The sequence below is a fragment of the Arctopsyche grandis genome, chromosome 11 (genome assembly GCF_051622035.1).
Source record: "Arctopsyche grandis isolate Sample6627 chromosome 11, ASM5162203v2, whole genome shotgun sequence".
NCBI classification, from domain to species: Eukaryota; Metazoa; Arthropoda; class Insecta; order Trichoptera; family Hydropsychidae; genus Arctopsyche; species Arctopsyche grandis.
Genome location: NC_135365.1, coordinates 15,172,121 through 15,244,209, shown reverse-complemented (window position 1 = coordinate 15,244,209; position 72,089 = coordinate 15,172,121). Strand labels below are relative to the sequence as shown.

The 72,089-nt window shown below is 32.1% G+C and overlaps 1 protein-coding gene across 1 annotated transcript; it reads right to left on the bottom strand.

Annotated features, from left to right (window-relative positions):
• Positions 1–20,431: 20,431 nt before the first annotated feature.
• Positions 20,432–54,024, bottom strand: Dr (muscle segmentation homeobox protein Drop). Its single transcript, XM_077441063.1, has 3 exons — positions 52,959–54,024; positions 22,760–22,944; positions 20,432–20,797 (listed from the first exon to the last, which is right to left on the bottom strand). The coding sequence occupies exons 1-3, from the start codon at positions 53,794–53,796 to the stop codon at positions 20,507–20,509; spliced, it is 1,314 nt and encodes a 437-aa protein (XP_077297189.1). The 5' UTR covers positions 53,797–54,024; the 3' UTR covers positions 20,432–20,506.
• Between the last annotated feature and the right edge of the window lie 18,065 nt (positions 54,025–72,089).

Sequence of the window (72,089 nt, the reverse complement as noted above, 5' to 3'; positions counted from 1 at the left end):
ATTTTCAAGGTACACGTACCTACCTGTATCAGGGATGTCCATTATGAATGTATGACTATATTTATCATCATCGTGGTATGGTTTGTCCTTTGATCACTTTAATAATCTGCATCTTAGCCATAATCTTCCTGGTTAAGTACCTCATATTCTACATAGCTATTTCACTGGCTTGGCATTTTGTACTATATTATGACGCATAGGATTTATGCAAATTATATATTCATACGACACCAAAAATGATTCAGCTTTTGAATATTAAAATCAATTACCTGTCCTGAGTATTCCGATTTCGTTCAACTCAATTGCAAAAATTGTTACTTCGAAAGATTTATTTTTTCGAAAAATGTGATTTATTTTTTTAAAACATTCACTGGATTAATTTATTTTGTTCATTTTCTCTGATAATTCATCATCATCATCATCATCGTCATTTACAGTCATTCACCCTCCACTTCTGGATGAAGATCTCTCCAAAACGATTCAATTATTCTCAACCCACACATTTTTCTAATTTCGTTTACCCATCTTCCTTGCGGTCTTCTTTTCACCCTTTTGCATTCTCTCGGGTACCGTTTTAGCACTTATTTTGTCCAACTTCCTTCCATTCTTCTAGCTACGTGACCCGTCTATTGCCATTTCAATCTTTCCACTCTCTCCACTATACCCACTACAATTGTCATACTTCTTACCCACATATTTCGTTTCATATCTCTTCTCATTATGCCGAGCATATAGCATTCTATACTTTTTTGAGTGCATCGGACTTTGTGTAACATTTTGGCGTTCAATGAGTTCCACAACAAAATGTCTAAGCACAAAACTTCTAACAACACAATTACTACTACAAAACCACATCGTGGCTAAATGGCTACGGAAAAATAATTTCCGCGACATAATATATCTTTATTTCATCCTCTTTACTACCGGATATGAATTTTATTTGCCCTAAATATAAATAAATTTCAGTAATTATTGGAATAATCAATGTGTAATTTCGTCATTTACAACATTGCTATTTAAATGTATCTAAGTCACTATACCAACTAATTATTTTTAATCATTAAAACCAGTCCAAGCAAATTACTTCTGTCTCGTTATATATTTTGGTACTTAGTATTATAGATATGCGCGTTTATATTTTAAAGTGGCGGAAGTCCAATTTTCGGTTCAAAAAACACTATTTCTGTTTGACTTAATTCACAAATTGTTATCACTTCTTTTAATTCAATATGTTCAATATGTTTGTTTAAAATATAACGGCTCGTATATTAATTTTTCTATAAACTCAAGCATACCCTCCTCAAAATGCATCGTCATCTTTGAAAACAATCTAGATAGATTGCAATTCATTTTATAAAAACATCTGGTATGTTTAAGTGTACAATATTAGAAATAAGATTTTCAAACGTATTTAATTGTGTAATTATTTAGAAACATTTGTTGTGTTGTTGGATGATGGAGAACGGCTGTAGCAAGCGATCGTATTTACAGATTATTTATTTTCAGGGCAAAGTGAGTGCCTTGTGAGCGTATATGAAATATCAATTATCATTCAGTAAACGATCGTTAATGAATCGCGCCAGTTTTAACCCCACTCGTTCTCCCTCTTCTTACCCACTTTGATTGTGAAACGGTGGCTCGCGTGGGCACCCCCTGCAGCCTCACAGCGTGGCTTATTGACTTGAGCCTTACAACAGCATATTGGTTTTTCGCGTAAACGTTTTGAGCCCCTGAATCTTGGACGGTAGCCAATAAATGCAGGGCCGAATCTAACACTTGATGAAAAAAATGATTTCAATAAAATTAATAATAAACGTGTGCATTTATGGGTCTCAAGGTACAAATAATCAATTCACGATCAAGTGTTATATATCTTGATATAATTCAGTTGACCATTTACTAGTGCAATCTCACAGATATCAATTGAGGCCTACCAAATTTGGTATACAATCTCATGATATATGATACATACAGGTTTTCCACTTCAAATTCAATATTTTTTATTTCAAATTAAATATTTTCCATTTCAAATTCAAAATTTTTTTCTTAATTTTAAAAGCTATAGTTTTTAATAACATTTTATTATTTTCATATTTACATGTGATCATTATTATTAAAGTTAAGATACGGAAAACAGATAAAACAGGAATTAAATGATTACATAACGTTTTTAAAATATAATTATGAGCTTATTAACTCATTGTCAGTATCCATAGGTCTACAATTTTCAGATTGATTTAATTAAGCAGTACATATGTAATTGTGAATAATTAATTCCAGGTTTACGAAATCGCTTACCAGTATTGCAAATGCGAATGATATGTAGAGAAAAAATATTTTCTTCAAATAAATCTGGCACGGCAGGGAGTGCCAACCTGACTAATAAAACTATTGGTCGTAACAACGTAAAATGATCACCAGGTCTTAACATCGATGAAAGCTCTATTGCCAATGTTTAATTCTTAATTGGAAACGTTGCACCCAACATACAAAGATTTTAAATAAAAAATATTGAATTTGAAATGGAAAATATTTTGTTTGAAATGGAAAATATTGAATTTTAAATAAAAAATATTGAATTTGAAATGGAAAATATTGAATTTGAGGTGGAAAACCTGTAGTTACTTGGATGGTTGAGAAGTGGAAGCTCAGAGGCAAAAGCAATTTTGTTCCATTTTTATTCCGTCCGAGCAACGCCAGGCAATTAAGTTACTCCAATATAGAAGTATTTTACTAATTCTTGAATAATAAATAGTTAATACAATGTTATATTTTTCGAGACAAATAAATTTAGAAAAAATAAGTGCGGCTCTGAAAAGTTCTCAGCATCCCTCCAATAAATATGGTTGGCTAAACTTTTTCGCGCCTATCATAAAAACTCGATTATTGGCCAAGCCCCTTTCTCGGCTTTATTTCCCCTACGTCTCTGCACATCATATATTCCCGTGTTCTGAATTGCTTTTCCAAAACAAATGAATGCCTACAAACACAATGACAAGTATTTCCAACGAAAAATGTCCTACTCTCCCGTTATAAATCATTAATTTAATCAAAAGAAATGCATCACAAATAAAAGGGCACGTCCGATCAAACGTCGGATACAATAGAATAGAAGCACAGCATAGCTGTCATCAAATACCCACCTACCTGAAAAACACGGTCAAATCAAATCAAGCGAACGACGTGTTGATCGCGAGGGTCAACGATCCGATTGTCGAAACGTCGAAAAATAAAAGTGTCGGGTGCTACGAATCACTTCAAACAAATTTTATCTAAATCGTCGGGGCAGACTGGGATTCGAGGGAGAAGGGAGGAGGGGTTCGAGATTAGGGACAATGGATGACCATTATGTAAGAATGGAAGCTCACCCCCGGGACTCGAACTATTGTATATCAATCAACGACAATGGGTAAACAATCGACCGACGCTTTACAATAACCCCATACAGAAAGGTGAACCCACCCATCCACCCACCCTTACGTGCAGGGGTGAGGATAGTAAGCGAACGGCGATATTGAGAGGATAGATGTTTGGAATGATAAGACTTTGTTAATGATATCGCTTCGATAAGTTCAATTATTATTTATAATAGTTAGGTATACAAAATCGATTCAAAGCTATTAAGCTAATACACGAAAAAATTGACAATTTATAATACATGAAATTTCAATTAAAAAATACACGAAACAATCTGGCTAGTTACAGTATACACAAAATAACAAATTGACAAATGATTTTCAAATTTATATACGCATGTATGTTACAATCCAAGTGTAAGTACATTTTTTTGTTCTTGAACATACTAGTTTGTTCATACACGAACCAATCTGGTCAGATAATTATATCCAATTTATGTCTCGTGATAGATTTTTTTTTGATTTAGAGGGCTTTGCAATTTTAATAATAATGAAGAAGATGATACTAGCGAAAATAATGAATAAATATAGGTACTGTATAGCGTGCTTTATGCAAGATTCGGTATATGCGCCTTCCATGAAATGTCTAGACCTCCACACTGTCAAAACATTTGTGAGACAGAGCTATTTTATAAAATATCAGCATAGCACGGATTCTAGCTCAGCATTGAAAGTGTTAAATACTTGGCGTTTTAACATATCAAAGGTTTTAACAGCTCAAGAGTTTTGACAGCTGGTGAGCCTATTTGAAGATACATAGCTTGAATGTTATGGCACATAATCTAAAACCAATAGTAAGTGTATGAACAAACCAGTATGTTCATGAACAAAGCGGAATGAACATTTAGTCTGTAGCATATATGTATGTTTGTATATTGGATTTTGAAGTCATGCCTCGTGCTTCGGTATAATAAAATTAGATTTTCTGTTTAAAATAAATTCAGTATAATAAAATCAGATTCAATTTAAATTAATACTGCGTGCAAAGTGTCATGACACAGTGTGATATGACGTGATCAATTAAACTTGTCGCGTCGCATCGCTTCACTTCACGTGGCTTTTACCAAAGCTATTCGATTCTATTTTATCAATCATATAATAAATCGGACGTAGTACTATTTAAATTGCCGATAACATGGCAATTAAAGCATCTGTATTAAATTCAATCTGATAGTGAACATTCAGAACTAACTAATCGCAGTTACAATTAATTTGATAAAATTATACACACGAATGACTCACGTGTTTATCCATCAAATTTAGCACTGTGTAGGTATATTTTTAACTAAGTACATATACCTACATATATACATCTATGTACAAGGCAAAGCTCTCGTTATAATACAAACTGTCGTTATTGAACGACTAGGGGGGTGTAGGACTACGATGATAACGATATCGTTATCAAACGATCCAATCACCCCCCCGCTAAATTTTCAAAGGCTCTTTGTATTTCCTCCTCTCTAATAGCATTACTGTCGTATCAGATGCATTTTTAATCCTCGGGATTATTTCAATTAATGCACTTAACCGTTTATTTTACGTAAGCGAAGATTACACGCCGATACCTAGTGCATACACATTATACACGAGTACGTACCCCCGTCCATGCTTTGTCAATCTCTGTCGGATTTAAAAATAAATAAATAAATAATAACAAAATTGTCACGAGGTTTTGCAAGACGGAGTCTTTTATAATTTGAAATTTTTAATTATGAAATTTAGCGTACAAAATGGCTTCGTACTAACGACTTTACGACGACAAAAGAGGGTGCAAAAGTACTTTGCCGAAGCTTAATTGCCACCGGCCATTATAGTTTTAATTACATCATCACGGTACGCTCGTGCTCAAAATATAAACGGTGATTTAAAAATTGAGCATGTATAATATTATATTTTTTAATTTGTTATAGTTAGAAGTAGTCTAAAAACTTTGTTTTTATTCAACATGTTTTATTCAATACGTATGTACTTTGTTTTATTCAATACATATGTAGGCATTTGTTTTTAAAATTACATTTTAGAATTATCTAAAATGTATTGCTATCAACAAAATAAACATCAATTGGTAAAAAGCATAAATGATAATAAATAAGTCAGCCGTTAAAATATTTAAAGGGAAAATCTAGCTTTGATTTTCATATGCACATAATTTTATATAAAACATCATCAGAAATAACTTATTGTTATTTGCATTTATGTAATGTCAGGGACAGTTAAATTTTTCTTGAATGGTTAAAATGTATACAGTGTGATATATAAAATATAATAATGAATGAGGCTGTGTCGATGCGGTGCAATGGTGTGGATGTTGTTGAGCTTCTGGTTACCCGGGGTGTCTCTGCTCCCGTGTTTCCGTATCGATCGTCTGTTTTCTCCGCTTAAATGCATAATTACGTCAGGTTAATCACAAGTTTTGTGGTCGGCGGCGATAAAATGGCCTTCGAAGGTAAATTGGCCCTGCTAGAGGGGCCCCTAACGTCTTAATTGGACCCCAGCGTCGATACAAGGCAAACCTGTTTGACTTAACTGAGCTACTGGAGCTTTTAAAGCGAAAACGACCGCGCCGCAGATAAAATATAGTATATGTACATATATATTTTCTGCAAGTATGTATATATGTATTAACATAATTGGATATATGTACCTTTGTTGGATATAAAGTCACTCAGATTATATATTACACAGGCCCTTACTAGTCGTGCAATGTACGTAGTTGGAAATCATATTGAGCTTTAAAGGAAAACTTTGATTGGAAAAAAAGCAAAGTTGATTATGAGTGGTGCTATTGGTATTTAGAAAAACCAGCATTGGATACCTCATTGGGATCTAACTTGCTTACCATCAAGCTTCCATCTAAAAAAAATAATTTAAAGCTGTATATATAAATCTGAACATTTACTATTGAATGATCTATGATAATTATATTTTCCACTTGGATGTAGTTTAATTCTAAATATTAAAAAAAAAATCAGATATATATTATACATAGCTCTTTCATACTTTCTAGTACCTGTTGAAATCAATGTAAAACGACTAGAATCTATCGATGGTTTCGTTAATGCTAACCACCAAGAAGCTCCCGATTTCAAGCCCTGGCCTGACCTCGATTATAAATAATTTATTTGAAAGTATTTCTGTAGTACTGCTGGTCAGACTTTATTTATGAATCCAAGTCGATCGTTTCCTATCAAAGTTTGCCAATGTTTCTGATTTTATTGTTGAAACGGCAACCCGTAATAACATCATGGGGAAAATATAAATAAAAAAAAAATACATATTGAAATTTTACAATCGTTGTTTGCTTAATTTTCCTATTTAATTTAATGTTTATTTAATTTCCTACCTGTTTATGAGAAAGAGAATATTATTCTTTAAATTTAATTTGAATTTATTTATTTGTATTAAATGAGAAAACAGTAATTTTGATATTTTACTTAAAAAAAGATAAATTAAGAATAGAGGGGGGCTAGTAGCATCTTTGCCTCCGGGCGCAAACTATCCTAGCTACGGCAATGTAAACTATTAAAATAACTTTGTAATGGTAAATTGTTAGAATAATTTATCTAATTTGTCAATAAATAATAAATACATTTAATAATAATTTGGCTACGATAAGAAATCTATGTTTTTATTTACATATGAATGTACATATATACATATGTACATATGTGCGTAATTTGAAATTTGTTCTATTAAATAGTTTATGTTTGTTCTTGTCACCGTAATATGTACTATTATAAACGTCACAACTAATTTATAGCATATAATTAAATAATCATAACGTTACATGTGTCCAATTACATGAGCCACTTTTTATGTTTCGTATCATACATGTAATCAACGTGTGTTTGACATCAAAGCAACTTAACCCTGAGATGCATTGGCAATATTTAAATTTTATTATTTCAACATATATGTATGTACATATTTAAATTTTGAAACCGACTTATTGATTGTTTGTTAATATTTAATGGTAATTTTTTTGTCAAATTATATATTATTTATTTTTGGTCGCGCCATATGGGTTAAAAATCACCAACGATCTGTGCTACCTAGAATCAGTTCGATTTGACATTATTAAGCCGTTGTCGCCGACGGTCAGCGCTTGTCAAATGTCTCTAATTTATGTCGACTTTTCGTGTCACATAAATTATTGTTTAAACCAACTAATGAACTGGATGAAGCACGCACTCGCGGTTCCGCATTCGGTAGCGATCTATGATTGATTTACGACACACTCATACTGTATCTACTTATCTATGGCATGTGTGTACTATCCATTATATTTTGTGGTATTTATATATTATTAAATAAAATAAATAATAATATTTAAAATAATAGGAGCGAGAGTGTGGGGTAGAGCGTGTAGATATCTGCAGCACATATTATTTTAGGGCAACAAAAGCTACGAATTAATTACACAGGGTGGTGGTGTATCAGTGCGCCGTTTAGATAGCAGACAGCCATTGCCGTAGAAAGCTCCCCCATCGTTAATAAAAGCCAAAGGCTCTCCCGGTGAGCGCCGGCGGGGGTGGGAGCTTTTGGGGAAGCTCTGCCAATTGTAGCGGGGAACGGATGAAAATCTCAAACCGTGAAGCTCGAGTGCTTCCGTGAATTACTTTCATCGAATTAATTATGATTTAATTGATACTTTACTTTGAATCAGAATGCTGTTCAGACTGTTTTGTTGTATATACATATACATATGTACATACATAGTACATGCATAATTGTTGCTTATATTTATGAAAAAATTCAGTCAAAATCTTCAGTTTGAACATTTACATGATCTTCTTATTTTAATGTCGAATTCGTATTCTGAAATAGGCGACTACTATTATCAGACATTTTTAAAAGTCCATGTGAACCCTTTCATGGGCAAGCCGAGACAATTTCTCGAGTCCGAGTCCCATCCATGCCTTCTTACTTTACCCTCTATTATTGTTTGTAGAAAACTATACTTGGGGCCACTAATAACGTAGCCAAAATATTCCATTTTATGGCGCTTTACCTTATCAAGAAACTCTCTCTTTTTTATTATGAAGAAGCTAGAAGACCGTTTCATTCCTTAAATGCTCCTTCCATGAGATCTTTAACATCCTCCGGTAGCACCACATTTCAAAAGACTCTGTCTTGTTCAAGCTTGCCACTAATCATAATCACAAAAATCTATTGTTTTTACGTACAGATAAAATAAAAAAATATGTTAAAGAAATTTTATTTAAAATAATAGCTGATTTTATTTTTTTGCTAAAATTGCATACATATGTATATATCATGGAACTATGTAAGTTTATTTATTTATTTAAGTTGCAGTTGTGACATAAAATATAAATTGTGGATGATCCTCGAATGATAATATTACTTATGTATATACCAAATCATTACATACAGTGAGAACAGGCACTGCATAGATAAATAGGTCAAAAGTGGTGAATAGATTATTTCCTCCTTGCAGTCTTACATATGTATGTATGTACATAGAACATCTCTCAGCAGCAGACTCAAAATGATTTATTATTCTAATTGTAAAGAGAGGTCATTTTTCTGCATCCCCTTCGGTGTAAGTAGTGTATGAAGAAATAATTTAGGACTTATCTTATTAGGCGTAATTATTAAGTATATATTAATACTAACATGAGGCGTAATTATTAATTATATATTAATACTAACATTAGGCGTAATTATCCTCATTCAGAAATATGGCAGCTAGCTGGACATATCGAGATACGATAAAAATGAATGTTTTATTTTTAAATTGTTCTGAATTGTCATGTTCTATTTTTGATTGTTCTACTATAATGTTATGCTTAAGCCAATCACTTTTTTCCACAGAGGTTACTGTGAATAACAGTCTTGTTACTGTCCAGTATTTAATGTTCTGGAACCAGGATAGGCATTAAAAATCCACTCTGCAACGTCCTTAAAACTTTATTTCTATAATGACTGCATATGTGAAACTTCTCAAGAAATACCCGAAATACACAGCAGAATTTTCCATGTTTAATTACTTTTAATAATATTCTTTCTGTACTCATCCCTCGTAAGACTTGGATATATGTGACTCCAAGTCGATCGCTTCCTATCAAAGTTTGCCAATTTATCTGATCTCATTGTTGAAACGTCTCCTCCACCAAATTGGCAAAAGCCATCCGACCCGCTATGTCACAAATACATGAATTGATTTATGTACAATATATAAAAGTATAAATCCATATATGTCTCTATGGATTAGTACATTAATTAATTAATTGTTAATTTCGTGTTTTTCAGCCTCTGGAAATACAACGATTTATGTAATAAAAAAATGCTGCAATGTTTGTAATTATGTAATTGTCTAGGAAGGAGCATTGGGGTTTACCTGTTAGGCGTTTCTGGTATGGGTCTACGTGACGAGACAGAATGTTAAATGACAGAACACGCAAATATCGGAAGGCAAAGATCGAAAATCGAAAAATCAAAAAAAAAATGGTGCATGGTAAACGGTACATACTCACTTCATTTGCGCGAGGAGGATACAACAAGAACAAGAGGAACATGCTTTTCCTCCCGTATTCTGCGCGCGCACTTTAATACCGGAGGAAAAGCCTGTTCCTCTTGTTCCTGTTGTATCCTGCTCGCGCAAATTAAGTGAGCATGTACCGTTTACCATGCACCATTCTTTTTTATCTTTCGACTTAAGATCTTTCGATTTTTGATCTTTGCCTTCCGATATTTGCGTTTTCTGTCATTTAACATTCTGTCTCGTCACGGAGACTGTCCTGGTATATATGTATGTACATATCTATGTAAAAATAAAATAACACCAAAGCTCGATTATTCTTGAATCTTCTATTATTATCACGTCTAACACTTTTAACGTTCGCAATTCGCTTCCGTATAAAAGAACCAATCAAACATAATATTTTAAGAACTAAACACGTGCTCCTATGCTAAGGTACATATGTACGTAACACAAAGCACTCCTGAACTTTACAAATTAATCATCGCGCTATTGCAATTCCCGTTTTAATATCATCATCAGAACAAAAAAAAATTGTACAAGATTTACAGAATGTATAACTGCGTAGGAAATTGCATCGAAAATTATAATTAGACTTTATTAGCATTTGGGACGGTTGTACGTACGTGCGGTATCATCCCACAGTTTGAGATGGCGTGTCGTAGAGGTTGCTACGGCGTAGATAATCAGCCGACGCGGGCTTAATTGCCGCTACAATTACTGCGTTATTAAATCGTTAATAGCTACGAAACAGCCAGCCTTTATGTTCGGGCCTTATCGCTCGCACTACTTACGTATATAAACGTTTACCCCCAATCTGCAACCAACCACATTTATTATATTAAATTTCAGCGTGTTGACTTTAATAACGCTCACACACACACACGCGCATAAACATACAAGTTGCTATTATCCGACATTTTATTGAATCGTGTCGAATATGTAAGAATACAATTATTTTTAAGTTGTGATTTGTTCCAATACTCGCACAATGTATGTATAGGTATGTATATAAAGGATTGTGTAATGATTATTTGCAGCTGAAGTATATTAGCAAATTATATAATTTAATTGTCAAATACAAAACCACTGGATCCGTGTGTAATTTGTGAGCGGCACTAGTTCAAATGTAATGCGACAAAGGAACAGTTAATTGCCATTTATGATCCGGGATTGTAGAATTAAACGGAATCACAAATGCATTTAGTAGTTTCATGTATTGTAGATAAATAAAAAAAACGTGTAAAATAGACGATTCATCAATTTAACACTGAATGCGTGAAAATGCGATGAAAAATCCAAATTAATTCCTGGCTGAGATCATTTATCATCGGCCTAATAGCGAAGCATATATGTATGTAGCGTATAATAATAATATTCTCACAATAAAATGATTATATTATACATACAATAGGGGGAAAATTTTGTATGGCTATTTAATTAGAATTCCTATATAATAATATGGAGAGAGCCTTTTTCAAGTGTGTAAAGCTAAATTACAATTCTTTGAAAAGTTAATTTCCTCCAGAAACTGTTTGCATAAGCCCATTGGGTATGCTTAATTTTATTTAATTACAAATTTCTGACGCCGCTGCGTGAGGTTTTCCGGGAAAAGTCGACCTTAATGCCCCGTGCGGAGCGTCGAGTTTTCCGTGTTAGAGTGTTGCTACATAGCACGCTTCTCACGTGAGTCGACGTTAATTACCAAAATTATATAATGGCTAATGACAAAAAGCTAATTTAGACGAGCCTTTTGTTCCCCTTGATAAATGGACCCCTACCAGGGAGCGGATTCTATAACGCTGTCCTTTTCCAACTCGTTATGAATTGGCTGTAATGGAAAGAAACGACAATATTTTCCCGGATTTCGTTTACACTGTGTTGCCTTTTCGCTCTGACGCGTTCTTGAGTACGTTTTTTCCGCTCGAACGAAAAGGACGCACATATCCAATAAAATGTAAAAGTTTTACCTATATTTGCATAACGCCATCCATTCTCAGCGCTTCTCAAAATTTCCACCTTTACGCTATTGTTTTCTTATTTTCAAAATATGTGTACAATATAAAATAAGTTGTATATTGTTCAATGTAAAATATACATATGTATATGTATGTGTATATTTGTCGCCAATTTTTGTTTGAAGAAAATTTTTAATCAAAAATTTTTTTAATACGAAACAAGCAATACGTATGAAAAATGTGAAGTGAAATTCGATATGTGTAAATATAAGTTGCTTGCTATAATAAAAATGCTAATATGGAACCATCTCTTCAGATGATTAGTTTGGATTTAGTTTCTTACGAATCTTTCAATAGCTTTGTGGTATATACATATTTCCAAAAATCAATAGGGAAATTAAATTCATTGTATCCATATAGAAATTGCTAGCTATTATCTGCATTTAATATCCTACAAATAAAAATGTATATATTATGTGTTGTGTAATTTTCGTTAATATTTTAAATCTCGATCTTCTAGTCTACATATGTACATATGTATATGTAAATTATGTTCACAATAAGTACAACTTAAGTCAATTGACTATTCTAATAGCTACTGATTCAGTGATCCTTGTCTATGTTACATGTTGTTCTTAGTATGTATAGTATTATCTTATTTTAATGTGTGTGTACATATATGCTACAGTTGAAGTGCATCTTCCAGTTGTAATATACATATTTTGACTAGTTGGAATTTATTCCATAGACATATATTTAATAGATAGACAGTTGCTGACTGATATCAAGGTCCGAAAGGTATCATATAGGGGGCATTTACTTAGAGGTAATAAGTACGGTCTACGCACCTAATCATAAAAGGAAAAATAGAGGGTCGAAGAGGTGTGGGTAGAAGACAGATCTCCTGGCTCCGGAACATAGGAGACTGGACAGGGATTAGAACAGTCACTATTTAGATATATAGGCACTATTTAGAGCTGCTCAGGACAGGGACACATATGTATGTACTAGTCAACGTCAAAGGGTGGTAGTCAACGTCGGGGGGACCTGACATGACACCAAAAGAAGAAGGAATATATTCCGTTGATTGTTGATTCATATGATGAATTATAGCCCAACTGGTCAAAATATATTACAACTGAAAATACTGTTCAACTATAAGTTGGTACCAGGTTAGAAGGAGAGGTTAGATTTTCGTGGAAACGTCACTCTACTAGTAAATTGAGTTGGAAGGTTACATTTGTTTAGAACACATTCTTACACAATACTCATTATTATACTTCGTAATACCTAAGCAAGTATTGACGCATTATTGAATTCTAAAGCATTCGTAAAATCATCAGAACTGTCAAAGATATTATATAATATTACAACTGGCGCACATTGTTGAAAGTGTATTTGCGCTTGTAGAGATATAATTTACTAGTTGAATTTTATTCGGATATTAATGACATAAAACCCCAGTTGGAAGATATTACAACTGAAAATACAATTCGACTGTAACATACATATACATATGTATGTACATCATAATAAGAAAAAATGCTTAAAAATGACAAAGTGATTTGTTTGATTTGTTGATTTGTCAAAGTGATTGTGACAAAAAAAAAAACGCTTGTAAACTAAAACATATTTTAAACTAAACTTCTTTTTGAAACCCACAGTTATTCAGCTTCACACAAAAAAAAGCAATTCTCTGTTATGAATTGGCTTATTTTGTTTCTCAAATAAATAAATTGAATCCTTTGGCTATTCAAACATACCACTTTTGCATTGAATAGTATTTATATACCTGGATATCCACTTGAACTTTTAAAAAATTAACAATGTGTGACAATTCAATTCAAAGAATTCAAATTTTTTACTAGAGTTTAATGCGATTTCACAGGGAAAAATCTCCACGTATCTTTTCGCCAAACATTTTGCCAAAATAAAGGATTTGTTCGGGCATGTGATGGAATTAAGCCGTGTCAAATGCAAGCGTACCTTTCATACAAAAACACTATTATTATGTTCGCCCACAAACGTCTACAATAGTTCGGATAATTGAGCGTAAAGTGATAGAGGTATTTGTAAGCTGAGCTTTGTGTCATCGAGATTTCATTGTATGGGTAATAATATGCCGGCATCCTCGCATCAGATGTAATGAATTACGTAGACGCTAAAAATGTGTAATATAAATACATATAAAATTAAAATTGACATTAACATGTTTTGTACGTTTATTTAATATTTAAATCACAAGTTTTGAATCACACGTTAGTAAAAAAAAATTAAACCATTCAATACATTTTGCAGATGTTTTTCTTCGCAAAAGAAAAACGACAATGATCCATCAAAAATCACAATGCGACCTTTTGCGAAAATACGAAACTAATCTATTGTGAATTGACCTACGTCATAATTTGAAATTGATTGACTCCCTTTGTTATTTTTTCTTTTGTGCAAAAACTTTGTGTCCTTTTGACAAAGGATGTCGCGCGTGTGGTACAACTCTATCTCGTGCGAATTTCGTCCCTTTCATTAAATACCACATTATATAAGATATTTGAATACGCATAAGTGATAATGATAATTCACAGTATCTATTTAATGGATTACACTTTTGCTTAATAGGCTAAATTGAATAGCCGAAGAGTGATGAAGGGATAGTTAAATGATAATTAGGGTGAACAGGTGTGATTAAACGAGTCTTATGTAAATTTTACATTTTTATAGGGGTCGCATCGTTAGTCGTAAACAGTCTCGTTATAAACTTGTGAGCGATAAAGTGTTCATATTTATAGATAAGTAACGACAATAATTGTTTATTATAAATATAATTAAATTATATAGAGGAAAAAAACAGTATTTATATGAAATTGTATACAAATGCATTCTATCCATTGAAATATACTATACGTATAATTTATGTTTATTTATCCAATTAGCAGTATGGCAACTTAAACGTTAATTAATTTATTGCATTTATTAATTCTTTTGCTCGATTTCATGCTACAAATATGGCGACGTAGGTGGTTTTTCATTAAAAAAATTATGTGAACGTCTAGCGGGTATCATTTTTCCCGTAGTAAGTCTGTTTCTACACATAATTCCATGATTGTAGTCATAATTTCACATCATATTATATAAACTAAGTATTTTCTCTTTAGATCAATCCGTTTTTCTTCATAGAATAAATAAACAAATATTATTATTGCATCAATTAAACAATACATTGTTTTCAAACGCTCGCTCCAAATCACACACATATTTAGATATCAAATATGAATTAATGAATAATCTTTCAATCAAAATGTATGTAAACAAACGTTAATGACTTTATGTATTGAAATTCAATTACAATAGTTTCTAAATATTTCTCACGATTAATTAAATGGACAATAAGCTAAGCGATCTCTTTCACCGCACACAGAATACATAAATACAAAAGGTGTTTTAATTGCATTCTTTGCACTTAATAAAGCATTATTTTTTGCATCAATAATACATATGTTAAAAAAATTAATTCGTAATAATCTTAAGTATACTTACTTTGCACCTCTATTTTCTTTTCCGACATACATATTTACATACAATGTTGCTATAATTAAAGTTTTGATTATAACAATTTAAGACAATAACGCACAGACAATTACGCGCAAGACTAAAGCGCGCAGACAATAATGCACAGAACAAATTTACAAACTAAAAAATAATGAAACTAGGGCTGTCGGTTTTGGTTATTTAAACATTCAAAATTCAAAAACGGGTTTTTAAATTTCTTAAGTTGTTTTTGAACACTAAAATTAATATGCAAACATTGTTTAATAATTATTATATATTAACAACGTTATAATTAGGTTGTTCGGAAAGAAACTCATTATTTTTTTAATCGAAGTTCAAATTGATAGTTTCAGTTTCATTATGAATATTATTATGTTTTAAAAATAAAATATAAATGAATAAATTTCCTCATTTATTTTTGTGTTGCACGTTATTGTCAACACGTAGTTGTCTCGCTCACCATTCTTAGTTTACTACAGTTTAAATATCTAAGTATGTATATATGTACATATATATGTAAAGGGGTGGATCACGTAGCTAGGAAAACTGACGATAAAATGCGTCGATTTAGGCCTTAGATTTATGAATGGATGAAATCAGAAATAAAAACGTATACGAGAAAGTATAAGAGCTTGTAATGCAAAATTTATATGAAATGAGACTGAAAAAAGTAACTTTTACCGCTGATCAAGCTTTTCACCTGTAAGTTGCAAAGGACCGGTAGAAAGCCACGTTTAGATAGCTAGCTGTCATCGATTCAATCTGATTTCGATGTAATTTTTAATGAGTTCGTTAGTGATTAAACTTCTCTAGCTTCATGTCAGAGACATTAGTTTACTTCATTGTTAGGTCCCGTATTTTGGTAAAATATCAAAGCGATCTAAAGAGTCGAATTGAATCAAAATCGGATCACAAATTTTTGCTGGGCAGGAATTTCATAGAACAACAGAACGAAGATAATAAAGAACTTGTAAAAAGTGTGGGATGATTTGGATGAGATATGCCTAGAACAGAGACGAATGGAAGCCTTCATACAGCAATGGATAACTATAAATGTTAATTATGATATGTATGTACATATGTACGTACTTTTGCATACAATGTTTTATTAGAGAATTAAACCACACAAACATTACTCGCTCACATCGAAAGCGGACAAATTAACCGTCTAAGCATTTATTATTAATTGTTTAATTGACCATTTATTGCTTATATAATTGGCACTGAAATAACGCACACATCACACGCTCTGCCTATCTGTCGTTCGCATTGAGATAAACCGTTAATTGTATTGTGTATTTATTAAAGTGGCGATTGCGCTAATTTATTGCTCAACTAAATTCGTAATTGATTGCTTTGTTTATTCGATATAATTATTTTATTTTACAATAATTATGAAATCATAAAAAAACACACACACTAAACGAGATAGATAGCAGCGCGTTCGCAAGTACTATGTAGTTTAACCATTTTGACACATTGTCGATAACGAGCGATGAACTCTCCTCCGCTCAATATGTTTTCGCCCCAAATAAAAACACCTAATCATCACAAACACCATTTATTTTTATTATATATATACAGTATTGAAAGAAAAATTTTGTCAACAAACCATCTTGTCGCCAAATGCCATGAAAGTTCACACATATAAGCTTGCCATATTTTCATTCCAATTTTAAAATTATATTATTTAAAATGTGGGGATTTATATAATTTTTTTATTAATGGAGTAAATTTAAATGTTCAATTACTTATTCCTATTTTCGGTTAGTTAAATATCAAAACAGCCAGTTAGTATTATAAATTATCTGTATCCATTGGTCAGTCTGTTTGAGTACAGTTGATATATTAAACTAGTGTTGTGCGGAAAAAGAATTGATACATGCACTAAAATAAAGTTATACGTATAATTATAATAGCATTGTCGGAATCGGAATTAAAATAGGAATTATAAAATAAAATTATGGTCTGTAATTTATTTATATAATTAGTAAACTTTATAAAATGGTTAGTATTTAAATTGAATTGTCAGTAATTCAAAGTAGGAGACCCACATGAACAGTTGATAATGTGTTTTTAAAATATTAGGAAAACAAGAAAACATAATAAAAATCACTATATAATTTGAACATTTCTATATAAAAAAAATACATGAAATATTCTTAGAAATAAAAAGAAAGGAAAAGTGTTTGAACCATACCTACATAGATGCAGAGATGCAGGATCAGAAAATTCCGCATATCTGTGGTGTCTAATAAGGTAAAATGTTGTCTTTTACTGACCGTTTATTGTTTTTTATTAACCTTTTATTGTTTTTTATTGACCTTTTATGGTTTTTTAATTACCTTTTGTTGTTTTCAATGTTTTTTTACTAACCACTTCTATGAATACTGACCGTTTTTGTATAGAGCAACTGACCAAACAAATGATATTATGTATGATACATATTATATACGTATGTCTGTACATATGTATATACATATGTAAGATAAATCAATGAGAAAAGTTTGCGTCGATTCTAATGCAGAAAAAATGTATGCTTTTAAAAATGTACATATGTATCTATGGTTTGCAATAATTGTTTTCATGAAATTATTGCCTGTGTATGTGCAGTAGTTATTTCTCCATTTAGAAACTAATCACTGACAGTAAATAGGTAATAAAAATAAACGAGATTTTCTATCAAGATAATTATTGCAAGCCGTACCATAAATTTCAGTATTTGTTTGTGTAGTACAGAAAAGCTTACATTTCAGTAATTATTTCGATCCAAGTGCGGACTGCACCTGGAATTTTCCAGTGGGTTGTAATTTTAAAAGGTCGATATTTCCATTTTAATTATATTTTTCCCCATAGCATACAATTACTATATCCTTGACAAAGGGATGCCGATTTTATTCAGCAAATTTTCTTTGTTCGTGACCGTAATAGCCAAAAAAAAAATCAAAAATAATATGAAAAACAGAACTTATTAACACGTCAGTACTGTGCTATATTCAGTCGCTTATTTGAATGTGTTTCCTACGTCTCCCGAAGAGGAAATTTGCTCCGTTAATTTTAATGACAATCATAAACTAAGAATACGTCTTCTTAATACACATTATCTCAACACATTGTATTGCGTTTTCAAATTCAGACATTCAGTTTCTTATCTTATTACTTGATGAAAAATTTTAATTAACGTTTCGACCAGATCAATTCATATTAGTTTTGACGTCAAGTGATTTTTTTGACCGCGTTATCGCTTGTTGAATGAGTCAATTATACATTTTGTATTCATAAGCACTGAATGGACTAAATATACAGACTCATTTCTGGTACTGTGACATATGACACACATTATCCGATAAATGTAATATATTGTAATACATATACACACATAATCAATTCATAAAACTCATTTGTCAATTGACCTCTGCCACTAAACACTTCGTTGGTTACGACCCCGTTCTTAACACATTTCTTCCGGAATATTAAAAAAAAAAACAATGACTCTAGATGCCATTGTGAATATTTTTAACAAATGTAATTCGATGCTATCATTTAACACAATATAGAAAATATGATGTAAGATTGAAAGCTTATTTCATTGTTTGAAACAAATTTGACCCGTAATTAACCCACAATTAGTTTATTAAAATTTCATTAATGATACGCGGTATTAGATGATAATAATTACCTCAAACTACATATGTATATGATTTTTTAATCATTATTATTATTAATACTTTTTATCAAAATATACTTACATTAAATGTAGCAAATCTTTTCTCTTAGTTACTAATGCACGATATATGTAATTTCAAGGAAATATTATTTTCTATATGTTTTTTAAGAAATATAAGTAATTGCATTCATTGACATAGTAATTTTAATTTGTCAGAGGTCGAGTTCAATTCGATAGTGTGAAATTTTTTGACGTATTTCGTTTTTTCTTCAATTTAGAGTTGCACCGAATGTGATACATTTTAACGATAAGAAATCACTAAAATGAAATATAATACATGAATGTACATATATATGTAATCGTCAAGTGGAATGTAATAAAAACACAAAATTAATTTTTCTAGCACGATTCACCTCCGAAATGTGCACATATTTATTTATTTATTTATTTATTGATAATTATCATTGTACCATTTTAATATGTCACTAGTAATATTTACAACAAAATTTAATTATACAATTAATTTATAATTATGCTTTATCACATTTAATATCGAATTAAGACAAAGACTCATACACACATATTACAATAACAAATATGCTAGGTACATATTTAAAGAAAAATCTGTTATATAAATAAAAATATAATATCATTTCATATGAAAGAAAACCATAATAAGAATTCTGCATTGTTTGAAAATGTTGCAAAATTATACAGAACTTACTTTTATATTACATAAAATATTTACATAAAATCAAAACTGATTAAAATATTGTATATACAATGGTTATTTACAGAAATTTTCACATATTTGGCAATTTTCAAAATTAAATTTGTTTCAAATGATATTTTTAATATCAACATTACTTTTTAAGGCAGTTGTTACCAACATGTATCCGTTTACTATATAATACAAAATATATTTATATATATATAGATTGCTTTAGTTGCAAGGAAATTCTACCAAAATGTTTGTGATACAAAAAAATCTATAGTCAACAAAAAAAGCATATACATTATAATATTATGAAAAATATCATCTGAACAACTTTTTCTGTTACGCTTAAGATTTTATTGAATACTTTGATATGTGTTGAATTTAATAATATTATTATATTTACATCGTACCTATAGTTATGTTAAAATGAAAATTTAAAAAAATTTACGTCTTTGGTTTATATATACAATATAAAGGCAAGTAAATCGAAAGCTGAAATATTCCTCATCAAATTTTAAATATGTATATATAAAATATTTACAATTACATCGAGTTGAAGCACTGACGTGCAAAATTATCGCGTTGTTTTATATACATACAATATAAATAAATAAATTTACGATTTCTCCCACTATTTACACTGACACGCTAGTGTTCGATTTTTGTCTGTCATTTTAGAGATTGTGAGATCTTCGACTAAGGGGTGTGTTGAACTCCAGGCGTGGAGTTTACGTTCTGCGTCGGGCTTGGAGGCCCTTGATGGGCTCCCAATAGGGCCAAATGGGGTGGTAGCAACCCTGGTGGGCCTATGGGGCGTCCCCCCAGCAACGCCCCCATAGGATGGGCTGGATGGAAGTACTGTTGCAGCGCATGCGGATAAAGGGCGTGGTGAGGGTGACGTGAAAATGATGCCATCTTCAATTTCTCGATTTCAGCCTCCTGTAAGCGTTTTGCTTTCGCCCTTCTGTTTTGGAACCAGATTTTCACCTGCGAACAATGCAAAAACAATTCGTTACGTTAATATGAAATTTTCCATTCACAAATTTGAGTCGAATTAGTTGGGTGCTGCCGAACGACGGGTACGGAAAATGAATGAAAATGTTTAGCATAAATCAGTTGTATTTTTGAAACGGTTCGCTCGCTTCGTTAACACTTCTGAAAATATCTAGAAATCGTATCTATCCATCTGGGACGCTAAACGATTCTAGTAAATCCAATTTAGTCTTGAGCTAATGCGTCCAAATAGGGAATGAAATGTTGCTAATGTATACTAAACAATAAACAAATTTTTATTGTTATTGAAGGTTCACGTTTGTGAGGTAAAACTTTTCACAGTTCATTTCAATATCATTCTTTTCATTTCATCTACATACATACTTTCAATAATATTAGAAAATTAGATTATTATTTCGCTTTGATTGTTTAAAACAAGACGTTATGAAAAAGGATATTAAAAAATGTATTTTAATTATTAAGTACCTACACAAATTCAATTCCCACAAACAATTAAAGTGTCATTATTATAATTAAATTTCCCTTGTGAGGATTATTTAATATCTTACTAAATATTTTGTTGTCAAATAAATATTGGCTATTTAATTTTTTTAAAGTAATAGATACATTTTGTATTTTTAAATGAAAATTTATTTACAAAATTGCGTTGTCACTATAAAATACATTTTTTATTGTATTATATATATGTAAGTATGTACATATATAAGTTAGTAAAGTAAAAAGCACTATGATCTGAAGATTCAAGTTTCGCTTCTTTATATTTTTATATTATGTACAATGTACAATTGAAAAATATATTCAATTATTTCAAAAATTTTAGTGCTTAAGCTGATTAATACAAGTCAATTTCTTAAATACAATTTTTGTTCCATTCAGAAAGCAACAATGAACTTTAATTTTATATCATTACTAGCTGAACCCGGCATGCGTTGCAATGCCACAATAACGCATTCAATTCCCGTTCCCGTTCTCGTTTCCGTTCCCGCTCTTGTTCCCGTTCCCATTCCCATTTGCCGGTAAAACGCAGGCAGCGAACACGTTGGTCCCGACGCGAAAACATTTGAAATTCTAGCGTTGCAATGATACTCATTCCCCTTTTTCCCGTTTCCGTTCCCGTTTTTGGGCGATTTTTTTTCACAGTGATCTTCCCGGAAATGCATACAACAAATCCTAAAAGTTCTATCGTAATCGGTTCAGTGGTTTTGGAGCCTATCCGAGACACACACACAGACATTCATTTTTATATACATACATATATACATAGATATAGATTATTTTCATTCAATCATTCGCCATCCCTGCAGTATGAAGGCTTCCAATACGCTTCCAATCGTCTCTGTTTAGACATCTCTCATCCATTTCTTCCCACACATTTTTGTAATTTCATCCACTCATATCCCCTGCGGCCTCCGTTACACCCTTTTACATACTCTCAAATACCATTTAAGCACTTCTTTCGTCAATCTATCATTCGTTATTCTAGCATCATCACCCGCACGTTGCCATTTCATTATCCTTACTCTCTCCATTATATCATCCACCCTTGTCTTATATACACAACCACGTATACCGTTTCTTATCTCTCCTCATTATGCCGAGAATACAGCGTTCCACAATGCTTTAACTTTATGCAGCATTCTGGCATTTGATGTCTAAGTTTCGCATACGTCATCACTGGCAAGACACATTGGTCAAAGAACTCTTTCTTCAGACAAAGTGTATAAAACCATATTCATTCGCCAAAGTGCCAAACGTTTTTGTTTTCTTTACACTATATTAACAAACGTATCAATGATTTGACCTAGATATATAATAAACTATTTCTAACTACTTTTACTGTCTTATTGTAAAATGTAATACTAATTATTTTATACGACGTAACAATATGTTTCAATTGAAACAGTTCGATGATGAATATTTTCTATTATCAATTACCTGAGTTTCTGTGAGTCTCAACGAACTGGAAAATTCAGCTCTTTCGGCAATGCTCAGGTACTGCTTATCTCTGAACTTCTTCTCGAGCGCGAGAAGCTGCTGCGTTGTGAACGGCGTTCTCGGCTTTCTGTTCGGCTTGTGTTTCCTCAAATTGCACTTCAGCTTGGGTGGTTCACCGTTGCCGTCTGTAACAACCAAACGACACACACTTTAAAATCAATTTTACAGCATCTCAACTGGAAGGGTTGAAAACGATCACGCACACAAAAGATTAACCGGTCGGACGCGATGCAAACGGCCGAAGATTAAATTTAACCCGAACGGCAATATACACACACAAGGCGGGGTCGTTAAATAATTTGAGCTTTAAAACTCGACCGTTTTACGAGGGGTGCTTAGTAATTAAATTTCTTATCATTATTCACGCGCTTATACCATATATTACAATATACTATGTCCATACGAATATACCTATGTACATATGTATAATACAATGTATTTAATATTATAAAATGTATTACGTTAAGAATATACGTGTTGCTCAGACACGTACTTATTGTTAATGGCGAATGTAAAACATCGTCAAAGTGACGATTGTAAAAGGATTCCCGAGTGAAATGTTTGGTAAACTCGCCTAATTGAACATGTGTTGAACATAAATACGTTCATCTCTCGTCATATATTTTAAATCTGTCTTTAACGAGGAGACGCTCCTTCTTCTTGGTGTTCTCTCGTTGAAGACGTTCTTTGGTCCCGCGCTTAAATAATATATTATTTATAAAATGTGAGCGCGTATTTCATACGCGAGCGTAATATATCTATTTTACGTCAAGTTATAATATAAATATGTTATTTAACGTGTGTATAGAAAGTGGTCCGATGTATGGTCGTCGTATATCAAATCAAACGACCAATTAATAAAATGCCTATTTGCATAATAGACGAATAATATTAATTCCGTCGGTTAATTAATTTGCATATGTTCGCGAACAAATTTTCAAAACAATAATTAATAATTAAAACGCGACGTTTTCGCACCGCCAAAGAATTTATCCTTATATTATTATATAATATGTATATATGTATATAAAGCCATCGACAACCTTTCCTGGTATATCAAATATTTATTTATGTATATTAAACTAGGTAGCTATTGGAAACTTATATTAAGCACGAATATTAATCAATATTGAATTTTTATTATTATTTATAATCATCTTAATAATAATAATAATATCAATATGAACATAAAGCTTTTAAATATTATTTTATTTAAAAAAAATGTAAAAATTGCACGGTTCTATCATACGATATGCCTTCTCTGTGAGTTTGAACAATCAATGTTGAATTGTTCTCCATCTAATAGGGGCAGGGGGGGGGGGGTTGAGGGAGGCGCCAAAACGCAGTTGAAAATATCGGAAATTTTTATGTATGGTTTTAATTTTCTTTATTATTTTCTGAAATTTTACAATTAATGTTTATTTAAAATTCAGACAAACGCTATTAGGAGGGGTGCCATATGCCCTGCCTATTTATAAAAATATAAAATTCTACTTTTAATTGAATCTAATATTTTGAATTTGAATTTATTTGTTGCTCGTTTTAGATGAGAAAACAGTACTTTTGATATTTTACTTATTGAACGTATTCGAAAATTATGAATAAAAAATATGGGTGGGGGGTGCTAAAACGCAGGGTGGCGTAGTGACACTTTGAAGCGACTCGATAAATCAGTATGGTCTAATTTCAATTTTTGAAATAAATAAATAAATATTTTTGACATTTACTAGACTGAAAGTAAAGTGTTGACGATTGCGTGATTTAAAATTCATATCCACCTTAAATTAATACCTTAACATGAAGTACACAAAACAGTATGATAAAGACAACCTTAGTTAATGTTTTGATAAAAATAAATCGAGCGTGTATAAAAAATGTAAATTTAAAAAAAAATTATAATTTGCAATGGTCAATGTGAAAAAAGCATATATTTATATTTGATCATATTATATTTGAAAAAATGATAATATTTCGTATGCCTATTGTATTTAGTTTGACTCGGACGACTTTTTCGCTTTTTTATAATTGAAACTTGAATTAAATTCAAAGTCCATAAAACGACTTGGCGTTGGACGAACTTTCTAAGCAAGTTTGTGGCGATGAATACAAATAGCTCATTTGAATGGGACATTAGTATCTGGGCGTGTGCCAAAGTCACTTCTCTCCTAGTTGTGCACCCAACATTACATACATACATATATCGTAATATGTATCTCTATATATCCATTTACACTTACAGTATTTATTTCCCGAACGGCGAACTCGCGAGATATATGTCCATTCTGAATGATTGTCTCTGTGTATTTTTTCGGGCTATTTTCGACGTTTCCCCACCATAATAATGGACTCTTATAGAAAACGCATTCACAGTTAGATTCTCGAACAATTTATCTACATACGAGATTGAGCTCTCCCATACAGAGACCTGTCTATCTATACACACACACGTACGCGTGGAATTGAAACGTTCACACAAGGATGAAAGGCATTTTTCTGAGCCCACTTGTGTACACAATAAATATATTGAAGTGTACGCTTTATGTGCGGAAAGCACGCGACATTTACATTTTATTTTTATTTTTATACGTTTTTTTACGTGTGCTTTTATTCGAGCTACCGAGGTGGACGCGATTCACTCCCGTATGGTAATGACTCTTTTACTCTGTTGGTTTTTCTCGAGACAAATAAAAAAAAAGCCGAAAATTTAATTTCACGTTCAAAAGTACACAGTACCGTACATTTGTATTTTAATCGTTTAAATAAATCTTGGAAATACGTCACAATGAAATTGTAGGCGATTACATTTTCTTTTAACGCTCGCTATAAATCGACAAAGTCAAACAAATGCATTTTTCAATTACTCTTTGGATGCATTCAAAGAAAGTATTATATGTATACGAACTAATGAATAATTTAATTTTGTTTTTAAACCTTTATTAAATTTATTATACAGAGTGTTTAATATAAAATCAAAATTTTATCATGAGAGTTACATATGTATATGTAGTTGAAAAGAAGTTGTTCAAAGATATCATTTTTATTAACCGGAAGTAGAACTTTAATCTTGTGTAAGATTCCTTACATTTGCGCTTAATTTGTATCGAAAATGTTCTCATAGCCGGTATGTGTGAACGTTTATGTCTGTTTCATTTTCGAATTTTGTTTTTTATCCTTCTTATTCCTCAAATACAGAGATAAAGTCGGGAGTTATTCACAACAATTTTTTTTTTTGTAGACTATTGAGATTCTGCTAATGTTCTTGTAAGATATCGTTGAAAAGATCGAAATTACCTTTATAATTTTATTTTATAAATTTTGATTTTACCATACGTGTTTGTATGTCATGACAAGTTGTTCCAAAGCATCACCTATGGTCAAATTTTAAAATAAATGAGCCGTTATATTTGATAATGGCCGAAGTCCAATTTTAAGATCACTATATATGTTTGACTTAATTCACAAATTGTAATTTTAATTCGATATGTCCAGAATCTTGGAAAAGCAGATTAAACGTATTACAGTACATTATATTTAATGTTTTGCGAGATATTTCTCGAAATACAGAAAAGTGTACTCATGCCACTTCCAATTATAACGGATCAAATACTTAACACATTCTACAATGATTGGAAATGTCTTGTTGTATTTATTAAATCAATAAATTGTAACCAAAATATATATTGACTTAAAAAAAATAATAGTGAACAGCTGATATTTGCACACATAGCCGCAGATAGATGCTGCACTGCGTTCTCTACTCCTGTGGCACGTACCAGCTTGATGGTATCGTCACCTGTTGCAATTAGATTTCTGTTAACTTGGATTTGTTAAATCTTAAATATGCTGATCTGGTTAAGAGATTGTTTAATTTGAGATAGTATATGTATTTTTATTTATTGATTATTTGTTTCATTTTTCATCCCTGTTTGTTATCTTGTATCTAGTATCAATAGCAATAGTGCGGACAATAGGTTTCTAGTATCAATAGCAATAAGGCAAACTTTTAAATAAAATAAACACAATATAACGTTCTTTTGAATTTTGGTAAAAAAGCAAAGCACCCTATATAAAGCTCGTCGGGTTTCAATACTGCATATGTATATTTATTTTTTATTATTTACAACACAACACGTATAGTTTGTGTAACGTATGCGCGAGCCGGTGGAGTATTTCACGTGATAACAGCATTTTTTTATAATCATTTGTCAGTCGTAAAGCCCGGTCGCATGCCGGCCGCATTATCGAAAAAATGTAGACGTATAAAATTAATACTAAATTAGTTGTTTTGCGGCATGAAAGCTCGCATGCCAGTCGGTGGTAGAGCCCTGCATCGTACACGCCACGTTTTCGATTGTTAAATAAGAGCACTTGAGTCGCACGCAACTTTCGGCCGGGCCGTATACGGTAGGGTAAGTACGAAACACGACGCCTAGTATACAATAATATTATTCATTTCGATTTGCAATTATACAATCGATAAGCAATTCAAAGTCATTGACGTTTGATCCTTTGACAGCACGTTTCAAATTTAAATTACTATTGGTGATAAAAAAAAAATCGATTTAGGAAGTTTGAATTGCTTTATCGTTTTTAATTTGAAATTGTAAGCCTTCCGGTTGAATTCGAACGGCTAGCAGTGACCTTTCAGACCTTAGGGATCCAAATTATACTCGCTGCATGCTAATTTCTGAAATTTGGTTTCACATATTTAAATACAATATATTTGGTGTGCATATTTAATACGTCGTTTTGAATTAATCAATCGTTTGATAATAATAATAATATAGCGATTAATTTACTTACATATTTTTAATGGTCTGGCTGCGTAAAAAAAACAATACGGCAATGATTAATTAAATCTTTATAAAAATTTGTAATTTATATACATCTAGTTCATACCAACCTACGTATGTACATATGTACATAGTTAGATATTCCGTCTACATTTCTCCGCAAAACAAATGTCGAAACAAGATCGTTATTCTGTAAATGCAAAGTTGATTTTGCGCGTGTAAAAAAAGCTCTCAGTCACGCACAGCTTTCGCTCTGTCGAGCATTCGTTACGTGCTGAAAGGGTTAAGTATCGTTTACCCGGTTACCCATACCAGCTTTTATACTCCGTTATTAGCGGTGCCGTAACCGAGAAGTCGCAGAAAAAATGTAATAAACCTTTACCAAAATAAATGTAATTTTCGTTACACGAAATTATTAATAACAACAATCAATTTGGACTAAAATCTGTATTCTGTACAGTAAAGTTTCATATTTTACGTATATTCAAAATTTTCTAAGGCGTTCATTGCATCGCCACGACCTAACCTAATCCTTCCTATAGTGAGTATTTCAAGTCGCGTTTAAAAAGTGAAAATCTAAGCACCAGTCAATTTAACCAGAGTTTAAGATAAATATAGCGTGTTTAAAAATATGACATTTTTTGCATGATTCGATAATGGCTTTTTAGTGTGATTTTGAGCTAAGTAAACGTTTCAATCTAAAATTAAACAAGCTCTTTATGCTTGGAGATCATGAATGTGCCCAAGAATTAGTTAACATTGATTAAATTAAATTTATTAGGTAACTATGTATGTACATATGTACTTTGAATGTGTATATATTTTTAATTAAAAATCAGTGAATCGCATAATTATAATCGTTTCCTAGTTTTCATATTAAATTTTAAACATAATATACATATATATGTACGACTATATCAGTAGCTAAATTAAAAGCAATGTTTATCTATGTATATCTATATTATGTTTGTATAAAAAAAGTTTATTTCGTCATACACACACTGATTAGACAATGCGCATACGCTGACATATTATTTGATTATATTTAATTTGTTCTGTTGTTTTTGTAATTATTTTCAACACCGCCATATTTGACAGTTCGTTGCTCGATTTCGCGTTTTTGCTTACATTTCTTCAGAGATGAAATAAGAAGAAGCAGAGGCAACAGTCGAGTTCGATAATCAGCTCGGGGTGAGTGATCTTTTCACTACATGTATTTCAAAAATTCATTCATTATCAAGTGCACAAATATATATGAACACCAAGGCTATTGGTATATAATAACACAACATGTGTAACTAGGTAAATATTTTTATATTAAGTATTAAGATGTGTATAATTTAAAAATATCTACATCCATACATATCTAACGAGCGAAAAATGCGAATTTTGTATTTCTTTATTAATTTTGTATTTATTATGATGTACCTAGTAAAAAATTTCGTTGTAACAAAGGAACGTTTAATAAAAAAAACATCGACTATAATTTAGCAATTTTCCGCGCTTCCAAAAATTTGATCTGTCCCAATGAAAATTTCGAAAAAATTCATTTTACGTGTAAATTTTGTTTTTTTTACTATTAAAAAAATCATGTATTTCAGTTTAATTGGATCGATTATGATTGGTTTTTACTGATAGACGAGAGTTAAAATTTGCCCTTTTACCACGCTCACAGTTAAAAGTTAAAAGGGAAATAAAAAAGAATGAAATTGTAAGAAAATATGATACAAGACATAAATAATAATACCCTTCGTAATCCAATATTTCACATTAATCCTTGTTCTATCAATTACTCTTGATGTAGATCTTGCTCTTTTTTTAGCAATATTCCCCTCATATTGATCCATTTTGTTTGTTACTTTGCTCGCTATAAATGTCTATTATTTGATCTTTATTCTTATCATATGTTCTTATTATTCGTATCATATGTATACCCATTATTTACCACTGTTCAAATATTTTCTTCTTTATTCTGTTTGATTGCATTGCTGTAATGTATTTTTACATACCTCCTTTTAGCTTCACTTATTTAGAAACTATTTGGTATCAATGTTATGTCATATAGTCATATACATACATTGTTATGCTATTTGTTTCACTATTTTTTTTTCTTTTCTAACAATTATTACGACTATTAGCTGAAACAATCCAATGCGTTGTATATACATTTGTACGTATGTATGTAGGAAGGTTGACTATATGTATGTACATTAAGCCTGAGCGAAAAACGCGAACATACATTTTCTAAAACATATGTACATACAGATGTATGTTTTAGGAAAATTATTATTCTTTAGTTTCCCGGTGTTTTCCAATGAGAGCCGAAAAAAATAATTAATAAAGTTACGGCAATAAAGATCCACATAATAAAATAGTGGTATCAGAACAGGTCACCGATATAGCAGTCGGCAAGTTTGAGAAGCTGCCCGCAGCCCCCGTGACCGGATCCGTTCCGCTCAATTCGCAGACGCGGAGCAGCGCTAATCTCGCGTTAAAGTCACATTCCAAAGCGCAACGATTGCGAAGATCGCGCTTCGAATGTGACCGAAATAGCGTCGGCTCGCTTTTGACGCGCCGAATTATTTGAATTGGGCATTTAAATTGCTCGTTAACGACCGCGCGCTGCCCGCTGAATAATTGACTTTAGCACATCTTGAACGTACCGGCCTTTGTTTATATACTAAGCCGTGTCGTTAAATTTGCCAGTTGAATATCGCAAAAACCATTTAATTTGGACCGAGGTAAAAATTCGATTGAAAGTAGATAATTCGCGCGATGCATCGCCCGTTACTGTTTACTTCAAAGCCGTCTATAATAGGCACTAATTGATTATTTCCATACTTCGTTCGAATGATTCATTCGAACTACGTACAATAGAAATGCAATTGAACGGATATGTTTGTCGTATTCGGTCTAGGTTCATATGATGTATTATCAGTTGTGAACCGACAAGTTTGCCCGATTTAAGTATCGATGTGATTTATTAATAAACTGAATCATACTTTATCGCAGTCTTATAGTGTTGCCTATAATCCTATCAAATTTATTTGAGGTCATTCATTGATCGATATTTTTTTATTTATTTATTTCATCGAACTGGTACACTCACTCGCCTTTACAAATCGCTCCAAAGCAACCAGTGTACTTCTTCAAGTACAATACAATCAATCATATACATAAACATTTATACAGATGCAAATTCATACAAACATCCACAGTGACATCTATGGAGAAATTTTTACAGAACTTTTATGATCAAATTAGCGAACCTCGCTAAATAGCTTGAGATAACTTGAATAACTTGAGACTTGAGACGCTGAATAACTTGAGATTAGCAAGAGAGATAGGAAAGGGGTTGCCAACTTTTTTTAAAGGAACCGTTTCAATTAAAATCAGAAAAATTGTCAAACTCTTATAAGAAGCGTTCGACCTGGAATCACAAAGGTCTGGCAAAGCAGCGGGACTTAAGTGGGACTCGAACCCGTGACCACTCTGTTCGAAAGCAACATATGCTAATCAGTAGTCTACGCCACTGGTTATATATGTAAGTTAGCGAGTGTTTGAGCTTTTGGTATTAAATTTTGAATGCGATAATGTATACATATACGACTTATGTAATTAGTTTTAAAATAAATACGAAACCACAAAAATAATAATGATAAGTTGAATTGATCTTTAGACCTTGGTATAATTAATTACTTAAATTGAATCATGAAATTAATTTAATTTAAATGTACTATAATAAGTCCATGTTTGGCAAAAAAAAAAAAACAAACATAATTTGGACTAAACGCATTGAGAGAAATCGGACCTTAAAAAAATTAAAAAGTCTGCTCATTTTGAGTCACCGCTGAGCGATGCTATTAATTTGATCTTCATAACGGTCTTTTTGCGCTTTTTGTTATTTTTTAAACTGATTTCTTTTGGCGTCTCGTTGACCGGCGAAATTAATGTCACGAGCGCCGGTGGGCGAATAAATTACTGCCACAACTCAAATTTGCAATAAAAAGTTTAATTGATAGCCGACGACGGGGGCGCAACAGCGCCATGGGACGGTGCCTTTTCTGCCCGATCACTATACATAAATTACATTGATATATAAACTTTCGCCTCGTGCGAGCGCGGAATAGCCCGTCGGCCGTTAAGCCGAACGTCTCAATTAACGGCGGATAACTTTAATTGCGCAAATTATTGCCCATTTTACGATCAGTTGTTATTGCTTATCGTCTACTGATAACCTTCGACCTCTTTCGCTTCTGGATACTAAACTTGCCAAGGGTGAAATTCTACCACTAACACGAGAATACCACACAAGTATATAGATCAAAATAAACCCCTCGCTATATGAATGTGTTTCCAATCGGAAAATTAGGCGATTTTTAAAATAATCTAATTTTATGATATATGAGTTATTATTATGATGTTACACTATTTATTCTAATAAAGAATATGCACATGCGATACATATATTAAGCATCTAATGAACGGTATAATTGCATTATTTTATTTACACATAAAATTACATAAGTTTTCTCAGCTGATGTATGCGACTTCTCATCGCGAAGTATGCATAAATATTTCAAATAAATTTACTTCACTAAATCATCGCAAGTTTAGACAGTGCCAAGTTAGTACCTACTTACTCAATGAATAACTTAAATGATCTAAAAGAAAGACAAAGATAAAGAATTTAAAGAATTTTCTTATACACATACCTACATACAAAGTCATCTTCCTATATAGATATGTATATATTTCCATTTTGTTCATTAATTCCAAATTAAGAATTTTAAATTAAAATATAAGGATATATTAGATGGAGAGCTTTAAAACATTCTCAACTATTATTGTGCAGTTTAAATATTCAATATAAGGGAAAACTCAAACTTTTTAAATTTATTTACAATGGAATTGATTGACATTTTTCCCACATCAGTCCCAACTTATATGATTGTATATATGATATTTTTATATATATGAGTAATTTATCTTTATTTATGTGTCAATATGTATATGCATGTATAATGTTTGTAGGTATATGGATGTATGTATTGTATGTGTATGTGTATATGTATATACATATATGTATATGTATATGTATGTATATGTGAATATATATATATATGTGTAGGTGTGTATGTATGTATATGTATATATGTGTATTTTTATATTTATGTATGTGTATTTGTGTATACGTGTAAATATTTGTGTATATATGGATGGTGTACATATATGTTTATATAATTGTCTTTGGCCAGGAATTGAGCGCATTGGGTTTACCTGTTAGGCCTTCTTGGTGTAAATTAAATAAAAAATAAAAATATAATAAAATAATTACTAACAAAAATAAAATTGTAAAATAGGAAATGATCAGTAGATCAGTAGCTATTAAAATAAATATAAGATGTATTTAAAAATCAAAAGAGAGTATGACATAAGAACAAGTATATAAAATGTTTAATTTTCGACATCTTGTTAGCACTAGACTTCAGCTACTCGTCAGGCTAGTTGTATATGTATAACAATTTGTTCAGATCAAGACGGCAAAAAATCTTGTAAAAGCATGTTTTTTTCTTATAAATTAACAACTGCCCCGATCTCGATCTATATAGTTATTATCGTATTTTCGAATCGCGCAATTGACCGAGCGTGCAGGGTTGAAAAATGCAACACAGTCGCGGAAGACGCGGCGGTTAATTCCATTGGGGAAAGTCAGTCAAAGGTGGAAGAAAAAATAATTTAGTGTTGCGTCTGTCGGTCCGGGAATAAATCTATTAGCGTTGGACGGGTAGTGCGGCCCTGGAATGCCCCGAGATATATCGGTTTTGAAGCGGCCGGGCATTTTGTAAGAAATATGCCGCAGATATTCGAGCGGGAATGTCAAGTGAACCCCTCGTCGTCTCGGAGACGCGGCTCCATTTATATTTTTTGACGTTTAACAAGCGTTCGAGATGCGCGAGTGTGTGTTTTTGAATCTCGTTTAACGCTTTAATGAGTGTTGTCGCAAGTGTACGGTGCGCATGCGCGTGCGCCGATCAACCACGCTAAACGACGCACATTATTCACCGTCGGAACGCGCTTCTCTTGTGTTCTTCAATTAAAACTGTCAACACTTTGACAATATTAAACGCTAACCGGGAAACGATCTCGCTTATTTCGAAACCAAATAGAAACTTCCGAAAGAAAATGCGGGAAATGTCGGAAAAACGTCCCATACAAAATGACAGCTAAGTGCAATGCTTTTTTACACGTTACTAATTATATCGTACATTGAAACGGTATTAGCGACCAAACAGTATAAAAATCTTATATTATACATACATATGTATATATATATTATTACACAGACAGACACTTTTTATCAATATGAGAAAATATGACCATTTTATCATCATCATCTACAACCATTCGCCATTCACTGCTGGATGAACACTTCTCCAAAAGGCTTTCATGTGTATATTTTATCTTGTACATATATTGTAATATATATATATATATATACATATATATAAACCTGTCAATATAATCGCTTATATTATCATCATCATTCAGAACCATTTGCCATCCAATGCTGGATGAAAACCTTTCCAATACGCTTCCATGAGGCTCTGTTTTGAGCAACTCTCATCCATCTCACCCCACCCATTTTCCTAATTTTGTCCCCCCATCTTCCCTGTGGTCTGGCTTTTACCCTCTTGCGTAACATTCTAGCACTTGTTCTGTCTATTTTTCGTCCATTCTTCTATCCACGTGGCCCTCACATTGCCATTTCAATCTCTTCACTCTATCCACTGTATCCACAACCCTTGTCATACTTCTCACCCACGTATTCCGTTTCTTGTCTTTCCTCGTTATGATGGTAAGTACAAATCATGTATTGCCACTTAATACTAAACTGAAAAGACTAGTTAAAAAATAGCATTCCGTCAGTCGTAGATATTATATAACTTAGAAACTATATGATAGAATCACTATTAACGGTTTAAGGATTATTCAATTATAGAGTATGAGGTCTGGTTGTGAATAGACAACGGTCCATTGCCGCATTCTAGTAAGCTCAAAAAATTAAATATCACACTTTCAGATGGATATCTGCTGCTTGGGAAAAATTCGGAATCAATAGTAGAGTATTATTTTAAGAAATGTTGCATCAACAACACCCTTGATGGTACAGAAGGCAGATAAAAATTTAAATATCAACGACTTAATCATTTTCCGATTTTTCAAGTGTAAAAAAAACTGCTTATACATATGTACATATACGTACATACATTGTAAATTTATTTCATTTAGAAGATTCTATGATAGAATCACTAATAGCACTTGTGAACATTCTCGGCGATTACAACAAGATTCGGGTATAAACATAATTTGCTATAGATCGTCGACTTTAAAGGGTATTTAGGACATTTAAAAATAATATATTTGTATGTATGCATAAAAACATTTATATAAATTGTGACTAGGTTTTTTCCTATTACTAGTTTACACTACCATTAAAATAATATGATTTTTACTTTAAATACTAACAATAAAATAAAAAATATAATGATCACTGGATCAGTAGCTATGATAATAAACGTAAGATATATGTACATACATAAAAAAGCATTTAAAAATCAAAAACAACGTAAGTACTATTATTAAAAAGGTTTTGGAATATTATCAATCCGTTCTAACTTTTAAGCTCTTCTATCATAGTATTTCTCCATATAGTGTTCCGGATAAGTGCACTTATTTGTTAAAAATATCAATAAAAATCAAGCGGAACAAAAAATTCAAATAAGTAACTGTAATAAGTAGCATTTTGTTGAAACGCAAAACACTAGGAAATATTCTAACGTACTTGTAAAATCCGGGTAAAACTTCTGAAATTGATTGAATATGCTCTTACCCAGTAGTCCTGATAAAACAGAAAGAAAAATGTAATTAAAAAAATGGTTATCATAAAAATGGTTATCATCTTAAATTCTCCAATTTTAATTGTATAATATTATACATATAACTCGATTATTGTATATGTAGTATTATAAAAGCCTCACGAATTCATGCATCACAAAAGCATTCAAACATTAACAACGTCCAAAGGTAAATCTTTAGATAACATTCCATGTACATAAACATAGGCGCATGGTAAGTAAAAGCAACACATAAAATCCAACACACATTGCGCGCGCACATATCCATCATTTAAATTGGCTTTATGGTGAAACATCAATGCTACAAAGTACTCGTGTTTATGATGGAGATTAAATAGCTTTATCTTCGGTGGTATCGAGGCGTTAACACGTTAAGATCCGCTCTCGCGACTCACACAAACAGACAAACATACACTTATACAGTATATATAATATATTGGATTTATTGAGCGGTGCAGTGGCTCGCGCTTAATCGCCTCGAGCCGCTTTGATGGCCAATGGATTCTTATTGTTTTGGAGCATAAATCTACCGGGGCGCCTTTGAAGTTTAACACTTTCACGGCGCACTAAATGTTCCGGCGCATTTTTGACCATGTCGCCTTTTGACGCCGTAGAGCACCGTTAGAATTATCGCCTTTCAATTTCCATTACTGACTATTAGCTCTCCATCATCTATTTCAGTATGACAATAATCATGTCTGGATATTATTACTCGGGGAGTATTGACATGTTCGGTCATTATTGCTCAGATTTATGTCACAGTTAGATCAAAAATAAAATGATCGATTGTGCGAATTACCATTTAGGACGTTATATAGAGGAAGTGGTTCAATTTATGAAGGCCTATCTCTATATGGAAAATATGTGCATGTTAGAATCGTATATTCAGCGCACATGTTCTATTAACTGTTTGCGACAATGAATGATGTTCATATTTGGGATATTTTAATGAAAGAAATAATTCTGACCTACGTGATAATGTTCAAATATCATATAAAGTTGCAAAAAAACTCAGATAGTCAAAGTAGATAAAATATTGTTAATATAAAAGCCCATAGCTATAATCATGTCTCTTCTGTAGTATTTGTCTCTACTTTAAACATACATATCTATTTTATCTTGTACATATATTAACCAGTCAATATATTCGCTTATATTATCATCATCATTCAGAACCATTTGCCATCCAATGCTGGATGAAAACCTCTCCAACTCGCTTCCATTTGGCTCTGTTTTGAGCAACTCTCATCCATCTCATCCCACACATTTTTATAATTTCATCCACTCATCTTTCTTGCACCCTTTTACATTCTCTCGGTTACAATTGGATTATTTATTTCGTCCATCTATCGTCTGTTCTTCTAGCTACGAGACCCACACACATTGAAACGTTTTTCCAATGAACGGTCCATCCGGTGCCTATTAGAGAGGGTAAGATTTAAATATAGAAAAGGATAATGATTTGATAAAATTAAATCATATAATTCAATGTATATACCTTTATATATCGAATAAAAACCTAAGCTGACAGCGTGTTGGATACACCATTATATAAATAATAATGCATATTAATTCACAGAATTATTGACGTGTCCAGTCAATATTGATAAGACCTTTTTATTATAATAAGCTGATATTACGAAAATGGCTTTTAAATTATTTTATTAAGAGCGTATAAATTATGCTAATTCAACCGCACGCTTAATGTGTTAAAACTAAGGAAAAAGTAAAACAAAAAAGGGTGAGACAGCAGATGTTTAACTCAAATGTATACTTCCGTCTCGTTCGGCTTGAACGTGTTAGAAAGTGACAGCGTGCGATCATAAATACCTTTTTAATGGACAGAAGCTTACGATTATCGATTAAAAAGTTTTTTAATTATTACTTTTATTCACCGAAAGATAAGGATTAGTCTTATTTACGATTATTTACTTGCTAGAAAAAATTCTTGATACATCAATAATTAATTATATTTTATTTATCTGATCTAGAATTTATTAAAAATATACCCAGACATATATATTATGTATGTATGCATTTATACAACAAACTGCTAAGAATATTTTCAACAACCTGTTGCAGAACAATGCTTGCTCGTCACAAAGCAATCTAAATTAATTAATTCGATTTTTAATTACCAACCAGAAATCAACGTACATATTAGGCCGGAATAATTAAAACTGAAGTAAATTTCGTATGAATTTATATTGAAAACCAATTTAAATCGATTGGAATTTTATACCTACTTCTAAAAAACACACTTGCCTTAATCTAAACGCGTGTTTTTATATGGATCATTAATCTATATTGATCGATAAATTCCAACTCGAGAAACGTAACGTTCCATTATGTGATCGCCTAACGTCAATAAGGGTCCAAATATATTTATGTTTAATTAAAATTTATGCGAAACAAACACGTAGGTATATTTACACGACGAAAAAAATTAAGTCATTATAAATACGCTACGTATTATGTAGTATTGGAGGACAAAAAATATTTAATTATTACACCAGCGTACTAATAAATATATCAAAAATTAATTTCGAAATAAATAACCGGAGATAATAGTTTGATTAATATGATCGTCGTATCACACGGGGCATTTGCTTTTTTTAAAAGATAATATTAGTATGCAAATTAGCTTACATACATGTATTATATTATTACGTACATAATTTATGCTCATAGAAATAAATTAAACGTTAATTGCAACGAAATCGAGTAGCCTGCTCGCATGGTTAAGTGAAATTTACTACTTTTCCAGCCTAATTTTAACACTGATAAGACTTATTTATGTACATACATACTTCGCTTATCTCGAAACGAAAATAATAATTTTGAATTTATTTATTCGTTCGGTTGAAAGAGACGTTGAATTGTTATAAATATGCACAGTGCTTTCTCGAAAGATTTAATTAAATGTATAGAAAATAGTATGAATATTTAAATGTCTTATACTCGTAGGGAGACTTTTTCGATGGAAGAAAATACGCTTCTTTTACTAATTTTAAAGTAAACTTTTATTATATTAAAATAGTTTACATATATAGTATTAGAATACTCATATATTCTAATCAGATATAGCAATACATCATTTTTAAAGTTCATATCTTCCAAATTATTATAAATAAGCACGCTTTTGAAATAAAACCATGTCCAATGGAGATTCATTTTTTGTCTCTATAAATGGGATTTTTAGCATGAGAGATAAAATCTTTCAAAAAACAACATTCATTTTTTTCTGCCCACCGTGTATAATACCAAGAATGCATTTGCGTGTAAATATTTTAATTTATAAGAGCACTTTGAGTGGAACGAGCGCAATTAGGGTGACAATTGGTCCGGCGGCTTTCTTTGGTACGAATCGTTACACATCGATTTGTCTCAATTGCGCTTGCACATCTCTCGCCATCGAATCTCTGAAGAGTCTGACGACATTAGGGTCCATTTTCCTCTGGCCAGTGCGACGATTCGGTCTCGGTTCGACTCCCCTCTTCAGACCAAGTGCGCGCACGATTGCCTCTCCTAATTGGCTTAACAATATAGCGTTAGGCTTAGCTGTAAACATAAGTGGTTTAACAACGGCCGAGCTTTATATTATATTATATGCATGTATGCAAAAATGCATTCGTAACAGTATGATGGAATTAATTAATTTTCGAATTTATACACACATCATTTGAGACCGGAGTTTGACTCTTTACGGTGTCGTTTTTTTTTAATATTTTGTTTTAATTTGTTTTTAAGCGAAAAATATCGCTCAACACACTTTGCGTTTGGCAAATGGGATGCCATTCAAAAGACCACGGGAAACTCTAAATAACCCCCTTTGCACAATAAGGCAAAAAAGTCGACCGCGCGCCGCTAATTAAAAAGATGTGCTCTTCCTGGAATTTATATCATTCCCCTTTCGGTCGCAATAATTACAGTTTCAAACCGCGATTTTGTGCAAAAAAAGTATATGGGAAAAATATTAATTCGCCTCTAGTTGCATTTCATGAATTTAATACGCATTAGCCTATTAGTTATTTCACACGTAAAAGTACACGAACATTCTCACAGCGTGTAATATCTATAATTTTTTTTATATATTTCTAAAAATGATTTAAGGTAATTTACAGTTTCCATAATACATACAGTCGAGATTAAATACATATTTGTTCAATCCTATTATGTACTACTGTATTTTATAAAGTGTTTGTTTTCAAAAGTTGCTTATTCATGGAAATGTAAAGATATTCGTCTATGATTTGAGCAATTTTCATCCATCTCATCCTTCATATTGTTTTGATATCATTCACATATCACCCCCGCGGCCTTTCTTGCACCCTTTTACATTCTCTCGGGTACCATTCGAGCACTTTTTTCGTCCATATATCGTACTTTCTTCTAGCGACCCGTCTATTGCCATTTCAATTTATTTACTCTCGCCACTACACCAACCACCTTTATCATACTTCTAACCCACGGAATCTGTTTTCTATCTCTCCTCATTATGCCCAGCATACAGCGTTCTGTACTTCTTTGAGTGCAATGATTGGACCTTAATATGTCACATAAAATAGACAAAAATTGACTGCATCACACTTGAAGTACCTACATATATACAATTCGGGTCTACCTCGTTCTACCAACTTGCAATATCTCAAGACTCTTTTTCCCAACTTTTTCGGGGTATTTCTTCGTCGAGTTTACATATACGAAAATGTTTTACATAGTGAAATGCGTATTATATAAGATGAACACTAACTATTAAACTAACCCTTGATCAAAGATCTTTTTCTTTAGGCAAATAATCTGCATATGTATGTATCTACTAAATAGCCAGATCAACGCAAAAAAAGCATTTTTGTATACAATATACAAACTCTTGATTAAGCAGATGAAAAGTTGAAAAAACGAGTTTCAAGATATTGCGAGTTGGTAGAACGCAACGCACCTATATAATTCACAGTCTAATGTTTCCATTGCATATAATGTAGCTTAGACTATTTTTGTCGCATAGTTCATTGCTTAAACAAAAATTCAGCACAAAAAGAAACAATAAAAGCAAATATGTACATACGTATGCTTGTTTGTTTCGATTTCGTTCGGTTGTGCAGTGTGTGCCTCTTATCAAAAGTCACGACTTCTCCTCCGTGAAATGAAACCGTTTTAGATGAAACGCACTGATAACACTCTCGCACCACTAAAGGTAGGAACAAACTTGCGCTCCTATTTTCCGCAAAACAATGCAATTATTTTTTTCAATAATTTCTTACATAAAAGTCTTTGCAAATTGACCGCGGTATTTCATCAATACGAATATTATCGTGGTATTAAATTGACCGAGTCACGCTCGCCGATTGACCGTGGTATCGCTTAATTTTTCCCTTATCGAAATGCATCGATTGCAGTTTTGTGAATTTGTGTCGTTTTGTGCACACACGCTGCAGGCAGTGCAACGGTGCATTCGATTAAGCCTCGATGGAATTGGTCCCGATCGAACTTTGCATACTAATTGCTCGATATCCTCAAATGTAGCGCAAAGGTTTTTTTTACCACGCAAGATATTAAAAATAAACAATTTTATAAGCTGAAAAATAATATACATACATATGTACTAATGTATCGCATATAACATTAAATGCGTTGACAAATATACTCTAGGCAACATGTGAAATTTAAATTGGTAGTTTGTATGTATGTATGTACCTACATATATACATATGTATATACAAATTATCAAACTTTCACATATTTACTAATAAAATTTACAAAATCATTTAAGAATTATTAAATGAAGGACTTTGAGTTCTGGTTGTCAATAAACAACCATTCATTGACACATTATATGTAGTACGCTCAAAAATTTAAATATCAAACTTGTAGATGGATATCTGCTGATTGGAAACAAATTCGGAATCAATAGTAGAAATTTCAAGAAATAGTGCATCAAAAACACCCTTGATGGAACAGAAAACAAATGAATATGCAAATATCAACGATTCGGAAATATTTGAAGATGATTCAGATGTTTCTAGTGTGTAAAAAAGCAATAATATATGTATATATCTAGGAACTGTTTATACATATACGTACATATATGTATTGTAAATTTATATGCAACTTTTTTCTAATTTTATCTAAAAATAAGGGTGCGTATTATAATTTATTTATACAGGTATACACCCATTTTTAATTCATACGATATGTACATATGATCAAACATTGTAAATATTATTCAAGGCCAATTATTAACATCAATTAACAATCATACAGACTTCTATCGAAAAAAATTTGCAACATTTTAAATATCAATAAATTTTAAAATGCTGTTAACTCAAATCATGTGAGAAATAGGTCAGGATTGCCTATTTGTTGGAACCGTTTCCAATGAAATCAGATAATTGGCAAACTCTGAAAGGAAGCGATCGACCGTGGAATCACATATTTAAGGTGTGGCCAGCAACAAAGCTAAGGATATAACCCGTGACCAGAAAATTTAAATCATTACACACTAACCATTAATCTTTGCTGCTGGTTACAATCGATGTAATACGGTACTTGTTTAAAGTTTTTTGTATGTAGTATTGTATGTATATTATGTCCCTAATCCTGTTAGTACGTACATATATCGTATATTTACAGATTAAATGTCCCCAATCGTTTACTTTCTGATTAGCATCTAATTCTTGCAAGATTCAGAAAACCTCCCATATAATATTTATAAATTAACTATTGGGATATCTAAAGCAAGAGGTCAAAATTTAGATGTGTCTCAAGGTAGTAGCAAAAATATATTTTTATTCACCAATAACTAACATTAAATTTTATGAGTCTGATTTTAATTGTAAGGAAGCGGTTAAATATGTTGCAGATGTCAAAAAAGTACATATTTATTGTACGTGGACTAGTCCCAATAGGGGTAGTAATAGTAGGGGTCCCAAATCTGAGAATTCGAATACCTTTCATATTTTTTTTTTTTTTTTTTTTTTTTTTTTTTTTACATATATACCAGGAAGGCCTTACAGGTAAATCCCAATGCGCCTTCCTGGCCAATTACAAATACAAATACAAATACAGCATTTTTATTATAAGTCGTTGAATTGCGAGACACTGAAAAAACTCGCAAATTAACGAGACATCTATGAATTGTACATAAATTTTTATTGTACATCAATCAAATTTTTCAAATAGTGGTGACATAGTAGGTAGGAAGGATTTTTAGCCAATTTTTTTTTCCGGGAACCGTTTCAACAATGAAATCAGAGAAAATTGGCAAACTCTGATAGGAAACGATCAACCTGGAGTCACAAATCCAGGTCTGACCAACAGCATACTCTGAAAAATTCATTTTCATTCAGGGATAGAACCCGGCACCTTCTTGACGGTAAGCAGAAGCTTAACGTCCGAGCTATGCTGCTGGCTACGTACTATGTACTTATTATATATGTACTTATTGTTTTATTTTCAATCTACAGCACATTTGATTCTATTTGATGTAACTACCTACCTGAAAAAAATTCTTTTAAAATTTTAATAAGAACTTAATCTTTTTAAGCTTTCATCTTAATGATTTAAAGCTTATTATTCGATATTTTCCATATTACATAGTACAATTTCCATACATACAAATCAATTTTTAAATTAAAAATTGAAAATTTGATTAGTCAACCTTTCAGGACAAGCTCTAAATATAGCATTCATCTACATATATGCTTATCAGCAAGACCAAACTAAACCGTAGTCATTTCCTATGCCAATTAATGTACATTTCCATACAAAATTTAAATCAAAATCAATGATACAGACATTTAGCAATATAGGGATGCTCATAATGTTGCACGTACCACCGTTTGGGAGCCACAACTATCGCATACGATTATACCCCGTAAATGTGCAAGTTTGCGCGAAGTGGCATCGCTGAACGTCAGGACGATATATAAATAATGGAATTAGTGGAACGAACTCGCGGCAATTTATACAGGGTGTTTGTTACATAGGTGTTGTTGTTTATTCATCGGAATTAAGCACAAAACTATTAATGAAAACAAGACAGGCCTGGTATTTATTATCGCGGTACGTTTGCGCCACTTACCGGAGAATAAGCCGTCCGCATAAATAGTGGCTTGTGTTGTGTTTCCTGTTGAAACTCCACGCCGCTAAACAATGGTGACAGACAATTTACATCCGCGATTATGGGATTGTTTATTATAGAAACAAGGAGATAAAAACCCCATAGAAAAAAGCTAACTCCAAAGAACGAACACATCCATCGATAATCAACATCGATGAGAGACAATGAGATCTCGCGCGCCGATATACATACATATGTACATAAATAAGTAAGCGCACAGTTCGCTCTCTACATTGTACAATAATAGTGCTGGTTAATATGTATGTATGTATATAAACGTTGTAAAAGCGCGGTAATTGCTCAATTCGTATTAATTAACCGAGTATGGATTCAATTCTAAAGAGCGTTGACACAAATCTAACGGCTTCGATTGAAATATTACACATTGTGACAGGTGTGTTCGTATCCGTCATGCTTTTCAAAGATCACTTGAATTACCACTATCGAATGTTAATTCTGAGCCGGTGCCTGCACAATATCAATTATATTATGGAAATAATTACACGTATCATATCACAAACGTGACTCGATTGAATGTCCCATTATGTAATAAAGGACGTAAAAAAATTGTTGGGAATAGTTAAAATTGACAATATAATCTATGAAATGATTTAAATGTATCTATAATTTATTTATATAATTTTTTTATGCCGAGTATATTAAATCTAAATTAGTTATATTATACATGTAGATTCAGTTTAGCTAAAGAAGAGTGGCATTTAGTATGATTTAGATTTAGTATGATCATTGAAATGTTAAGAGGGTAGATTACGATAAGTATATATTAAGTAAGATAAATTAGAAATTATAGCCCAGAATAGTGACAATGAAACTCAAAATTCCTCGTTTAGTAAGAGTGGAAGATGCTGAAAAAAAAATTGAATTTAACTTGGCATTAAGATGATATTTTTTTTTATGTTTAGATCATATTTAAATATAATAATATAAAACTTTTGATACTTAATTAGTACTGAAAAAGTTTCATTGGAAACACCCTTCCATGCCATTAGTGTTATTGCATTGCACCAGTGCATTCAAAGAAGAATGGAATGCTGAATGATTGGTATAACGAGGAGATATATCGGGATAGGTGTGATAACAGTGGTTGATGTAATAGTTAGGGTAAATAGATTGAAATGGCAATGGGCGGGTCACGTAGATATACTATTGGACGATAGATGAACGAAAGAAGTGCTCGAATGGTACCCGATAGATTATAAAAGGGTGCAAGGGAGGCCGCAGAGGATATGGATGGATGAAATCAGAAAAATGTGTAAGATGAGATGGATTGCCCAAAACAGAGACGAATGGAAGCATGTTCATCCAGCAGTGGATGGCGAACGGCTATGAATTATGATAATATTACATCAACTTTCAAGTTATGGGATCATATCATATGATATTTCTTGTAATCTTTCTGCACTCACTACTGTCAATTTTATCTTTATTTTAACTAAAGTAGAGTAAATTTAAAAATTGGGTATTTATTTAAGATGCAATCTCTTCGTAGAAAGCAATGCAAAATAATTAGAGGAACTTTCTGTTTTAAAAAAATAATAAAATGTGTAATTTAAGTATACGAAACAATATTGAGAATCATTGGGAAATAGTTTCAGGTATTCTTATAACGAATTGTTTCCGTCTGAATATCGCGACACGCCTCACTTTAACTCACGTTAAGATTAGGGAATACGAAAATTGCTCACACCGAGACGCGTAAATTTCACAATATACGATATGGCATTTGTGCAATATGAATTTTCCGAGAGGAAAATACGTCTACAACTATGTACATACATATAACACAACCTAGTAGATAATGTTTTGTTTTGTTTGTGGGATGCCTAGTTGGCGTCCCTCGCCTCGAGCGTGCCATCAATTGAATTCCACTCGAAATCCAGATTAAATCTCCGAAGCTTATTTCAACAATAAGACGATAAGTTACAAATGCATCCACGTTGAAAACAATAGAGCCTAGATTTTCCCTACCGGATGTAGACACTCCGCATTGAGATGAAACTTCCTGAAGACTTTACGCCGGATTTGTTTCACATTGACGGTTCGACGAGCTCTCTCACACGTACTTACGTACATACATACATACAAAACAAATAAATTCAATGCCCATGTGTGAGCATATAATATACATATAGCAATATAAAATAAATACGCCATAAACATTTCAGCGAAATGTGTTGCAATAAAAGCCGTCAAAATTTTGCATAATAATTAGCAATTAATGCGTGCGATAGCGCCACGCTATCATTGCGAGTATGGGTAGTTGTAGTTGTTAATTATTTACAGTTTTATGCAGTGTCGGCTATTTCCGCTACCTATACTCACACACATAGGAGTTATATATTTGTATTATTATATAGGTTGATATGAATTCACATAACTATAAAAATTATGCAGTTCGAATATGTATGTATGTATGAATGTAACCGCTTGCCATCCGAGTCGAAGCACCCAAGAGCAATTAAACTTCACAAACGCATGTGCGAATGCGACTCTTTTATATCTTCGAATTAATTATAATTTTAATTACTTACAAGCGTCCCAGTGACGTGTATAAGGTCGAAGGTTCTCAAACATTAATATCATGTTGATACAAATTATCTAAGATTGACTGATCCCAATTACGTAACTATATATATATATATATATATATATATATATATATATATATATATATATATATATATATATATATATATATATATATATATATATATATATATATATATGTATGTTTGAAAATATACACGTATACAATATATCTTCATATGTAAATATATGTATATTGCTAGTAAGATATCTAAATTTCTGTTTGTGCATTTATACATACATACCTAGATATTTGAATATTAAAAAAAAGTCGGCAGTATGTGTATGACGTGCGGTATATGTAAGTGAAACTTGAGTTGTAAATGTATGACTTTGATTCCATTGGATTTTAAGGTCCTGAAAATTTGGTTTTATCTCGAAATTTTTTACATAAAATATGAATAGTTTCGAGACCTGTATTTGAGTTTAACGAAATGAATTTTAATTTGAAGCCACTACCTTATTTTTTCCAACAAATTTTCCTATCATCCAATGCAAAGAAATTTCAATTTAATAAATTCATATATAGGAATTAGTTTTTAACGTTATACTTAAATATGATTTTTAAAAGATGTAAAGAATGAAATTTTATAGATATATCAAATCGAATTGAAGTCTATTTTATCGCTTTATAGTATTTTTTTTTACTTTTTTTTAATGTATATTCATTTATTAACAAAAAATAATGTACAGGTTACCCCAAAGAGTCAAATTATAAATGGATAAAGTATTCATGAGAATCTTTTACTATCATATTCATGTTCAATTAAAACATATTTCGCAATTCATTTACATACATAGCTTATTTAACTATTTATTATAATTTGAATTCGAAAAATCATTATTTTCTACTTATTTATATTTAAGCGAATGTCCTCTACTATTGAGGGTTAATAAAAAATTGAATTATGCGATTTTTTTAGATTATTTTAAATCAATTAAAAATATGAAATGAATTCAAGCAGTATAATAGCCCACGATTCGAATTAGCTCCACCTGTATGTATATTTGTACGAATTTCAATATGATAACCCTAATTTGTAATATTTACAATATTTTAAATAGGAATGTATGTAAGATGAATGATAATATTTTATTGAATTTTAAAAGTTTTAATAGAATAATAAAGTGATTTTCGCTTGTAAGTTATTTTTATTGCCTCATCAAGCGCATTCTTCAGAGATGTGGATATTTTTTAGCATAGCATAAACATTCAACAGAAAATATATATATAATATAATAGTGTAAAATACGTCGGCTTGAACGCCGATTCAAATAATTTTCAAACTTTTATACGCATTTTATATAGATTCCCTGTTTAATTTAAAACGTCACTTGCTGCTGTGTAAATATTCTCGGAATAGATACTCCAATAGTATTCCACCATCTTCAAATGGAAATGTAGTAAATGGAATAAATCCATCTTTGTATGGAAAGCTCGTACGTATTTCTAGGAATGGAAACGTTCATCAATGCCTTAGCAAATACTACAATATACGATACTATTTCTATACAACGTAACTAAAAATGTTTGTATGATAAATTAGTATTAACACTAGAAAACAATGACTGGTGGTAATTGCTTACAAAGCGTCGATCGCTTAGTATAATAAACGCATATATCAAAACGAACGTTTTGCAACTTGTGCTCTTGCTTATTGCAATGTACCTACCTACCTACTCTCAGGTTTGCAAAGATACACACACATCGAACATGCGAACTGTATATTATTTATATTATGTCGGTGCTGTTGAAAAACATAAATCATCGGTCGGTGTACGTCGAGTATGCGAGATGAAATTAGCGTCGCGTCGTCGCCAATTAACGCACACTTTAATTGCGACCTCGTGGTGAAAATTCAAGTGGAAAATTCACACCGAAAAACGTATATAGGAATAGCGAAGGCTTCGTTTGTAAATTGCTCGAATTTCAACAAAAGATCTAAGCGTGCATTTTGTTCGGTAACGAGCTTCAATTGTGCTGCTTGTAATTTATGAAAGCTCACTCTCACAACCGTTTGACTAAAACAATGAACGATCATTGTATATTCAAGTATGTATGTGTGTGTTTATAATATTGTATTATATTAACGATAATTAAACGCACATTCAACACTCTAATTGCGTTTTCTTGTTATCTTTAATAAAGAATAATAGTTGGTGGTGCGTTTGATTTATGTAGTTAGAAATTTACATATAATACATATATCAGGGTGCCTTCAAGATTTTTATCGAAATTATACAGTTTTGCTGCAAATTATTATTTTTTATCATTGTTCGTTCCTCTCATTTTGATGAAACGACAATTCTAAAAACAATATCGCCTCAAAAATAGGCCAAAATTAATGGGATTTTTTTTAAAAGAATGTGTTGAGTCGTTCATAATGTTAAAATATTATTCATGTACTCATTTCCGAACGGGAAGAATTTAGCGGTAATATTTAAAATAAAACTGCTTTTTGATGTAAATTTAAATTGAAAGTGTACTTTTGAAGGCTTGTGTGTCTGTCATGTGCCTAATATAACAATACATAATGTATGAGTAATTAATTTTATTCGTTTTTAATTATATATGTAATTCAGTATGTACGTAGTTCTATCGCGTGAAAATGTTGCAACATCCTAAAAAATGCCACGAAATTAGAAATAGAAATAAAATATACACACAATGATATAAAGAAATACAACAGATTGTATCGTTTCGCATTAAGATCTCAATCGTGTACCGAAAAAAGGCATTTAAACGAACAGAAATCCTTTAATTGGATTCTTTGATATTTTTCAATTATTTCGATTCAGTTATGAACGAGCTTTATGGAATTGTTTCTTGGCGATAATGATCGCGGGACGTCAAAAGAATTTTTGATTTCTAATTTCGAAACGATATCATAAATATGTATTCGAAGTTTAGGCCGCGACAGCAATATCCGGTCTTTTTCGCCAAAATTTAACATGTTCGAAAACATTTACCCTTTAATTTTGACGACGTGTATAATAGCTACATATATAATGAGTTTCAAAAGTAAAATCGCCACCTATTATTATCTTTGATAGATGGCTTGGCAAGACGTTAACATACGATAAATAGACGTTTTGAAAATTGATTGACTGACTTGAAAGCGGGCAAAACAGTGCCAAATAAATGGTGTAATTGTGCGAGCTGAAAAAAAATCATAGCAACAATGAAAACATTAGACTGAACGAAAAAATATTTCAACGAATGTCAACCGTCAGAGTTTTGAATGACACACGTACAGCATCACAAAACATACCTACCTTTCAATTACGTGAATTGTTTACTCAATTTAGAAATTAACGTAGATATATTTGTATATCGTCAACCTTCACATACTTACTTACTTATAATTAATTGATACTGATTTTTCATATTTTGAAAAATTCCCAATGGGAATTGATAAATACCCACCAGAATACAATGAAACAATATTAAACATTTTATTTTCTAAAATGTTAATTATCACCTTATTCAATTTATATATTAAATTTTAAATATGCTAACCTCCACACATACATACATATATGTATGTATAAAACAATACCAAAAAATCTTTCTGCTTTTTTAATGTTTTTAAAAATTTAACTTCGTTCAATTTTTAATTTTAACCGTTTTTTTGTTTCTTTAAATATTTTGGGTAGCATTTGAATGTTTTTTAAATAAAATGAAATTTGATTTTTATATATGTTATATATATGTATGTATATATGTATGATTACATACATATGTATAATATATAAAATGAGTATTATTCTTGTCTATGTATGTATTATCTGGCCACAATATTATATTGGGGTAACCTATAAAGACACTGGTATACATACATATGTTTATTAAAATGAAAATAAATCAAAAAAAAAAACTAATGTCATCCTAAGTTCTGTAAATAATTTTATATTTTTTCGAAGAGCTAATAGATAAATATACATTTAAATTAATATGTATGTATGTACCTATATAAACCTATAGAAATTATAGTATAAATAACCTACAAGTTATCTATGTATATAATAAAGTCAATGACGTCCCTAAACTATGTATGTACCTATATGTACATATATGCCATATTTCATAATTGAAATATACATTTAATACACATATATTTTTTAATTAAAGTAATTTTGGTGATCCTACCTATATATTTTCATATATAATTCAGTCGAATCAGATAATTATGTGTGTATATAGTTGTCCTCTTGAATGAGAAATTATTATATAAATATAAACGGTTATAATTTTGATAATTTTCCTTCAGTTTTTCGCCCCTTAAAATGTTCCGCCCTTATGTTCCGCGTTGCCTAATTTGCTTATGCCCACAGAACGTCTCCGAATAAATTATTTATTATTGGGGTTTTTAAATAGGCCTGTATTTATTTGGTCAGTAACTTCATTTGATTTAGTCGGTAAATATAAGATCAGTAATTTATATTATCCTTTACTTCAGTAAGTGGTTACCTGAGCGTTATTTTTATCACTAAATCATTAAATTTTCGTAAATGCTATTAGCCATTTATTAAAAAAATCTCGACTTCAAATTTTCGCATGATCATAAAACTTCATCTATTGGTACTACGTACCTACATACATAAAGTAAAAAACTGACCATTTAAATTGTTGCTATTTTAAATAAGCTATTTTTAATAATGTACTATGAAAAAAAATTATACATTAAATAAATATAAAATTATGTGTGTATGTCATTGAAATAATTTGCATCCCATTACAATGACGATTAGTTGCTGGCATTCATAAAATTAATAATAGACAGGATATATTTTTGGAATAATCACAATCGAATTCCAAAGACAAGCGAACGGTCCATGTCCTTGACCGATCTAAGCGCCCCTAAAACGTTTGAGAAGCGCTCGCATCGGCCGCAAAGCACGACGGGCGTTTACAACCTTACGAAATCCCGCTGATTAATTTAATCACGGAGCGGCCGGTTACATGATTAATATGGGTGAAACGTTTAATAGTAACCGGTTTGTCGTAACAAACCGCCTATTTATACGGGACTTACAAAACGCGAGAATCGACCAAATTAAATTATCTCACTTCACACACACACGCACACATTTGTGTCACATAATTTCCTCACAAATTAGACTCGACCAAAAAAAATAACAGTTCCATTCAAAGTTCGCCCACCGGCTATAAATATAATCAATTCCCACCCTCCCAAAAAAAAAAAATCTATCTCACATATATTTATTAGCAACATTTTTTTTATGTGTGTATATTATTGAACTGTGATCTGGTAGCCTAATCGATCTGTGTGCGATAACGGCTATTATGATCGCGGTACGTATCGGATGTAATTAAAGGTTGAGCGAATGTTAAAGCCGCGTTGCGTGGACGCAAAAAGCCGTTTTAATTATCTCTGAGGCTGGGTCATTAGCGAAACGACAAATTAATAAATGCCAAAGAATACATTACAATGCATAATTGGCTTCTCGAATGTGTATATATGTATTATAGTCGGCGAATCAAAATATTGTTTGACGTTATTGTTGAAAACGGACGCATCAATAACGAAATATGTATAAAACGCTAGTCAATTAAATTTATCATTCGCATTTTAATTCCTTTCGATCCATTAGCAAACGTGCGTGAACCGGTTAGCCACATTGTAAATGTGTAAACTTTTATAGAAAAATCGTTTGTGTAAAAACTGAGGAAACGGTAGGAAAATAAATACTATTATAGTTAGCTGCTGGTAATAAAACGAAAGAGGATCTAATTAACATTTCAAATTAAATTGCGCTCGTTTATATTTAAAACTAAAGCGCATAAATTTTATAATAATTGAACAAATGTCATAATATAAGATGTTTATCGAAATAACGATTCAATATGTACAATTTTTCTTAATAAACAAATATTTGAATACGTTTTAAATATTGCGATTAATTGAATTATATATATATATATATATATATATATATATATATATATATATATATATATATATATATATATATATATATATATATATATATATATATATATATATATATATATATATATATATATATATATATATATATATATATATATATATATATATAGTATCCTTCGAAGAAATTTAAAATTTGTATCATCAATGGTTAGATTATAAATGTTTTTTCTACAAATATTCATATATATAAAAATGTTTCATTATATAGAACGGACTATAATTAAAATTCTTATAAGAAACTATGTACTGGAATAACTGTTAAAATGTTGAATAATTTTATCAACAACATTCACATACCGTCGGCGAACGAATTTTAGCCGTATTCATACCACTATATTGCATCGAATTATTATGTTAATACTTTGAGAATTAATTTTTAATTATTTCAAATGAAAAAAAAACCGTCCGCTTATCTCTCCTCCGTATTTTTATACCCGTTTGAACTATTTTCATTTCGTCGCCGTGAATACATTAACATAATTTTAGCACAACTACTGCTATAACGAGCCGGACGACGAAATTTATTTCTAATTGAGTCAAAGTGTGCTTGTAAAAAAACCAACACCTAGCGTGGTAATTAAAATGTGCGCAGCTTGATGTTTTTCATTATAATTTACACTTCTTTGTGCTACTGTCTCGTAATTTTTTCATGTTTATTATGCCATCCATCGCAAATTGTCTCGATAAATAATCAACTACGTATACGTATGTATGTATATATACCTGAGGTTAAGTGTGCTACTGGAAACCCGGGTCCTTGGAACATGGGTCCCGTCGGTCCGAAGGGGCTCATCACAGGTCCCGTGCCCCATGGTCCAGGATGACTCCCCAACCCAGCTTGATAAGCAGCAGCAGCAGCAGCCGCCGCCAAAGCGCTGAAAGGCGTCGGCCGAATAGGACCAGCAGCACCCTGTTGACCCACCACCCCCTGCAAACTATGCCCCCTCTCCTGCATCAACTGCCTCTGTCTCTGATACAACATCTCCCTCTCCTCCTCGCTCAACCTCCCATCCTCAGCACCACCATCGTCAATGTTCAAATCTTCAACATCCACAATAGAATCTTCCTGATTGACCGAATCTTCGTACTCATCGTCGGAGGAAGTCATCAAGGGCGGCGTGGCAGTGTTATTGGAATTGTTCAAATTGAGCGGCGGACTTGAAGCGTTCGGAGACAGAAGTCTGGGGTTGGATCTCGCGTGCATGATCTTCTGTCCGGGCAGTTCCGGATTTGCATGCGGCGATTGACGCAGCGGCGAATGGGGGTTGATTTGATGATGGTGGAATATTTCAGGCGATATCCTATCGCCGTCCACGTCGTCGTCTCTCAGCGGGGATGATTTGCTCTTGGGTCGGGTGTCGGCGAGCAGAGACGCCACGCTGAAGCTTATTCTAGTGTTTTTGTTGGGGTTGTTGTTGTTGTTGGCGGTTGCGGAGCGGTCAACAGCCCTGACCGCCTCCGTTGGCACAGCCATGACCTGACGTTGTTTGACAGCGGCTAGGTTTTGAATCGTCATGCTAATGTCTCTCTTCGACAGCGGCGAGGATTGTTTCTTTAACATTAATATTGTATGGTAGAGTGATTGCAACGCATTCACCGCCGCCTATCCATCGAGAACAGTTCCGCGTACCAATGACACAGTCTTCATTTATTCGCACACACCACAACGAAACAAACGTCAATGAGAATGTTAGCAAAAAGTCAAAAGTTTAATGGCTTTCAGTTGGTGAAGGAAGGTTCGCGGTGGTTTGGGAACGCGGCCGTTCGACGTGAACGTCACATCAAAACTGAGGCTATCGCAGTTCTCTCTTCGTAGGTGGGGTAAAGGCGGGCCAAGAGCCAGGCTCCGCCCAGCACGCCGCGTCCAATTCGTTCGGACCAATCGCGTCGCGTATATCGAATTGATTCAGTCACGTGGCCACCGATGTGTGAGGGAAGGCGGGGGGAAGGGGGGGGGGGTCGGAGGGGGAGGGGGTCTCCCGGCCCGCCAGCAAATTGAATCGGCTCCCCTCGTTATGTCCGCGAGGAGCTGTAAATTGACTGAAGTGTAATCATGTATAGCCCGCAATTTTTTATTTATTTTATTTATCGAGCTTGTCTATTCGGCCGAGGCGAAAAACGCGCGGCCACAAATTCAATACTCCTGATATTGTATGTGGACATATACTATATAGTGTATGAAATGACGTATGTTTGTCTTCGCTGATAATATTATTTTGGTATATTTTTGGAAATTTACACTATGTATGTATCAAAAATCCGAGATCTGGATCGGAGCGTGGAGCAGGAGCGCGGAGCAGTAGAGCAACGAGTTTTTGCACGGAGCAGGAGCGGAGCCGGAGCACGAAAATTTGTAGTGCTTCACTGCTCCGATATTTTGTATTTCAATTTATGATAAATTCAATGTTTGATGGTTTATTATCCTGGAATCATAGCACATCATGTACAGCACAATATTTTGTTTTATATACTTTTTTCACTTATTGTTGTTTTGTACAAATGAATGAAATTTTTTATTTTTCCATCGTGATCAAATTATGTATATTCTTGATTATTTTCTCTATTCTTGTTAGTATGGTAATTTGGGACAACCATGTGCGCACCGTGTAGTATAGTTATATCTACATATGTATGTATTTTCATGATTATTTTTATTAATTATTAAATATTTTAATAATAAATAAATTGTCTATAAATAAAATTTTAAAATTTTTATCACATGTATATGAATAAATTAAATAAATAAAGATGATATATAATATAATTCCTATTAAAACTATTCGGAGCACGGAGCGGAGTTGGAGCAAGTACTGAGGTGTCGAAGCGGGGCTGGAGCGGAGAAACTCAAAAAAGTAGTTGCTCCAGATCTCTTATAATAATATCCGTATGTTGTCAGATCAATGAGCGAAGCGAAATATAGTAATATATAAATATATAAAAGTGTAATATATAAGCGTTGCAAATTCAAACTATGTAAGTGTCGGAAATACTTGAAAAACAAAATGTAATCATGTATGTATATAATATCGCTATTCAGTGTATCTGTCTGAGATAACGTTCGCCGTACTATAATAATCAAAATGAATACGAAGATATAATAACAAAAGAAAAAAAAAAAATATATTATTTGCTACCAATTTTTCCTCTTAGCAGAGAATTTACCACCATCTATTGAAAATTCAATTAATTAATTAATTTTTCTATTGGTGTTTTATATTGTTTACATGTAGATAGTTTTTACCTATTTTTTCATATTAAACAATTAAATATTAAAATTAAATATTAAATTAAATATATTTCAAAGGTATTTGAAAAAAATTCGACCGCGTGTGGATCAAACCGACATATTTTTATTTATTTAATGTAACTTAATATGCCAACACCAATATGCGATGATATGTCATCAGGTACAACACTGGTGTCAATATAATAATCAGTGGCCAGGCCCAGATCAAGGGGGGAGGGGCAAACAGGGCAATTGCCCAGGGGCGGCAGATTTGAGGGGCAGCAAAAATTGCCCCTCATGTAATTGATGTCAAAAAATAAACTCGCTAGAATTAAGATTTTCTCAAATCAGTCATCACAATAAATATTTTGAATTTCTTTATAATATACATATGTATATATGTAACTTAAGATGTCTAAGACGAACCTTTTTAAGCATTGCAAAGACTTGGAAATTATTTTGACCGATGGGGAGTCATCTAATATAAATGTAATGGGCCTTGCAGATGAGTTGTCAGTTCTGTGCACATTAATAGAAAAGAAAGGTCCCTAAGGAAAGTATAATTTATAACAAATAATACACTATGCTTTATATTGTATTATTTGTTATAAAAACGGCGGTTTATCATACATGAAAATAAGGGCGCCCTTGGGGCCCCTGAATCTTGGGGGCTTTGAAATGGGCCTTTTCTACCAAAATTTACAACTTACAAATTATTGTCCACAAAACGTTCGTAAGGCAAGAATAAATTAAATGAATAGTATTTTAAAATAGTACCTATTATATTCCAAAAATTGTTACAAGTACATATAGATAGATGTGCTTGAAAATATGGTTTTGTAAAATCCTATTGAAAAACTATATACTGAAAAGCATGGTAAAAAACGATGATAACATATTTTTACTGAAGTGGGGGGCCACAAATTTCAAATGCGCTTGGGGCTCCCCATTTACTTGATCCGCCACTGATAATGCGACATATTTTTATACAATATAACAGGCAATTTTTAAATCAATGTTCAGATTTATGTATATGAGCCGTAATATTTGAAAGTAGCATTAAGTGTCAACTTTTCTTCATTTCGAGAAATATTTTGCAAAACATTAAATATAATGTTTACAGTTTAACAATATTTAAAAATACTGGTGGCCTGTAATACGTTTATTCTGCATTTCCGAGATTCTGGACATATCGAATTAAAAGTGATAACAATTTCTGAATAAAGTCAAACAGGAATAGTGTTTTTTGAACGGCAAATTGGCCACTTTCAAATATAATATGAAGTTATCGAGTCAATTTTCAATTCATATTTAATTTTGTATGTGTAACAGTTTGTACGGGGATTGATTGCTAGCGCTTTGCAATAATAATACGTTGTGCGTTTCGATTCATTTGCATCTAGTTAGTTTCGTCACGGCTAGAATTATTTTTAAATTGATCTAACATACATACCTATGTAGATTTGTAGAATTGAAAATTAAAAATACATATAGGTGTTTGAAAATATGTGAAAAATTTTCGCATCAGTATTATAAAATTAGTTGGAAAATTTTCTTCGTATTAAAATATTTTATATCCAATTTTTATTTAATTTTAAATTTTGTAAATAATTTATTATAATTATTATAATCTTTAAAATATAATATACATACACGATTTTTTTATTACTTATTTAATTTATTTGAATGTTTACTGAGTATGACAATTGCATAAAAACAATAATATTTAATAAGTACATATTTATAAAGTACCTAACAGAAAAGTCATATTTTCTGCTACGTATGTAGATATTCATGGTATTGCTTTTCATCGAGACTTCAACTAAAATAGTTTTTTACAAAATATTTGTATAACTTCATAAATGATATCTTATTCCATACAACTTATGTATATGTATTTTTGTTTGTAATATTTACATTAGCTGTATGTATTTTTATAATTTCATTTTGAAAGATTAGCTTATAAATAACAGTATTTTGTAAAAACAAATTACGAATTTGCGAATTTCTTAATGCGTCACGACCCTGCACATTGCAGCAAATTGTAGGTATACTTGTACAAAGCGTGATTGTTTGCTCTAAAGCGCAGTAATGTAAACGTTAATGTGTTTTATTTTTTCGTTTCAATAAGAAATTTTAAATACGAACTTATACCAGTTTTCGATAACATCGCGAAACCGTGATACACTCCCATAAAGTCGTGAAAATGGAACCGATAGGAAAATTCACCGAGTCCAACCTTTTCACACTTTATACATGTAAGGTGGATTTAAATATGCATTTTTATATTCAAACACATCTACTGAAATATTAGCAATACTTAACATTATCTAATCATTCAAAATATTCACTTAGCCTACGTGTGAAAAAATTCGAAAAATGTTTACGGTTTTATACCTACGACTTACTTATAATATAAAGAAAAGTTTGCATTATTAAAAGTAAGCTTTCGTGACTTTGACGCATACCTGGTTACTTGTGATGCTTTCTCAAAAAAAAAAAGTAATAATTTCACAAGAAATAACTTCATCACTAAACACCCTTCAGTCAACCAATCGTAAAACCTTTGACGGCTTTATTAAAGAAAGTGAAATATTTTTGTGAGTGCTATAATAAAAAATTTAATCGTATATTTTAACCTTAAGTTTTAAATTAAATTAATACAACCTTAGTATAAAATATTTTGAATTTGAGTTCTTGTTAGCGTTGTTAAAATCCTTTCTACTCTATTCGCAATCTAATAATATATAAATAAAGTGCATACATAAAATAATGAATAATTACAATTGAAATGTCTTAGATAAATGGGAATACATCCTAATATTGATTATATAATTACTTGGTGAATGCCAGAAGATTCATCGCAAGCAAACATAATTCCTATGCTTGGAATAATAAAAGACACAGGAACCCACGAACAAATAACTAAGATAGTAGAAATGATGAAATCAGTTTATATATGTATGCACTTACATACATACATACATATATGTATAACAGAAGCGATCAGATTAAAAGTAATTAGGACAGATTCTCCAATGGTATCCAAGACTATTTAAAGTGTGACGAAATATGATACAAATGGGGAATATCAACACTCAATTTTTGAACTAGTATTTTTGGTATTTATGAACAAAAATATAAAAGTTTATTTGGTAGTAGAAATACAATCAAAATTATATACTTATCCAAATCAAATGGAAGAATCGATGTAATTCGGTGTTAGGAAGAATAGAAGAGTATTCAATAAAATTCGTTATAGAACAGTGGATAGCATCTACAAATGGATGAAAATGTTGATAAAAAAGATTATATGTAAATGAATACTCAAAACAATACATTTTAGTATACATTGGTCAATACATGCGTACATATATATGTACATACATACATACGTGTATGTGTATTCTCTCAACTCGCGATGTTATAATGCGTTTATGTTCATTTTTAAGTGGATGTTTTATTTGAGCATAGGTAAATAATGAAATTGTGTTTAAGTACGATTTAAAAACAGATGCACGACTATCCGAGTTATGTTCGACACTGCCGATAACAAAGTGCAGAAGAAACAAGAAGTATTTGGACAACTCGTTATGAGCTTTTAAAGTGCTTTTTATAAACCAAACAAAGAGGAGTCGGGTCGCTTGCATTGGTCCGGTTTGTTCAAATCATTCACAGCTGACAATAAGAAATCTACGGCAAGACATTGTCACAAATTGACTTCAACTCCTCATTCTTCAAATGACGGAAGTATTATACATTTAATGAAACTATTAAAATTTAATTTATTTAATGTAAGTCAATTAAAATTTGGCTACCTTTTTGTATCACATTCGACGATAAGTGTTCTCCCACTATATATTTATCCGCACATTAGTCTGGGACTGTCTATCTTAATAAAGTTAATATAATGTAGATTTTTATTCTGATTAGTCGGTTTATCATGCAATCTGGCAAGTCCTGAGAATGCTATAAGTGTACACATTGCTACGTTGGAAACTAATTTCGAGGATGGTGTAGATTTCTATTTGGAAATTAAATGGGCTTTATCCGCAAGCAAAAGACGAGTCTAGAGAAATAATTAGAGTGCAAGCGAGAGGCTGAGATGAAAGCGGGCAGATAGAAAGGGACGATGAGTTTGGCGGTTAATTGACGCCAACTTGACTATGAAAAAACTCAATTAAGATTCACCGGAGACAAGACGGATGGCTCGACATTTTGCAACCGCGGACTGAAAATCCGAAACACGAACAATCATCGAAATATATGTGAATTTACCACAGATTCCTTGCCGGAGATACATTTGAAGATTAAGAAATATAATGAATTAAAAAAAAACTAATAAATAACACATCGATAAGCAAATAAGTATACGCTTAGCGATATAACATGCGTCGTTGAATCGTATAATTAATTTGATATAAGAAAGCGTCTGCGCGAACGTGCGCTTAATTAAAACGTCTCTATAGATGGGTTTTTTCAAATGTTTTTGTTTAGAAATGTTTTCGTTGGACGTAAAAAAAGTTGCACATGTGCTGGCAATAAGTCACTTCTCAATCTCGCTTACAATCTGCTGATGAGTACCGATAGCCCGTCCGTTTTCACAGATCATTAAGTTATTAAGTTAAATAATAAGCTGTGCAACAAGACGAGTCATTTCAGCGGACATCATGATGATTTTTACGCACCGCTTGACGAACACAAGCCGCTTCATTTCACTAAACAAAGATAGCCTTGTCCGTTCTATAAATATGCACCCTACACGTACGTACAACGAGTTGAAAATCTTAATTAGACAAAAAATATTAGCTCTCATATGCCTTTTGCTGCGTCAAATAATTCATCCAATATCGTCAAAGAGATTCTGACCAGTTTATCGATTTGTTTACATATTATTTTGTATACAGCTCTTTGTGGTGTGAAGTCGAGAGACAAATGAAAAATCATCAACAGAGATCTATATTATCAAAATTTACGTGAACCAGATTATAACAATCTAAAGAGAATACACAATGAAGAATGAAATTGGGATTAAATACTTTAGAAAAAATTTTGATTAATGTTTTAAGTACATATGTACATACACTCATTGAATGAAACTTGCATGAATTTAGAGAAGCGTAAAAATTTGTTTTCTTAAAGTTACGTGAAGGAATCAAAAGAGGCACAAAGAAGAGGATGATAATATTCTTCAATTTAGCAGCATGTAGAAGTATTCATATTTAGAACTAAAGTGCTTAAATAGTGCCCAAGTTGCAAAGAAAAAAAGGCTTCTTTCAAAAGGAAAATATGGGAAATGATAAATAGTGAATGGTTAATGATTGAAGATGATAATTGTATAACGAATCAAACTGAAACTATTTCAAATTAAAATTAAAACGAATTCACAAAAGAAATATATACTATTCATAAGTACTTATTTATACATATATCTTATTATAAGTTCAAAACTCGACAAAAATATACAGGTATACAAAAATACGAACAAATTCGACGAAATGTTCTGCTTTGATGTAATAATAACGCGTTGAAAGTTTAAACGATACAAATTTTCACTTCGAGCTTCTTTCACTTCACTGATATCATAAGCGAGATATATATTTTTTTATTTAAAAGCGAGCGCTATTAGACTTCCTCAAAACATAATTAGGCGCTAAAAGCGCACTGTTGTAATTAATAATCGTTTAGCCGAAGAGGAGAAGAACAAAAAATATATAAAAACTGAACGAGAGGAGGAGGAGAAGACGTAACGAACCGCTAACGTCGTCGTCTCACACAAATGAAATGTTCGCCGCATTCGGTTAATTTAACCAGATGGTTAATTTGGTTAATTACCGAGAAATTGAATTTACTCGGCTCTCTTACTTGCGCATAATATGTACGACTAGCCAGATTGACGCTGTTGTGGTACAAAACGAGATAAATCTTCGCGTAACGCAAAACAAGCGCATTAAAAATACGGCTCATTTATAAATACATATAATAATTTCGGCTTACCTGGGCGACTCTCAAGGTGTTTCCAAACAACAATAACGACCATTGATTACCGTGACTCCAGGTAAAAGAGAACGACATACATACATATGTATATACCTGCATAGGTGTACACATACACAAACGATAGAATTACGACCCATTATGGCTTTTAAGAACTTCTCACACTGACTCGAGTGGCTGTTACAATAGTCTCATTGTGCGATGTGTACGAGGATCAATACAATGATCTCAGTCAATGATACGTTCTATACACATTCATCTTTTAGGTGTATATTCTTCTAATTTACACCGTTTTAATCGCGAACATGCAAATACTCAATGTATACAAATCTGTTTAAAAAATAACTCTCAGTGAAAATGTTCAAAGAAAGGTATTGTGGAGATCTAACTTTATACATATAATATAATAGAAAGTTGACTGTAGGCGCTATAAAATTTTGTTTATGTATCGATATATTCTGAAATTATTTAGATTTAAGGTTTTCCTATAAACATTTTAGATTGATAAATTACAGGTTGACTTCCGTAGATCGGAAATTACAATTTGCTATCGCAGCATACAGTTATTTGAATGCCAAAAGTAAGCCTACTTTCCGATGAATTATTATTGCCGATTTCGATTTTATTGCGTACTATTCTTCATCAGTATGTGAATGTTCGTATATTTATTATGTAATATAATATATATTTATACCTATACAAAACGTTTCAAAAATGATCATTTCCATCTGCCGTTGTCGGCTAGTGTAGTCTTTTTCTAGCGACAATGGTCCGTCCGTTAGTCATAGTCAATTTAAAACAGTTTACGCTGAAATTAGTACCGGCGACAAAAGGACCAAAAAAGGCAGCTGCCGTCTTTTCTTAGGTGGTCTTGTCCCTTTAAGCGCCTTTTATTATCACACTTAACAATGATAATTATTGTTATAATACGCTCACGAAAATACACTAGAAACAAGATTTATCTGTTGGACACACGGGTCCAGGCATTCCAAACCCTAAAAACGTTACATAAATTTAGACGGACGTTTACGGTCAAAGGACTAATTATTCCCTGTGAGAGATATGTATTTACAAACGTAGACTGTAAATACCAATCAATTTCTCAATAATTTAAAACCATTTCACCATTGGCAAAGATAAAAATATCTACATATAACGGGCAAAACTCCAGCTAAAAAACTGCAATAACTTATCAACATATTCCTGTACTAACTATTTATAGTGGAAAGAGTGAAGAGATTGAAATGTGTGGGTCATATACTCATATGGCTAGAAGAATGGACGAAAGATGGACACGAGAAATGTTGGTATGGTACCAGAGAAAATTTAAAAGGCTGAAAGGAAGGCTGCGAGGAAGATGCGTAGATGAAAATTAGAAAAAAATATGTTGGAGAAGATGGACGAAAGTTGCTCAAAACGGAAACGAGGGATTTAATCAATAATATTATAATTAGTGTTAGAGTGGGTTTCATTCAGCAGTGGATGTTGAATGGCTGTAAATGATGATTATGATGATGAATTCCAATGATATTCACAAACACAGAATAATCTTAAATTCACATTTTTCTCTATTCTAATGATAACACTGAGCAACAAAAAAATCACGTTTTTTCCTACCGGAGTGGAGCCTAATCAATCATTACTAAGTTTGACCCACTAAATTCGAATATGACAATTATTATTGTTGATTATCTCTCGTTTATAAGATATGAGCGTATAAAAAAATGTTCAATATTTACAGATTTTTGGCTTTAACAGTGTTTAATTCAAAATCTAATTGCTGTACCAAAAGTGAGTATTGGAATTAATAGTTAGATGATTTATCTATTGATTGTGATATTTTATGTCTTAAAAATATAACGTATATTTAATTAACTAGCTAATATTAAAAGTCAAATTGAAAGTGACATATTTAGGGCATTGACGTGAACTATTAAAATCTATAATAAATAAAAAAATATGGATTTTTCTTTAATAATTCATTATTTTCTAGGTATATCGAATTTCTTTTTAACACATGGCGCCCAGACTGCTTCGTCGAAACCTACATACATACATATTTTGGTATTGGCCCATACCTACTTTAGCAATAAATTTCCACTAAATACAATAGTCTTTTGTTGACCGCTTTGTGCATTACAACAGACAATTAGTCTTGCATGATTTATTTACGGATTTACTTTGAGTTTAGACACATTGTTCAACTCTGATGGCAATTTTTCGTTCGGAAACATCAATTTGCAATTACTATTGACATACACCCGCTGAACTGCCGCAACAATGCACGAAAGAACTTGTGGGATGGGCACGTGAAACATCGTATTGCACAAAAATTAAATTCAAGCTTTGACAAGGAGAAACTGCTACTTTTGCAAAACATATGAATGTGTAAATGGTATGATTTGGGTATCAGACATGCTGGATTGAAAATTTTGAATCGATTAGAGCAAATGAGATGAAACGTAGAAAAATAAGTGCTAAAATGGTACAATGTAAAAAGGTGCAAGGAATATAAGGATCAAGTAGAGACAATCGATGCAGTAAAGTTGTCGATTTTTTCTCTGTTGTGCTCTACTGAGTCATCAATATAATATTGAAATATTTTATAATCTCAAAACAATGAAAAGTTAATATGTCCCACTTTCAAAAGAAACGCCTCTCACACATATGTATGTAAAGAATTGAAAACCCCAGATATTTTGAATGGAATCACGTTCGGACGTCCCGTGGAGCAAAGTTCTCGTGTGCCAGAGGTCCTGAGAACAAACACACATGTCTCCCTACGCGTTGTTTAAAAATGTTTGAACAGTTAACAGTAGTCGAACTGGCGGCGGGTCAACTTTGAAACACTTCGCCGCCTTTTTGCCCTTTAAGTGCTCAGTCATTAGCATCTAGGTATGAACTAATCTAGACGTAGGGAATTTAGACCAGACCTGTCGTGTGTGCCTAACAGATTGCTTCCTCGCTCGCTGCTGCTACCTCACTATGTTAAAAAGGAAAACAATACACTACTAAAAACTTAACGCCGATCAAATACTTTAAAAACCGCTCAAAAATTATTACACTTCATTACAAACACATACATATTCGTTGATAGATCAATTTGTAAGCAAAAAAAAAAACCATCGCATAAGAAAGGTTTTTGACGCTTATAAATCGCCAAAGCGTTTTTGTATATTTAATTAAAATATTTTCACCAAAAATTAAGTGCCGAGATTACATTGTACTTTTTATAATGTGTTTGTATGAAAATTCAGCAACAATGCTTTAATTACAAATCACCGTGGGATAGTTAATAAAATTTCAACAATAAGCATTCTCGACGTATATTTTGCACGTGCTTTTAATAATGAATTCTCAGTTTTCACTTACAGCTGAATTAATTTGCATTCGAATTTAACTATTTAATTTTTATGATCGTCATAGTTGATGATATGATTTGTGATACAAAATATGATAAACCAGTCAAAAGATCAAATAGATTCAGGGACGTCCCGTGGGCATAGGCAAATAAAGCGGCGCCTAGGGTGGCACGCATTGAGGGGCGGCAAACCAAATAAGGAAAAACAACATGAAAAATTATTGTAATTGTAAATTGAAATCATTATATTCCGTTTTTTTTATCATAAACAATTTGTGATTCAAAAATGGAACGCCAATCCTGAGTCAATTACTTCAGTTAAATTAAATTAAATTAATTTAATTCAATAAATAAATTAAATTAAACTTCGCCTAAAGGTAGGGTTGCCATAATTTTCAAGCATTGATACGGGACATTTAAGTGCTACATAAATAAAACATGGAAAAGTAGATAGGTAATAGTTTATTTTAAAAAATTAGTCTTTTTTAGCCCAATCGTATTTTAACGATGATTTAACTTTTTTAATTAAATCGTTTTTAAAGTCATTTTGGCGCAAGTCATTTTAAAATTATACTGGCAAACCAAAATTGCCTCAACTGTCTCAACTGCCAGCTTATTTCTTTCATCCGACCATTGTGTTGACATCAGGGAAAATATTCTCTCCACATTGGCATTGTGGGCTGGAATGGAAAATATATACTCACATAGTTTTATTAAACATGACTTCTGTTCAATAAGCTTGGTATCTCTAAAAAAACTTCAGCCATTTCTCGTCCATACTCAATTTCAGCGTTGTCTCCCAGTTTTCGTTGGTATTATTTTTATTTCAATAATCTTTTAAATATACGAACTGGTTGAAAAGAAACTCATTGTTTCCAACATCGATGTTCCTTACTTGCAAATATTCAACGGTTCGTTCTATTTCCCCCCATTCAGGAACTTGCTTGAGAGTCATCCAATCGAAAGCATTAAATTTTTTGAATGATTGGGACCACTTATCAATGTATTCCACAGCAGTGTTAAAGAAATCGACAGTCTGTTTTTGGAGAAAAGTTTAGGGAGAAAACGGGACAAATTGTAATACGGGACCGAGTAGTGAAATACGGGACATGTCCTGTATATACGGGACGTATGGCAACCCTACCTAAAGGGCAACACACAGTCTAGGTACGACACTGATTAGATTGTTTAACTAAAACAATCAATTGCGCCCAAGTACACAAGTATCATCATCAGCAGAGATCGGCGGCCAGGATTCTTTTAAGCACAAAAAATGATTCACTCTTTTCAATTACTATTATCAACCTTTTTTTTGCTCTCTTGCTTTGTAGGACAATAGTGAATCATTTTTTGTACTGAAAACAATCTTGGCCTCCGATCTCTGATCATCAACATCATTCAACGGCCATTCACCATCCACTGCGGGATGAAGGCCACTCCAACACGCTTCCATCGTCTCTTTTTTTGCGCAACTCTCACCCATCTCACCCCACACATTTTCCAAACGTCATCTTCTTTGTGGTCTTTCTTTCACCATTTACATTATTCGGGTACCATTCCAGTACTTATTTCATCCACCTTTCGACCATTCTTCTAGTTATATGACTCGCGCAATATGAGTATAATGATATATTTTAATTGGACAAAATATCATGCAGTTTTTAATTTAAATTTTTGACTCCAGATCATAAGAACTAATAGCGCATTTCAAGCGAATTCTGAAGATAACTAATCCCCGCACAAATGTCTGCACATCCTTGCACGCAATTTTTCTTCGGTCCACTTGCGGCTCGGATACACATAAGAAGGGTCTCTTATGAAATAAATAATTTAATGATCTGACACCGGGCTCGGCGAACAAAGTGAGACACGATTTGGCGATCGTAAAAATTATCGCGGCCAATATGTACACAGGCGGCCGTAAACGTGCGCAATTACCTTGAAATGGCTTTATTTTGTGTCTGGCGATTTTCTCATTATCTCGCTTTTACGGGCGAGGCCGACATGAGCTTTTTTCCTTTTTTATTTTTATTTTTTTTCGTTTTTATGTATTACTTTCGAAAGATCGCACCTATAATACCAATAATAATGGGTGGTTGATGGTGTCGATGGTGGCTGTGAACAAACATAATCGTTTACAAGCGCGAAAACACTTCGGTCAATAGTAATTTCGACAAGGTCGCTCACTTCACAAAGTGGCCTGTTGTTTTAAAGTGTTCAATTATGAAGTCTCATCCTCAGTGGGATTACGTACTGCAAAGTATCCCGTTCGAATTCGCGTTGTCTCTCATTGATCATAAAATCGATCTCGCAATCATTAAACAAATTTAAAAAAAATATAATATAGCGTATCTGAGAAAGAATAAAATTATAGTGTTTATCTTGAGACCGGTTAAAACATGCAATCAATAAATTGTATAGGACTAACATGCAAGAAGGCTTCAGTCTGAATGCTAATGAGTCGTAAGTACTGTTTAATAGCGCGGTTGCTCAATAAAAGGCATACCTAAGTAGGTGAAGCCATTAAAAATATTGCTATGATTTACTTTTATCACGGTTTATTAGTCGGTTTGATGAAAAAGTCGTGAAAATATTTCAATATTTTATGCAGTCCTACAGGAAGTGAATGTTCGCATCTAAAATAAGAAGCTTTTATCAATGAAGTCACAGATATCAATTGACAGTTTGTTGTTAAAATCTTGTGCAAAATAAAACTAGAAAAATTTGCATTGGTCACTTAGCAATATTTTCACTTGAATATTAAATGATTAATTTTAATTTAAACCTAATCAAAAAAAAAAAAATATATATATATATATACTATGAAGTTGCATTTTCAAATTTGAATCGTTTTAAGGCAAGGTTTTGATGCTTGTTGAGATTGTTTGGCTATTACTCAAAATTATTTATTTTTTATCCAAAACGTAAATGTAAATTTACTCAATTTTATCAATTATAATTTATAATATATTTTAATTTTATATATAATGTTTAAATTAAATCACATGATTTGCAACTGCGTACCTACAATGTTAAAACACATTGTTTCCATGTCAGTGTTAATTGTACGCTAAAGAAACTCACCTCTGCCATTTATTTCAGAATAAAAAATTAAAAACAAATATGCGCACTTTCGAATAATTACATTAATAAAAATAAAAATGTCATTTTGCGGAATTGTGTTAATACTTATGTGCGTTAAAGTTAACACATCGAGCCAACTCACTAAATTCTAAAATAAAAGAAGCTAATAAATAAAAAAAAAACAGACGGGAAAAACGCTCATAAAAGAGCTTGCAAATGTTTACAAAATCGTACGACAATTTAAAACATTAACAGTAATCGTATGAATGAACACGAATTTTAACAAATATGCACGAGTAATTTTGAAAATTATCACCTTTTTTTCGGTAGTTTCGCATAGGCGTTGTTCTCAAATCCACGGTGACGTATAATTATTATGCAACCCGTTTAATTTTGAATGCCAGCGACAAAACTAAAGTTTGTCACACAACACAGGTGTGACCAAAGTGCTAAAATATTTCGACAAATACGATAATGTATCATTTGGACGTTAATGGGTTTGTAATGGCCGAAAAAATGTTTGATTATTCACACAAATTCCGAGGAAAAATCTTTATTTGAACGGAACAAATAAAGATACGCGTTTTTTCTTCTTTAATTGAAAATTTACATTTCGCAGTAGTAACGATAAATTATTTTACTTAACAGATGTACATAGGTACCTAATTAGCTTTAAAAAGTATTTGTATATGTATATAGATGAAAACATTACAAATATTTTATAATCCTGAGGACATTACGGGTACAAACTTTGAAACCCTAACTTAACTATCATTTACGTTTTTGTTGAATGAAATAACTTGATCTAAAACAAACTTACCCGAGTAGGTATTCAGCGCCGTAACTAGGTAAATGCAACATATGCACATTCACAGAGCCAAGACAAAGTGAAGCTATAGCAACTGAAAAAAAAAAGTAATCGTAAACGAAAGAAAGGAATTAGAAATAAGTAAAAATGATGAAAAACAGTAAATGAAAAAGGAGCATAACAAAAGAAAAATTAAAAAAAAAACAATTACGTTATTTTTAAATACATTAGATTATTTATTTACAATCGTTTTTACACTTTTTATGTTGACCTTTTCGTTTGTCATTTTCATCGTACATACAAAATATTTTATCTAAAAGATTGGCGTCATGAGTAAATAAAAATATTCTGTGAAGATTTAAGCTTTATCTACATAACTATACTATATGAGCTTTGCTTATCGGTTGCAGATATGGCTATTTAGTAGGTATATTGTATATATGTATGTATATTATATGCCTGAAGAAAATGATCTTCGATCAATGGCTTTTTCCAGTAATGACTAAAGAGCGGACCCAGAGCGCGCTGTTCATTGTTCACATGTTGTAAGTCCATTGTTAAAGGTTTGTCGAACCTTTTTTACAAAGCATTTACAATAATGGAACAATAGACGGCGCGCTTCCGGTCCTACCTCTAGTAATGACGTATGAATACGAAACTTAGATATTGAGCCCCAAAATGTTACACAGACTCCAATAAAAAGTGTGGAACGCTGCATGCTGGGAATAACTGCATGCTGGGAATTGTGAGAAGTATGACAAGGATGGTTGATAAAGTGGAGGTAGTGAAAAGATTCAAATAGAAATGGGCAGGTCATATATGTAGCTATAAGAATGGACGAAAAGTGGATAAAAGAAGTGCTGGAATGGTACCCGAGAATGTAAAAGGGTGAAAGGAAAGCCACAAAGAAGATAGGTGGATGAAATTATAAAAATATGTGGGGTGAGATGGATGAGAGATACGCAAAACAGAGACGAATAGAAACGTGTTGGAGAGACTTTCATTTAGCGGTGGATTGTGAATGGGTATAAATAATGATATACATATGTACATACATATGTATTGTATAGCAACGACTTGAATCCATACGGAGATGTTTGAAAGCTTTCCTCCCTTCCCCTAAATACGATCCTTTTTATTACTATTTTTTATAAAAAATATGTATATACATCTACATAATATATAATTTCGAAAGAGACTTTGTATGTATGTAAGGTTAAATGTCAGGTTTGGGTGGTAGAGTCAAGAAAAAACCCGTATATATGTATGTATCATATGTACATATGTATATTGTTTATTATCGATATTTCAACTTGCAAAATACACGAGAATTTAGCGCCACCTATAGAAAATTAATTTTATTTAAATAAATCAATTTTTCTATTGCTGTTTTATATTGTTTATATGTACATATGTACATATGTACATACATAGGTAGGTAGGCAGTTTTTACTTATAATACACCCGATGAAATTTTCATCGGGTCTATCGCTAGTATACAATATTTTTGGGTCTGCATCACGGCATCGAAAGTCGAAAGATCGAAAATAATGTATGCATGGTAAACGGTACTATGTATACATATATAATATATATATATATATATATATATATATATATATATATATATATATATATATATATATATATATATATATATATATATATATATATATATATATCAGTGGCATGCGGTGAAATTATCTCTCTTTTTGTCGTACAGCCTTGCTTAATGTGCGCGGACAGGATACGGGAGGAAAAGCCTGTTCCTCTTGTTCCTGTTGTATCCTGCTCGCGCAAATTAAGCGAGGCTGTACGACGGGGGGAGAGAGATTTTTACCGCACGCCACTGATACGTATACTAGCCGTTTTTCATATGTATACATATGTATATGGTAAACAAACATTTTCAATTTTTCGACATTCGATGCTGTGACGGTCACCGAATATTTTTATACATAACTCACCAATCTTTCCATAATAAAGATTCAATTTTAATATACATATATACATACATACATACAAAAGCACAAGGCTCACAAAATTGTATAATAGTTACGGAACTGGATATGCTATGTAGATATGTAACTATACGTACATATATTATACAATACTACAAAAAGTAAGCCACATACAACCGAATTTACAGTAAAGTACCACATAGACGGAGAGCCGGTGCAGAGTATGTAAAGGTGAGGCCACACCCGTTGGCTTATTCACTCATTGGAGCGCAGTTTAAGATGCACCCCAGATTGGAATCGGCTACCGGGGAAGGCTGCTGGGGTATCATTAATATGCGCATCCGGCGATAATGAGGCGGTCGTCCTAATGAAGTTGTAGCGGCCGTTGCCGTGTTCGGTGCCCACCTGAGTCGCGTTTAATTGAACCGGGACGTGGGCGGGTATCTGTTCACGACTTCACCGATTAATCAACGCCTTATCGATTAATTAGGCTACAGATTAACCGACACAAAATAAAGAAACTGGACCGACCGACTCTCGGGGAGGGTAAACACCACAGAAATACCCCCGCTAATTAATCCCGTTTTGTATGGCCGAACTCGCCCGTTCCACATTCACACTCCGCGCTCGCGAAATAAACTTCAATAAACATATGAGTAATCTAATTATTATATACTAGTTTTATGCCCGGTGCTTTCGGATTGATACATGCTTTAAAATAAATTTACAATATGAATAGTAATAATTAATTGGAATCGGAACTGAAACAGTAATTTAAAAAGTAAACTAAATAATTCACGTGTAAGGTCGAAGACAACTGTAACACCGCTGTATTCTAATTTTTAATTTAATGCATACAAAAGTTTAGCCATTATAATAAGTTTACAAAATGTAATATTTTCCGATTATAAACAAATGGTCATTGACCTCGTAACGTTGAATTCAGAGAGTTAGCGATGAAACCAACGTCGAATGTTCAAATCGCCTTTTGTTTAAAAGATTAATTTAAATATTTTCCTTCTCGCCATATAAAAATACGTAATTATAATAATTTTATTTAGCGAGGTTTTGAACCATTGTTTTTGTTTTCATATTAAACAATTAAATATATATTTTTTAATTAAAATTAATTATATTTTAACGATAGTTGAAAAATAAAATTAATTCGAAATAGCGGGCACGACGAGGTATCGAACCTAGATTCCATAATTCTCGGCGCTGACGCGCTACTAACTAAACTATCGTCTTCCCCGGGAAACGTGTGCTAAATGAACATCATATACATATGTAATTTGTTATGTGTAGTAATAATATTCAACGTTACGAGGTCAATGACCATTTGTTTATAATCGGAAAGTATTACATTTTCTAAACTAAACATAACAGCTAAACTTATGTATGCCGGGTCCGGATTCCT

What these genes read in the sequence shown, in the direction of transcription:
- Dr (XM_077441063.1), bottom strand. Translation starts at nt 53,796, where the DNA reads ATGTTAAAGAAACAATCCTCGCCGCTGTCGAAGAGAGACATTAGCATG. An exon ending in AGTAGCACACTTAACCTCAG is followed by an intron (nt 22,945 to 52,958) that starts GTATATATACAT and finishes TGGTTGTTACAG; the next exon opens with ACGGCAACGGTGAACCACCC. An exon ending in TGAGACTCACAGAAACTCAG is followed by an intron (nt 20,798 to 22,759) that starts GTAATTGATAAT and finishes CATTGTTCGCAG; the next exon opens with GTGAAAATCTGGTTCCAAAA.